This window comes from Engraulis encrasicolus, chromosome 2 (genome assembly GCF_034702125.1).
Source record: "Engraulis encrasicolus isolate BLACKSEA-1 chromosome 2, IST_EnEncr_1.0, whole genome shotgun sequence".
NCBI lineage: Eukaryota > Metazoa > Chordata > Actinopteri > Clupeiformes > Engraulidae > Engraulis > Engraulis encrasicolus.
The window spans coordinates 31,948,330-32,018,237 of record NC_085858.1 but is presented as its reverse complement, the minus strand read 5'-3'; the positions used below and the strand labels follow the sequence as shown (position 1 = coordinate 32,018,237).

The window sequence follows — 69,908 nt, the reverse complement described above, 5'->3', positions numbered from 1 at the left end:
TCTATTTTTAGACCAGGCAGGCATGGCTGAAACCTCCCGGTAGAATAGATACAGCTCTCATCCATCTCTCTCTTCCTGATTCATCTAGCCAGCTAGCAGACAGACAGCCTGGGACATACTGACATTTTGGCTGTTGTTTATGAGAAATGTACACTTTCTGTTGGCTAAGACAAAGGGAGGATAACTCTTGTAAGAAGTAGGTTCCTCAAAAACACTGACAACTGTGTCAGAATTGTGCAACTACTGTGGAGAACTTCAATGCAAACCTAACGTCCTGTGACTGTTTCTTTCAGTTGGGATAATGAATGCAGTATGGAAGCTCCAAACATGCACGCACACACAGATGCATACAAGCATACAAGCATACAAGCACGCACGCACGCACGCACGCACGCACGCACGCACGCACGCACGCACGCACGCACGCACGCAGCTGTGGACTACTGAGGGGTATCTTAAACACTGACAAAAACACGTCATTATGATTCCCATATTAGAAGAGGTAGTATGATGTACAGTATACATTCAGTGTTACAGAAGGCCTGTACACCTACTACGTTCTTTATTAACAGAAATTTTGATAACACTGTTGGCAGCACCAAAATGCCAACTTCCCAAAAAGCTCAACTACATTCATTATTTAGCGGCTAAATATAATATAAATGGCTGTTCTGCTTTCATAAAAGCACCAGACCTTCACATCACGCCATCTCATAGCAAGTCTTTCAGAATCCTCTAATGCTGTAACTTTATGTCACATGTCAGTAAAGGGCAAAATAAGATGCCTCTTCTACGACAGTAATAAATGTAGTCTCACAAACTCAAAACTACATCCAATGCAAACATAGGCTATAGCTTATATTGAATATACTCTAAACAGAACAGGCAGGCAGACAGACAGACAAAAAACAGGAAGACAGACAAAGGTATGCGTGTGTGCACAAGTGTAGTGTAGAAGTACACACACACATACACACACACACACACACACACACAAGCACGCACGCACGCGCACGCACACACACACACACACGTGTACACACACTCTCTCTCTCTTTCTCCTTCTCTCTATTTCTCTTTCTCTCTCTCTCTCACACACAAGCACGCACGCACGCGCACGCACACACACACACACACACACACACACACACACACACACACACACACACACACACACACACATTTCCCATTTCCCGTGTCTCACCAGGCTCAGATAGAGCCAGCACTCCTTTGTCGGAGATGTCTTTAGCGTGGCAGTCCTCCTCCTCCAGCTGGTAGCTCTCGAAGCTGAAGCTCATCACCACGTTGCCCTCGGGGGTCTGTGCCGGCGTGTGGTGTTTACGCCTCTCCGTCCCCTTGGAGCCCATCGCCGCCGCCACTGGTCGGACCCCTGTTCTGGTGCAGAACCGGCAGCTCACACACCCCCTTCCTCTGGGCTAGACAAGAGGTGACAGCCTTCCCCTGGTCACTCTCTCCTTTCCAGTCAGACACGCCTTTGGACAGACAGAGAGATGAAGCTCTCCTTTAGGTTGCCTCAACTGCTGCTCTCAGTCAGTCAGTCAGACACAGACAGTCCTCAGATCGGAGCCTCGTACGGTCAGACCAGAGATCAGACCCTTCCTTGTGTCGGTTCAGACGTCACCCTCACCAGTCGCAGCTCCCCTCTCCTGGTCAGATCCTCTGGTTAGATGCAACGCTGATCCGTCAAAAGCACAGATGCTTTCTCTGGTCAGCCGCGTGTCTGGTCAGACGCCACTCGAAGCCAGGTGGCACCGGTCCGGTCAGTCACTAAACACACACTCCTCTGGTCAGAAGATGCCAGCCTCACTCAGACGGCTGGCGGACTGCAGTATCGCTCCTCGGCTTCAGGCATTGGAGACTCCTAAGGGACACGAAGGCTGCAGGACCAGCAGCACAGTCAGAGAGCAATCTGGGGAGAATCAAAGTGTGTGAATGAGTGAGTTTGAGCTGAAGATGAGAAAGAAGTAGTTTATCCTGCAGTATATGTATGTCCTGGGGTTCATCATACTCAATGCACCACACTCACACTCTTCTCATGCACTGCTGTGTTTCTTTTGGGTGGAGTGAAGCATCATTTTGTTGGCTTGGTTTTAAATGGCATAGTGTTGCCAAACATGTCTCACACAGCAGATGGTGATTATATTATCTTGGGTAGATTTAAATTCACCCTCAGGAAATGCAAACGCAAATGATGAGGCCCTGTTCCAAAAAAGATCTTGTTTATGCTGTCTTGTCGTTAAATGAATGTGTCTGTGTGTGCTTTGGGGTTCTCACATAAACACATCTATCATATTTTGATGCCGATGCCTTAGTCTTTCTAAAGACGGTCTATACTCTCAGAGAATGTGGTCTAGAGTAATAATGGATAGTGTCAGTTTATTTTGTGGGCTGGCACACAAAGACATCCATACTGTTTTGTTTGCGGCTGGGCTGTTCATGTTAAAGGGCCAGGTAGCCTTCTCACAGAGAAAATGGAATCCACAACATTGAGTGTACAGGGGATAACACGCAGGTCAATGCCGTGCAGAAATATCTCTGTCCTTCATCCTGTAGCTGTGCCAAAGTCAGTCAGTCTGAGTTCATTTTTTCCAGCCCTGCCCAGCCCAACCCAGTCCTTGCAGTCCATCTTCACTCTTTTAGTGAAGGTGGCGCCCCAGTTTTTTTCCATCCAACTTCATTTCATCATAATGTAAAATTGTCATGAATATGCATTTTTTTTTCAGCAAACCAATGTAAGCACACACATACAATATGAAGTCAACCAATAGCCCCAGAGCTCATAAATATAAATGAGGTCCCTCTGGGCATGCATCGTTATAAATTTGGCTGCTGAACAATAGATAAGGTAAATCCAATAAAAAAGAGCGTTTTCCCCTTTTCGGTGTAACAATTAGGTAATTGCATCTCTGCTTGGCACGGATTGGCTTGAGTGTTATGTCTGTCAGCTGATTGACATGAGGCCCTGACCTGTCACAGAGCATGGAATACAGCGGCCTTGAAGATGATGTGTTATGTCACTCCTGCCTCCTGTGTTACAGGACTAGCCATGTGAAGTGTTGCCCACAGGCTAATTTCTGCTTGGGTGGACACATTATTTCTTGTTTCACTTGTATGTGTCTCTCTTTCTCCCTCCATCTCTCTCTCTCTCTCTCGTCTTGTATTGAAATATAGAACCCTTTTATCAAGATACTGAATGGAAAGAGCTGCTCTCACTGAGACCGATTCTTAAATAAAATTGCATTTAAAATGTTGTCTCATCATGGGGGTTGTCATGGGAATGGCTCTGGCAGACATTAAGACTGTTCGTTTTTTGCTCTGCTATTTGTGTTTCACAATCAGTGAATCTATTCTATATCCAAATAGGAAATAGGCAACAGCATGTGGAGTCACATGATACCTGATCTGGAATAGGCCTATATTTCATCAAAGTTAAGAGGAAAATGATAAAGGCCACAGTGAGTGTTGCCATCTGTCCCAGGTATAGGCCTACCTGATTGTTTTTAATGATCTGTCCCCTGTGGAGAAAAAAATCCCTGGACACTGAATGAAGGGTGCCATTGCACAAATGTTGTCTACATTTCCATGCTTTTATTTGTCAGAGCAGATATGGCAACCCTACTGTTACCTAAGCAATAGGCTCACCCCCAGTTCAACCTCATGAAGCCACAGGCACATCACTCATCACATGTGTTCCATGCTGTTTGCTTAAGCTGTTGCATGTCAACAATATTTTAAAAAGCAAATAGGCTAACCGTCTTCTCTGACCTGTGCCTGCAGTGATGAGTGCTTGGGATGGTGGTCTGATGAACACTACAATTACCAGCAACAGCTGGTCAACATGTGCACATTATACCAAACAAAACGCATTTATTGTATCAGCAAATGCTGTTGATTATTTCAGACAGCAACCAGCGCATTATCAATAACAATGGATAATTGCATTTTCCCTATGGATACAATAACAAATGATACCAGAAAGTCTCGTGATCAATTTCGTAAATAGCTTACATTTTTCACAGTAATTACCTAGAAGCTCTGAGGGTAAACCTATGTTCTCTGTGTCGCAACTGAGACCTCATAATATCACACGACTCAATTTCAGCATAGAATAAAATCATCATGTGGTTTAACAAACTTATCTTTGCGTTCGTAGCAACGACATTTCGCACGTAAAGACTACTTAGCCATTTTTTATTTATTTTATTCCCGATACTTTTAAGACAGGGGTCCTGCAAGACAAATCACACAATAGCCTAGATATGTTCTTTTTACGAGACTGGTTGGCCGCTGTTCATGTCGACGAATAGTATTTTGGATTTCCAAAATATTGGATGTGGGCTTTTAAGATTTTTCTATTGTTACCCTATTATTTTGTCAATTGGCCCTTACAGAATACACACCTCTCAATATCGCTCACCAAAAGAAAGGAAGGAGGAAAACACAACAGGTTATCGCTTACCTTCGACGTAATATTGAACGTTAATGCATGTGGGGCTGGGACGATATTCCACGGAACAACATCTGGGGAAAATATTTGATGAACCATCAGTTGCGCTTCAGGGACGCATCCATTGACGAACAGTCCGCCGGCAACGAGGCGGACGACACATCCAGAACCAGCCGCTCGCTCGCGCTGTCATCCTCCCTCCCACTCAGCAAAACCGTATCAACAATCTCTGCCTCGAGCTCAGGCTGCCAGAAGCCCTGCCTAATGACATTTGGGGCATTTAAAGGGGACCTAGATGCCTACCTCTGCCGATTGCATAGGCTAGTCGAATATCATTCAACGCTTAACCTGGCTTATCATCTTTCTGAAAGGGTAACAAAAAGCAACAGCAGATATTGGCAGTCATGGTAACTTGCGTGTTTGTGTGTTTTCAATACAGCACAGGTCATGATCTAGTGGTAAATGATAATCTTGCGTAAACCCGTAATGCTGACAGCAATATTCAGGTAGGCTAATCGGCTATGTAGGCTACTATAATAGCTGTTTAACACAGCTGTGGTACATGCATCTTCAATCTTTTGCACATGGGAGTTTGTTTAATTGCTTATTGAATACTACCGGTAGGCCTAGTTGAATAGGAATAAGACAAGGACTGCAGGCCGATATGTTTTTTTCTTCTTCTCAGAAGATCCAGTGCTTACTCATCTAAATAAATCACATTTTATAATGTGGATAGAGCAGTCATCTTGCTTGGCTCAAAAAGAGATTGACTACTGTTCACCTTGCCAGTAAAATTGTGTATGATTAGCCTAGGTAATGTAGCCTACATTGAACATTGCAGATGGATGCTTTTTATTTATTTTTTATTTCTGTTACTTTCATAATTATTTTAACCAATTTGCATTTCAAAGAAAATTAAGCCCTTTGGTCCAACCACTAGATACAACACATGAGAGTTAATTAATGTCAGATAACACATGGAGAACCAGATTGTGCCATATGTGAAAAAAAGATGGCAATGGTGCCATGTCACTTTTCAACACTCATGTGTAGGCTATGCTATGCCAGTCTATATAATCACCCTCAAAAATAGACCACAGTTGATGCTTGGCCAATGATCAAAGCACTCATTTCTTTTAAGTGAGGATTGCGAATGAATGCAGTATGACTCTTATTTCCATTTCAGACAAATCTGCGATGTCTACATCAGACCCCTGTCTGCTCAGACTACAGGTCTATAAATCCTGGTTGAAATGGGTTACATCTCAGCTTCAGTGACAGATACATTTCATGTTTTGCTACTGCCTACTATTTGCCCTTTCATGTAGGCTACAAAAGCTACACTGTTTTCTGTAATCTGTCATCAGCAGTGGTATTTGGTCCTGATCGCAATGGTTAATAGTTCTTTTTTTTTTTTTTTTTTTTTTAAATGCATTCATTTTCATCTGACAGCACTTCAAACTTAAATGGACCAGCAAAGGATTTTAGTTTTAATTATTTTAGTGCCTGACCCGATCGAAAAATAAACAACTTAATTTTTTTTTTTCAATCGTGTGCGCGTGCCAAGCCTTCCCTGTTCAATGAAGGGAAACTAATTCGCTTTGTTTGATGACATGGTTAGTAAGGTCAAAGGTCAAATAAATGAATGGTGTTATCCAAATTGAATGTTGCATGAAGGCTCAGAAAATGCTTTTTTGAAGTATACAGATACTGTTTTCAGGCTGACGTCTCACGTTAACGATGGTTCGTAGCCTCACGGGCATCGTTAAAGACTGACTCTACAAACGTTAGATTTTCTACGCCTGTTTCCCAAAGACCATTGTACGTGAACGCATGCGTACAACTTCTACGATCGTTCGTAGAGTTGCTCTTAAGGGGCGCTGTCCACATGTGTGGTGCTGAAATACTGATGTTTGCCTTCGGAGGGATGCGCAAGGTCATTATCTCCAAAACCATTTACTGGCACGGTTCTCTGCTGGCCTGAAGGCTCCCAGAGTAGAGAATAGTCCTCAAAAAAGTTTTTGAAAATGAGGACTGAAAAGATTATTTACCTCTTAATTTAACCTGGTTCACTGATGAACCAGCTTCTTACTATAGGCCCCAGCTCAACCATTCAGTTCGTGTTAGCTTCCTGCCTCCTGTTTGACTTTCCCCCTGACCTTCTACCATATCATATAGAACACTAGATGCCACTCAAAGTAGAGTCCCTGTGCACACTAGATGCTACTTTCTGCCTTTCGGCATGGCAAGCCTCAGCCACTGCCATATTGAGACACAGTTCTTATGCTTTTCACATTAGTTATCCTTACATGGTCACTTTCCCTCTGATCGGAATAGATCTAATCCTACATTTCTATTCTGATCTATAAAAAAATTGATTTAAATAGGATTAAAAACGTCCATGCAAACATAGCTAGCGTAAGCAAAGACCTGCAGTATAATTTGTGTATTGCCTTATCGCCAATTGATGTTCATTCAAGTAGCCTTACCACAGAGCAAAGATGTACATACAGTACATTTAACATGTTTTGGAATATTATAACTGCAAAGAAGAGTTATTTTAGCAATAAGCCAAGAGAGACTGTGTTTGTGTTCGATTTGTAACGGCTAAGGCGGTTGGCGTGCGATAAGAAGCAGATTCCTTTTCATGGAATCTTTGAAAAGGTCACATGATTTTTTCATTCCTATTTTCTGTTCCATGTCACATGAAAAGTGCTATTACCTGGCTCTGTATGGACACGCTTTGAAGTTCAAACATGTCCGCTTAGCTGATCAGTTTGTTTCCTGTTTTTATTTGGGCCCACACTTCAAAGCCTTTTCAATGCATCTCATTGTTAGTAGTCACAAGAGGACATGATTGGAAGGAGTGTGCTTGCATTCTCTCTCTCTCTCTCTCTCTCTCTCTCTCTCTCTCTCTCTCTCTCTCTCTCTCTCTCTCTCTCTCTCTCTCTCTCTCTCCACAGTCTTGACTTTTAGAGGCTTACGTCAGTTGGCAACAGAAGACACAATCTGGTGAGCAGTGATTACTACACAAATCCATAGAGAAAAATGGCTTTCAGTGGATTTAGGGTTGTGAACAATCTGAACAGTGGCTTCAAATTCAAGGCACTGTTAAGTGAAGCTCCAGTTACTGTGATCATACAACATGATTATTGCACTGATTATTATGTGAAATTGTTTTAGAATATTGAAAGAAAGACATGATTAATAATTATTTCTAGTCTTGCTACATGGATCTTACCCTAAAGGGACATTACCATAGTTATGTCAGTAAAGTTTTCGATGGTCCCTATAATCTGTTACTTATTTGAACATGGGAGCATGATCACAGGTAGTAGTAAATCCCAAATGGCTAAAATGGCTTTGATTTGGTGAGACATCGAAGATGGGCGGATATCTAAAACATCACAGGAAGAACACCTTCAATCACTCACACCACACACACACACACACCCTAGAGGTGCGCCGACTGAGGTAGAAACTTCAAGTGGTGTTCTCCAGCAAGTTCTTGAAGAGTATAAGGATATCAAAGAGGAAAGAACACTAGTACAGTAGTAGGAGAGTAGAGATTCACAGTCCTGAAAGGAATTAAATATAGCCTATGTCTTAAACGATAGGCCTACATGTATATGATATTAACTTACTGAACCTAATACTCATGGAGTTATCTGTTTAACGAACAGTTTGTTTACATAGTTACACAGCCCAAGTTCACCACTATCCAAATCAAACTCAAATAAAAACAGTGCAATTGTGACTGTTGGGAAAATGCATTGTCAAAAGATCCCATTAAGGCCTTTTCTCTCCATTGAAATTAATTTAAAATACCTGATCAATAAGGCCTATTTACACATTTCAAATCTCAAAATAAAAACTGTCATGGCAATGCCCACCAAGTAGACAATCATGATACTGTACGTTTGAGTTTATTATGCATATGGCTATTTTGTATAGAGATGTTGAAATGTATTCAATGCAAACCTAGAAACCCTTCAATTTACTGCCTGAAAACGGAATGATCCTAGTGGGTTACTAGTGGTAGACTATAAAACAATTATGACCAACTTAACCAAGTTTTGTTTGTCCTGAGGAGTAAAATACTGATGTGCTGACATTTTCAGGATATTTGTGTGTCTAACTTGGGACTAAATGGCTTAATTCCCCATGAGAAGACAAATCTGCAGAAATGTGAGGGTGTACTCACGTATGTGGTACACTGAAAATATTTATTGCACCACACAGAGTCAACATCTATGTCATGTAAGTACACACAGGGTCAACATCTTTGCATGCAAGTACACATAATGATAAATCGGATTGTGCTGACGATGAATCCAGAAGGAGAAAATGGCACGGTGGTATAGCCTTGATGTGCGAGGTTGGAAATTTGTCGGTCTGTTCGCTTGGACTTAAAAGTGCTGAGACACACTCGCTTGCTTCTATATTTATCCCAGGCTGTGTGGCTGTGGCGCGGGCCTGCATGCAAGATACCAGCCCCCTGGCTCTGCATACTGATGGTATACCTGTGTCTCTCTCAGCACTGGACTGTGAAATGAACAATCTGTCAATAGCAGAGGCTTTCTGGGATGAAGCAGGTGTAACACCTAATCAATAAGCAGCGCAGCACCCCTCATGCAGTGCCCCTATAGCACCACACTGAGTGAGACTTCTGTCTTGTGACGACCTCACTTTGGGCTTACAAAGCAAAGCTGTGTGGAGACACACTGCTGTTCGGATGCTATTTCAGCAGCAGAAAGGCTTTTGATAGTTGTTGTTGTACACCATTCGACAAAAGCATGAATTTCATGGAGAGTGAGGCAACACAACACGAATAACACTTTCAAAAGCATACCACATCAAAAGAGTCAGACTGTGGAAACTTATCGACTCTGGTTGCCAGAGTTTTGGGATTTTAGATGTGGAGAGGTGGCAAGGGAGCTATGACACAAAGCAAACGAAAAGAAGAAAATAACCCTGCATTATTTTATACTGCAGGGACCATTCTAGCCGTGCTGCGTTTTTTTTTCATCCAACCTAATTTGCTGGCTCGTATGGTGTGCGTCTCCCTAGAGATTGCTTTTTTTCCCTGGCCTGGCTTGCACACACGCACACGCACGCACACACACGCACACAAGATTGCCAAGCTTTGTTACAAAATATTTCATCCTGAAAGCCATATAAACTGATGCAGAGCTTTGACTCTACTGAAAAATAGATTTAAATAAATAAATGTCTCGCATGAGACACTCGCCGCTCCATCAAGGCAGGCGAGTTCCTAATTAATCCTTCCCTGTCTAGGCCCTTTACGCCTGCTGCAATGACAGATCCAGCGTCTGGTCACGTTTGAGCGCTCTAAAAGTCTGCGTGCTGCAAGCATGGGGGGAATCACTGATAGGTGGGACTGGCAGCTCGTGATGACAGAGCTAGACAGGATGTGAAATGGAATGCTTGACTTTAAAGGTGCTGTGTTATGTTTTTGGTTGTTTATTTTCAGAGTTCATGCTGCCCATTCATAAATGTTACCTTTTTCACAAATACTTGCCACCAAATTCAAACGCTAAATCTTTCATCTAACTTAGCTATCTGAAAAGTGGAATGTCATAGCCATAGCAATAAGGCTTATACAGTTTTTGTTTGTTTTAGTGTCAATCATATGTTGATCTGTAAATGTTGGTGTTCAACCAAATTTGTAAAACAAGTAGGCCTAATGTAAAACAAGAGGGCTGGGGCCTCATGTACAAAGACTTCCGTAGATTTCCTGAATCTTTGCGTAAATGAGAATCTGAAAAAAAAAATTGTGCCTGAAAATCTTAAATGCAGCCTATCAGTCCATGCATAAAGAGGTTTTCCTGCTGATTTATGTTGTATGTCTGATTTCACATGAAATGGTGTACACATGCACTTTTTCATGCTATGTCAGTATTAGTACATTTTTCGTTCAATTAAAATCATGTTTTTGACTGTCCTTGCCTTCTATAGCCTAATGCATGACGTAAACATATTGGCCTAGGCCTATCTCCAGCCAAACACAGCATTGCTAGGGACAAAAAAAAGAGTGACGAGTGTAACTGAACTGAATGTTGAGGTTGATTATTAACAGTCTTTTGTGAAAGTAACACTATGAGGGCTAGTATACAGCACCCGTTGCTTTTACAGATACACACTTCTGTCCCTTACACTACAACCAAGGCCACCAGGGTTTTCAATTTAAGGAGGTCCATGATGTGCATGCGCAACACTCATTCTGGGTCAAGTTAATCTATTGTCTCTAATATGTTTGTGCACAATTGCCTTTTTATTTTGTTATTTTTCCCCCCGTCCCTGACTACCTGTGTATGTGTCTTGAAATGTCCATGTGGGCATTATTTGTGTTTATGTAAGCTACTTGACGCCTGAATTTCCCATGGGGATCAATTAACTCTACTCTACTACTACTACTACTACTACTACAACTGTAATCTTCATTTCACTATTGCACTGACTGTACTGTCACATATAAGATATACAAATGCGTATAGGTCTAGAGTAGGTATAGGAACTAGTCCCAAAGGACACCAAAAAGGGATCCATTCAGAGATGAGAGCTAAGGAAGAGAGAAAGAGCAAGGTCACGTCCTGATAAGATCTCTGTCAGCCTGATCTCCAAAAATTCTGTGCTCCTGGACACGGATGTTAAGGACACGAAATCCGTGTCCAGGAGCACAGATTTTGCCAAAATTCCGTGCTCCTGGACACGGAATTGTTTTCCGTGCTCCTGGACACAGAATTGTTTTCCGTGATGGGCACACGGAAGTGCTTTCTATAGGCTATTACCACAGCACTGTGTTAACTCTATCATTAGAAAATACATACCAAATGCTAATCCTAAACAAAATAATGCTATAGCAATGTAAGTTGTGCCCTGACCAAAACATTCCCTAACCTTAACCTGTCATTAAAGACATATTTTTGAGAAATACCTTTTCCAGTTGGTTGCTAGGCTATCAAACTCATATAATGAATGAAAGAAAACTAGCTGTGCCCAGACCAAAACAATCCCTAACCCTAACCTGTCAGTAAGAAATGTTTTTTTTTTAGAGAAAATATTTGAAAATAGAAAAATCCTGAGAAAACACAAGACTGTGGAAATAGCCTATAGAAAGCACTTCAAACAATTCCGTGTCCAGGAGCACGGAAAACAATTCCGTGTCCAGGAGCACAGAATTTTGGCAAAATCCGTGCTCCTGGACACGGATTTTGTGTCCTTAACATCCGTGTCCAGGAGCACGGAATTTTTGGAGATCATGTTGTCTCTGTAGTTACAGCAATATTGACGTCTGTCCTTTCACCACCCCCCCTCTCCCCTTTTCTCTCATCTTCCATTCTCTTCCCTTTTGCATAGTTCAGCTGCCTATCACCTATTTCCCTGCACATCTGCCCTTTGTAATGACAAGACACTCAAAGCGGCCCTCATCTCAACTGTCATCATATAGCCTAATTTGGACGATGGGCTTTCTTCACATTGCCATTCTTCCCTGAACTCACAATTTAGCAATATGGGCCTACTTAATTTATTCAGTCTTTTTTATTCTCATTTCTTCTAGAACATCTCAAGATCTTTTCAATTGTGTGATGTGTGGAAAAGACACAAGTGGATATCTGTTTTGTCCTCCCTACACACACAATGAGTGCATTTTAATTTTTAATGAAGAAGTCAAACGCGGAATGACCTCAGAGAACGTGGGATTTCTGGGCTGAAGACACAGTTGTCTGCTTCGCTTCCATCTTAATTGCAATCTTCATTTTTGCATTTCTCCCCTGCAAGTTTTATTACTTAGCAAAGTAATGACCAGCACTCGAACAGATTTCTAGATTGTTATGCCTCAGTCTCTACTGATTCAAGTCTTTGACCTCCCATTGGGAAAACTATGAATCAGGGCTCTGACTGTCCCTCATACATTCTAATGAAAGCCATTAGACTTTCTCCCACTCCCAGATTCTTTCTTTTTCTCTGTTTGGGTTATGAATGAGCCAGAGTGATCGTGACTGTTGTCTGAAATTTCACATCTTTTCATGCCGCTATCTGAAAATTTGTGGTCAGCCTATCAATGTGCCAAATATGCCATTCTTTTAGGTCTTATCTAATCTTTGAGAGTAAAGAATAATGGTGGTTGTGAGACACGCGTCTCAGACACAGTGAGCTATGTGCAAATTACAGTGTTGTCAAGAAGACCAAATAAATCATTAGGGTGCTTTCGTCAAGACAGATTGCTCTGAATATGCTGAAGTGCATTAAGGAAAATAGATTCGAGTCTCCGCTGCCAAGATTAAAGGAGGCAAATCAGTATAGTTTGGGAGGGCGCCATATTAAGATATTTGTAGGCCTTTTTTCAACATGTGAAGACATGGTAAAGGCTTCCATCATTGTTTGTTTGCAGAGCAGGTAATGCCTCTGCAATTTGCCCTTTTCGCAATGTCAAAAAAGTTCGATATTGAAGTGAAGCAGCTAACAGCTGGTGTGGGTCAAGCTGGTCTGACACCATACCAGATAGAAGGTTACACACCACTCTCTCCATACATTTGCGCAGCACAGATGTTAATGCCACTGGACTATAGTCCTTAATGAGATCCTAATCAGTCGACTTCTTGGGGATGGCAATGATGGTGGATTTATTGGTCAGGGAAGCAGCCAGATAAGATACAGTAAGTTACACAAGAGCAAGTAATGTATGGATGTCCTCTATCTTGCACAATATGTTTTTACATTTTGAAAGTGTTGAAGGTTGAGTACTTGTTACTTTCCATCCAACTCCATTCATTCTCCTAGTCTCCTCTTCTCCTAAAGGGGCATGACTGTCATAAGATTGCATGACTGATTGTTGTTGTCGTCTGTTAAGCACATTGAGCTGCATGCCTTATATGAATTGTGCCATACAAATAAAGTTATTATTATTATTATTATTATTGTTATTAGGGCTATTATCATTATGTTTTTGGGGATATAAAGGGGCTACATAATAATGGACAGTAATGGCCAATCATGGCTTTTATTCAAAACATCATCAGAATACCTTTATGTGTAAACAGAGATCAAAAAGAGACCTTATTACACTTCGCAATAATAATAATAATAATAATAATAATAATAATAATAATAATAATAATAATAGTAATAATACAATAATAATAATAATAATAAATGTAATCCTGTAATTCCATTTCATCCTCTGAGCTTGGCACACCTCATTACCAAGTATGGTACCATAAAATACAATCATTTCGATTTTCTCCAAATATTAGTCGGAAATTTCTTCATATATGGACTATGTACTGTATATAGGCCTATGGACCAGCATAGTGTTTCTCAACGGGGGTGGTACAGCCCCCCAGGGGGCGTTGGGGAGCTCTAGGTGGGCGTTGAGAAGGATATAGCTGAGAGGGGGCGGTGCTTTGTTGCCATCGGGGGGCATTAGTCAATTTATTTTTTTAATATTATGGGGGGGGGCATAGCATGTAGCCTACAAACATACACATAGTGGCGTACACAGACATTTTGGGGGGCAGGTGCTTGAGACTGGGCGGGGGGCATGTGGAACTTCCAGATGCTCACTCACTAGGCTACAGAGGCTCTACAGTAGTCGTAGCACCTAGCATCCCCTGTACCCAGTCTTTGACAACCAGAGAAGCCTGTTCAGTTACAGCCTGCACACCATCTCCTGCAAGACAGACAGGATACGGAGGTCCTTTGTACCCAGGGCCACCCATATTCAACATCACACAGAGGGACACAGATCAGATCATCATAGGTGATGGACTGCATAAATAAACCCCCACACCTGCACACTTTATCTACATGCCTTCCGTGCTTCTACCTGGACTCTCATCCTTCGCCTTTTCTATACTTGGAATTTACACAATGCTCAATCGTGTGTGTGTGTGTGTGGGCATGTGTGGAGTGACACAGCGGGGGACTTGTGACAGCCCATCTTCTTTTTCCAAGGAATACAATATTGTACTATGCACCGTGACTTCTGACACTACTGGACACTTTGTTGGTCACCTTATCTTGGCTGCTATGTGCACACACAAATGCTTGGTTAATATATGTGTAAGGATATGTGTAATGTCTCGTGTGCATGTATTCTGTATTTATGTAGGTAGCCTATCTATGCCTCTGCTACTTGACATCTTAATTTCCCCCTGGGATCAATAAAGTATACTCTACTCTACTATTAGGGCATTATTGTCACACACTTTTGATCGCCAAGCATTTGTAGATGATAATGTTAACATGGACCACAGTACATTCCTGCACTGGGCCCCACAAAATTGTCAGCTGGTCCCCTGCTTGAAGAGTTCATTCCAATATGCAGACTTCCGTCCTCCCTTGCTGACTTGCCTGCTTGTGAGCTCATGATGACGTCACTGACGACAGAAAATTAATTCAATAGGCCTATCTTGCAAACGCACAATTCTAATGTTATTTTCTCCTTTGCAATCGGGATGGCGAATGAAGAACAGTCCGCCAAAAAAATGTTGTGGCCAGGCTGACAGCGGGAAAACTGTATCTGTTTTCTCCATGGAGGCGGGGCGTCATCAAAGCGCGAGGCCGAGGACGGGAGTCCGCATATTGGACTTTGCGCATGGTGTTTCCTATCCCACAATTCCCTCACCCCATTTTATTCCCAACATACATAGCGGCTCAAACTCGACTGTGATCACTGCAAGATGGCGGACAAACCAGGTGAGCGTGCAAATAACCTTAGAAATCTTTCTTAAAAATGGCATGCTTGTTTCTGCAACAAGTTACGTAACGCATGGTTTGAGGTATTATTTGTCAACTTAGTAAACAAGTTTCCTGGAATTGTGTCCTCTCGCTGTCACAGACCCTCAATTTAGACATGTTAGCAGTCAAGTCAAGGACTTTCCTGTCAGTAATGAAAGCTGGCTACGGCTAATGTTAGCTGACGTCAGGTATTAGCTGTGGTTTTATACCTGGACAGTGTCTCAAGATACTCATTGTAGCCAAGTCAACAGTTCTGCTTTTGACAATGAATATGTGGGCTAAACAAATCGGACTCATCAGACAGTGACCATTTGTTTTGTTCCGAGATTGCTAACTAGCTGGCTAGTATTGGCTAAATAGCATTGAAGTCGACTAGAACGGGATGTTCCAACGTTATGACAAACACTTGCATTCCACTTCTGCTGTATTGCATTATTATTATTGTGCTTATATAGTCTGTAAGAATGTCCTTCATATCTGGGCCTCTACCTTACAGTCTGCTGACATGCTTGTTTGTTTTGAGACTTTCGGAAATATCCGACGACTGTCCAATATAGCCAGTAACTTAAAAGGTTAGCACCAAGGGAACTAGAACTAGTTGAAAGCCACTGTGCAGTAGATGCCAAATACCCTTCACGTAACGCAAACATGCACTTTTAGTTGGATGGTATCTGTAACATGGATTTTTTTTCATGCAAATTAGTCTTTGTTACGATTATGAATAATTTGGGGCCTGTGACTGATTGGCACGTTGCTGAGGGTAATTTGTCAACTACTATGCTCCCACAGTGGCCCTGGCCGAGAAGAGGCTAATGGACGTCAAGTTGGGAGAATTCTTCTCCTGGATTGGCACCAAGAACCTCTCACCCATCGCGGCTGTTAAAAGCGGTATGTTTATATTTTGACAGCCAAATCAAATGTCTTGTATTCAACATAATATCTGCTTGACCAAAAAAAAAAAAAAAAAAAAAATCACCCAATTTTACCATCACCACAAGTGCTGTATCACCCTGTGCATTTGATTTTTGGACCTTGCCAATTAAAGCCATATGAATCAGCTAATTCACTCCCTTCTTCTACAGGTCATGACAAATACTACAACAAGTATATCAATGTGAAGAAGGGTGGCATTGGAGGTATTGCCATGCTCCTGACAGGATATATTGCGATGAGCTACCTTTGGGAATATGATCACCTCAGTAAGTGCCATTGTTCAATTTTCATTGGTATTTTTACTGGCTTACCAGGTTGGGGTGTGATTTCTGCTGTATGTGTAATATGACTTTCTTAACCCCATTACCTAACGATGGTGTTGATGATTTTCCTAAACCGCTGTTCTGTCCCCCTCTTTACCGATAGAGCATGACCGCTGGAGGAAGTACCACTGAACATCACACCATTCCAGGGACCACAAGGCTCTGAAGTGGCCATGTCTGCAGCAGTCTATTCATTCTTTTTCTGCTTTTCTGTCTTTACAAATTGTAGTTGTGACCAACAATAAAACTCAAGTATTTAAAATCTGAGCCTGCTACTCTACAATTCATGGCTCCAATTTCCTGTGTGAGGCCAAAATGTTCATAACCTCTTAACATACACTTTGGTACATTAAATTAATATGATCAGTGCTTCAAGTGGGCCAGTATTCAGCCTCGAGAGTACAGGGACTGAGATGTACTTGTATATAGTGCTGCATTTCAACATTTTTCTATTTTGACTACTGGCACTTAAGTTTTTCCCACTTTAAGCACTAATCATTTTTCTTGTTGAATAGATTGTATTCTTATGAATGGCTGTGTGAAATGACATTGAACCCCCCAGCTGTTAAACATTGTGCTTTGAAATATTTTCATTGTTCCTGCATTTGTGAATAGGCACTTAAATTTGCCCTGGTGCTTTCTTCGCAGGCTCTCTAACCCATACATTTGGAGGTGTTAAGTAGTTACAAAAAAATATTTTGCATCCAACCTGTGGGGTGACAAAGGTAAACATTTTAGCATCACAACCAACATCTAAAGGAGATTTTTATAACATTTTATTGAACAAATATTCCATTCTTACAGTCAAGCTAAAGTGAAGGAGACGAGATTTTTTTGTAATGCATCAACGGCAACAACTTATTACATGAGTATGCATTCAGTACAATGTTTTTAGTACAGCCCTACAAGATACCTGTGGATTTTTTTTGCTTATAAAATGGTGCCACTTAGTTGTAATTGAAGCACTTACAAGAATGGCCACATGGGGGCAGCATTTGGCTGCTGAAATATTACTACTGCAAGCTTCATACAGTGAGGGGGGGAAATCACACAATTACAGATCACTCCTGCGGTCCTGTTTCCCATGTGTGACCACGATCCAGAGTTCATGCGTGTCTTGTCTTGATGCAGCTTCATTGACTACATCAAGTAATTTCTTGTAATAAAATTTGGTGTCCGGGTCATTAAGGCGGTAAGGTAAAGATTTATTCGATGTCTACAAATCCCCATTTCAGTTCATGTTTGCAATCCAAAAAAATGTCACAGGTTAAAAGATGCCATTTCTCAACACTGCGCCAAAGCCACAAGTTGAAAGGTTAAACAAAACAGATGAGCTGTACAATACGCTTCCTTTTTCAAAAAGGTGAAGTCCAAATGCCTCAACTTTTGAGGCAGTCTTGAGTCTGGCGAGACATTTGTAAAGGCTGAATGCATTGTGACTGGCACATTGAAGGTCCTGAGATTGGTGCTCATACCATGATGATGAAAGGGTTCCCAGATGACTATTGTCCACTCAGGAAGGCCAGATGCCCCTTTGTACACTTGTTGGCATAGTGACCCTTCTCTCCACACTACAACAAGTGAAGTCAGAAAACATGTTGAGTGAGGTATGTAGAAAATACATTTTGAACACCAATAAACAATGAGAAAAGGATTGAGAAGCCTGGTAACATCTTCAGAGGGTACTATCATTTAGATAAACAGAGTCATGGCTGTGGACAAGCTCCAATTGGTGGAATTTCAGTTTAAATTGATGCATATCATACATTATTGTAATGAATCGCATAATTGGTTGTATCTTTCTCAAGAGGCTTTTGATAGATGTGCATATATAAGAAATCTGTTAGTTAGCACAACACCTTGGCAAAAAAATAAGCTCATCAGCATACAGTTCTGATAGCTAGTTTAGACCGTGTTACCGGTTGTAAAAACTCTTGACTGAATATGAATGAACAACGCTACAGGTCAAACAGCAGCATACAGCTTGGCATATGCACAGATATTCGTAGAGTATTTGTTATAGCAAAAGGAAAAATAGGGAGCACCAGGTAAAAGGGGTGCATCTGGTTATTTCTTGTAATACTTCTTCATAGCCTGATTGAATCCAAAGCACTCGCCTCCGAGTCAAGGTAGTAGAGTTAATTTAAAACCCTTTATTCTACATTGCAGTATATTGACCAGTCCCACCAGGAATAAGCGGGCATTTTCTCAAAAATGTACAATCTGAAATGCCCGATTGTGCATGAGGATATCCAGAAAATCGTGATAAAAATGCTTGAAAATGCAGGCAGCGTTTGCGTTTTTATGTCTGTATACCACAATGTAGAATAAAGAGTTTTTAAATAACAAACATATACAATACAATATAACAAACATATACAATACAATATAAACATACACAATAAAAAACAACCTTGACTCAGAGGCGAGTGCTTTGGATTCAGTCAATCAGTCTATGAAGTATTTGTTATACTGCAAGTCATGACATTCTCCAGACCACCATAAGAAGGGCCACATGTTTTCAGGGCTCTGACACCCCCAAATACCAGCCAAAATGGCTAGTAGATGTTAATCTTACTAGCCAAATACACACTCACTAATTGGTCAAAATGGCTACTAAGTTGGTCTTTTCTACCAGCCAAACTGAAATTTCATCAGCGGTTGGCTGGTGTTAATTTAGAGCCCTGAACAGGATCCTGATTGAGATCCAATTGTTACCGAATTAATTGTGGCTTTTATCATACTGGGTCATCAGAATGTGTGCTTAGCCACATGTTGTTCACCTAAGTCTGGTGTCCACCACCATTTAGCTCCTTACCTTGTAACAGGTGACTTGATCTAGTGGCCGAGGACCTCTGTTTCCTCCCATGTTGTTTTGTCCCATGGAGTTCATTGGTCCTAAATGATGTGGCATCCTGTGCTGATGGTTCATATTGCTGTTGGTCAACGGAATCACTGACACCGATGATCTGTTTGTGGATGGGATGGGCTATTGTGGGGGAAGCAGGAAAATTAGCAGAGTTGAATGAATGAAACAAGTGTACAAGCTAGGGATGCAAACGATGAATCGACTTAAATCGATTCATGCATTAATCGCTTAAAAACATTGAATCGCAATTAATCGCCAATTCAACTGACAAGAGACCCAGGTGAAATGGGCATGTGAAGAGCGTGTGTGAAGAGGGGTGTGAATAGTGGGAATATTTAAATTACCTTTGGATTAAAGAATTTCAATAGAATTAATGCCAATTTAATATTTTGTCTCCATTTTTTATTAAAATGTTTAATTTAATAGGTTTTTCCTAAAAACATTGATATTTCGGGGGAAAAATGCCACTTATCAATTAATCTTAAGTCGATCGATAAGGCAATCAACTAATAATGAATTAATCAATAATTTGCATCCCTAGTACAAGCTACATTGTTAGTGCTTATTGCATAAACAAAGTGGTTTATACATGAGAATCTTTTAACACACCAGAAAAAATTCAAATGCCCCAATAACTGTATATTAGAATGGACACCCAGTGTACAAATCAAACAAATACCCCCTGCCCTTTCCTAAGGCCTCTGGCCGCTTAGCTCGATGCCACCCCTCCTCTGAGAAGAAAATAATACTGTCGTTTCCCCACTGTCAAATGATGCAGAGCAACTTTTGGGGTCACTTTCCCCCATTCAACATCCTATTGCAAATGGGAGAATGAGCTCAGAATTGTGCTTGATACTGAACAAAAACTTTGAGTCAAACAGATTTGAAGCATTCTGTCAGCTGTGAGCAGAGTCCCACAGAAAAACAATGGCACAAGGCAAAAGACAGTCGAAGGTGCTTCAAATCTGTTGAATCATGCTGTATCCTTTGAATGTACACTACAGTCATGGTGAAGCCAATCAATTTCACTGGTGGAAAGACCATACCTTTTGCTGGTTCTGTGCTTGCAGGGGTAGAGGAGGCTGCTCTGTAGATCCCATTGGCAACTCAAAACGTGGGCTGATGAATAAAAAACAATTCATAATTTAGTACAAGAAATTCAGTTCTTCTCATCCAACTCATGAGTGTTAGCAAGTCATCACTCACTGCATGAACTTGCAGGATTTGCCTTCAGGACAAAAGCCAACCAGGTAGTTGACGCAAATAACCCTTCGTGTGTGTCTGTGTCTGCAATCTGGTCCTATACAAATAACGCAAACAAACAAAAAACAACAAATATGTAACACATATTTAAAAAATATAAACAGAAATTGCCAGGACCTCCATCTACAGGCCTGTTTATATTTTGAGACTATACATAAAATATATATATTATGCATATCTTACCATGTTTACAAAATCCTCTATCATACCATGGACAGTCTTTAATCTTGGACTCAGGGTCAATGTGCAGAAAGGGGCATTCTTTATTACTGCACTCCCCTGTGTGTAGCAAAGACGAGGTTAAGTATGTATAACAACATGTAATACACCAACACTAATTTCATACCAAATGATGAACCACTGACCAAATTTGGAGTAGAAGTAGCACTCCGGCATCTTTGTCATGTCATACTCGTGGAGAAACTCGCACTGGTCCCCCTTCTTGCATAACCCTCGGAGCCAGTGTTTACAAACCACAGTCTTTTCTCCACTTATATGCCTAAAGGGACACATGCCACCTGTTTGGAGCAACGAAAATAGACAAAACATTTAACCCTTGTCACGTATGTGACTACACTGTCTGTAAAGAGCTGATAAATGTGTTTTCTGCAAAAGTACCCTTCATGCAAGACGCTCTCATGAAAAATTCACAGACGGCAGCACCAGATTCTGAAAAGATGAGAAGGGGGGAAAGTAAAAGGTGTTACATGCACTGAACGAACTGACATACATAACCTGTATAGAATAAGACGTGGTACTACGATAATAAGAGGATCTGCCATTAGCTTTGTTGTGGAGAACAACTTCTAGCTAATAACAATAAATCAGCCATCAGACTACGACAGACCAAACTTGACTAAATTGTAATACTTACTGTCCATCCCTGGAAAAGGCAAAGGTTGAGCACCTAGTTGTTGCTCAACGGCAATTTCCAGATCAAATTTGATATGATCAACATTGGCTATTAACTCCTGCATTTTTACTCTTTCGTTAGCGAGTTTGCACAACTGTAGCGCTAGCTCAGGCTAGCTATGAATATCTAATTCAGTCTGTTGAACAGTTTAGGTCGTCAATTGTAGCAAATCAAATAAGCAACTGTTCACTTCCCTCCAAATATGAATAATTTATTTCGCTTTAGACATCACATATGGAAGAAGATAAGCATTGCAACGCGCTCAACAAGCAAGCCTCCACGGGTTTCTTTGGGTCGCCAGGGTGAACTTTGAACTCAGTTTAGACAGGCAAGATAATAGAACCCAGATCAGACATTTTTATCGATTGATTCACTGACGCGTCTGTCGCCGCCCGCTTGCAATGAAGTCGAAGAATATTTTTTACATTGCTTGGAAAAGTGTAATGCAAGCTATTATGCGTGTATATCTAGTTTCGACAGTTATTCACTTTGCATCGATGGACTAAGATGGCTACTTGAACATTTGTATTTATTTCACCCCAAATCAATCAATCAATCAAACAATTAATTAATTATACATAAGTCTACATATAGATATAGTTTACCTGCATGTGCACTTGACTCTTGACTTGACTCCACATTGTGAAACTCATGGAGCAGTTGGTCTCAGGAGCCCTTATGCCTCCCATCTTCTTGACTAGGCCCACCGGAATATTATACAGTAGGCCTATTATACAAATGAAAGAGGGCTAATTCCCCAGGCCTATTTCTATCACAATTCCAATCCATGCGCATCAGAAACAACAGAGTGCACAAATAGGCCTAACACAAAACGACTATTTAATGCAGAGTGGAGTGCACAAATAGGCTAAGTCAAAGTTGTATCAGATTACATTCTGCATGGTGGTGTGAGTGAAGCCATGCTGGATTACAAATTATATATCTTTTAAATACAAATCTGCTCATTTCTTAAACCTTAATTTCCCTTTTCCCTGTCAAAACTCATTTCTGTTCATGTCCTGTCCTGTCTACCTCAACTCACATGGTATGTTTTTGCACATTTGTTTACTACCCCCAACAACTCTGTTTTTGTACAATTGCCTTTTTATTTTTCCGTAGTTTTTTTTTTAACCCTCCCTGTTACCTGTTATATGTATCTAGAAGATAAGCTACTGGACACCTTTACTCCCCCCTGGGAGCAATGAAGTTACTCTACAACACCTGTTTTGTGTAGGCCATATGTGACCAACATGCAAGCGGCATGCACATGCTGCCAGGCTCCACACGCACGCAGTTTTGGGTCAAGCTTCCGCCTTGTATTGGCTGAAACTAACCACTGTATGTTGTGGGGCCTTCGTTCAGGTCAGATTACTCAAACTCTAATTCTCAGCAAGTTGATGCACACCTGACCATATTTCCGAAATCATTTCCCCCATGCTTAACAGCACTTATGTTGACACAGGGCATATCTTACTCTCTGGAAGGGGACTCAAGACAAAGACTTAGCATTGTTTTAAAAGCTGAAATTATTTCCAGATCCAAGAATAATGAAAGAGAATTTTAAACAATGTTTGTTTTCATCAAAGTCAAAATATTTCATCAGAACCTAGTCTAAAGAATATTCTACAAATTGTTATGAATATTTGGAAAGAATTTTAGCCCATTCCTGCAGACAAAACAGGAATAGTTGGGCCAGGTGCGTAGGTCACAGCACACACACACACACACACACACACACACACACACACACACACACACACACACACACACACACACACACACAGCTCTGCTCAAGGAGGCTCAAGATTTCAGTCATAATTGTGGTCTATCAGCCTATATTCTTCATAGCCGGGGCTCCTTTTAAAAGAACCATTAGCTGCTAAGGAGCACTGACTGTTTTTGCTGGACCCGGACCAAGTAATCTGAAAGGGCCCCCAACCCAATACATACAATATAAATGGGACCCAATTCTGGGTCCCCCATCTCCCTGGGCCCAGCAGGCCTGCTGCTAAGCAATAACTTCTTGGCTTTTCTATACACTGTTCTTTCTTCGTGGTTCCATCCTTTTCAACCATATAACTTGCCACCAGTGCTTAATTTGTCAAGCGGGAGGTCCTGGAGCGCAGAGGATGGGTGGCTCCCCCCCGAGGGGGATCTGTGATGTATTTCCATGAGGTTCCATCCAAGGTTCCGGAGCTCTCGTCTGAGATTCCGGAGCTAGCTCCCGCTTGCTCCCCCTCAAATTAAGCACTGCTTAACACTGCCAGCAGCATATTTCAAAGTTTGCATGGTGTTGTCAGGCTTGCAAACGTCCTAATGCAGAAATGCCTTAGGGAAGTATATGCAAGCCTCAGAACACCATTCTAAATTTGAAACATGGTGGCAACATGTTATGGGGATGATTTTGCTGCAGGAGGTACTAACACTTCACAAAATAGATGACACTACGAAGAAAGAAAAACAGTATATGGGAGAACTCAGTGTTTCCCATACATTAAGGAAACTATGGCGCACCGCCATAGTTTAAATTTGGCCGCCATAGTTTCCGAAAATGTAATATATATATATATATATATATATATATATATATATTTAAACGATTACCGTTTTTTAAAAAACAATTTCCTTCGCATTTTCCTCCTGGAGTTCCTCCTATAGAGAAAACCATGAGTGCTTGAAAGACAGAGGGATCAAAAGCCTAGGCAAGATGTTGCAGTTAACTTGGTTTTGGGAGCAATAAAAACCTTCAGAGAAGGGACAGTTGGGATGACTTTACTGACACTCCCCAGGCTTTGTTTTACAGTTGTATGATAACGAGTTAGGCAACAGGCCTTCATTGACACAGCAGAGGAGACGTCAGGCTGCATATAGAAATGAATGTGAAATGAATGTGAATATAGACATAAATGTGTAATATGTTACAGCATTATACATTTGCTATTACCAGAATGGCAATGAACAAGTCGCAGTGCATTACTAATGTTTACATCATGTCTGTGCTATGTCATAGTAGAGTAGTCCTATGTTAGTTAATCTTTCAATGACTCATTGACATTTTAAATTATTGAAACATTATCTTTACAGGCCAACCTATTTCACAAAATACCATTCACATTATTGCCCATCTTTAAATCGGCACCACAGCAAAAACATTTGGCCTGATCATTTTCCTGGTGCAGTGAGATTCCTGTCTACACAAACATCAAACAATAAGCTAGCAATACACTTAAGACAATGGTATTAGGTACGGCCAATGAGCGGGAAGGAAAAACATCAGTTGCAAAGGGAACCGCTAGCCCAGTGGTTCTTCACCTTTTTCTGTCAGCGCACCCCCTCACCTGACTAGCCGTGCACCCCCAACCCAACATGTATAACGTGTACAAGCACTAAAAAAGGATTTTAGTAATGTATTACAATGAGTTTTGCCTGAGATATTAATGAAAACCTTATTGTCTTTAAATGGGGACCAAAACATGTTTCAATTTGGTTTAGGTTTGGCCTAATTATAATGTTTCCAAGCTGAATTTTGGTCACAACCTCAACACAAACAACATTCTGCGCACCCCCTATAATGTCTGGTGCACCCCCAGGGGGTGTCCGCACCCCAGGTTAAGAACCACTGCGCTAGCCCATGATTTACTCCCACCTTTCATGGCATTTCAAAATCATAACAGCAGAAATCACATTATGTGGTAAACAATCCATTTATTTAAAAGGACAGTGCCTATTGACACTGGGGGCAAAAAAGGAAATTTGGAGCAAATGTTCCAAGCATCAAAAATGCATGATATATAACAATAAAAAACAAACATGCCTCAACTTCTCACACATACACCACAGATGAGGTCTACTACCTGGAATGGAAAAATGGAGAATTTGGGCAAGGTTCTTTGAAAATGCACATAACAAAAGTAAATGAGCCCTGATGTCCCATTGAAGGCATCCAGAGATTCAGCCAGAGCAGCCTCTGCATCCACAATGTGTACATTCAATAATCCGTCCCTGCAAAAAAACAAACAAACAAACAAAAAAAACACAAAACAGATTAAAAATTTCACAACCACCATCTACGATACAATATCAACTTTATTATCAGTCATCAATGAAATTCTGTAATTTCATCCCTGAGCAAGGCCAGGGCATACAGCTTTGGGGGGGAAAAAGACACTTCATCAGTGTCTCTATACTACATCTCCATACTTTGCTTCTCTATGCTACTAGTCGATCAGGCTGTCATCATGCTTTAGCGTATGTATTGCACGCTGAATGCATTCAGCGTGTTGGTGCGACATATTTTGAAGTGAAGGCGTGCTCCTCAACGGAACAGTAGAGCTTTCATGCACTTTTGACACGGGACGAGGTTTGCGCAGTTTTCCATGTCGGAGATTTTGTTTTGCCACAGCGCATTTCTGTTAGGCCAGTGTTTCCCAACCTTTTTTGTCACGTGTACCCCCTGAGCCTTTTTGTCATACCATGAGTACCCCCTCACTCATGCTTTATATCTCAATGTGACTATGCTCCATACATTTTTTCATTGTCCCAAGTACCCCCTGCAGTGTGCTCGCGTACCCCTAGTGGTACACGTACCCCTGGTTGGGAAACACTGTGTTAGGCTACTAAACACAAATAAGCTTGGCTGTGCCCTAACCAAAACCATCCCTAAACCTAACCTGTCAGTAAAGCAATGTTTCTGATGCTTTACTTTAGCCAAGAACAGCAAGATTAGGCGAATTTCTAGCTAAATTGTGCCTCAACGAAAACCACAGGGCATTGTGGAGCACGCCTTAACTTGGAAATGCGTTTTGGACACACGCGGTAATGGTTTCAAATCAGCGTGTCATCTATACGCAATGGATGATGACATGTTGCGTCTATAGATATTTTGAGAAAAGATTTAATTACTGACATTTCCACCAAAATATTGTCACTTCGAACATTTACTTGTAGGAAATGACAAATGGTCAAATAACACCAAATACGTAATGCTTTCAGACCTCAAAAATGTTAAGAAAACAAGATCATTCACTTTAAAAGCAACATGATAGTAATATTTTAACTGAGGAACAAATAAGAAAATCAACATTTGGTGGAATAACCCTGATTCTTAGTTACAGATTTCATGCAAAAATGCAGCTTGGTCAGCTTCGTTTGATGGCTTGTGACCATCCATCGTCCTCACCATCATGTTCCAGAGGTTTTCAATGGTGCGCAGACCTGGAGATAGGGCTGGTCATAACAGGGTCTTGATCTGGTGGTCTTCCATCCACACCTTAATTGACTGAGCTGTGTGGCATGGGGCATCGTCCTGCTAAAAACAGCAGTCCTCATAGTTGGGGGACATTGTTAAAGTAGAGGGAGCAGGTTTTCTTCCAAGACAACTTTATATGTGGCTTCAGTCACACGTCCTTCACAAAGATTAATCTACTCAATTCCAGCCTAGCACCATCAGATCATCAACGATTCTCGGCCAAATTTCACAGTAGGTGCAAGACACTGTTTTGTAGGCCAGGATCTGAAATTTGCCCAAAAATTGATGATGATCTGCAGGTGCTTAAGCAAGGCTGGAATTGGGCAGATTCATCTTTTCGACGAACGCATGACCGTAGTCACATACGAAGTTCTCTCAGAAGAAATCTTGCTTCCTTCTGTTCTGACAATGTCCCAACTCCGAGGACTGTTTTTTTCCCCCTTCCATCAGGAAAATGCTCGAAATGTACGCAACTCAGTCAATAAAGGTGCGGATGGAGGACCACCAGATCTAGATCCCGTCACGGCCAGTCCAACCTCTATGCCTGAGCAACATTGAAAACCTCGGAGTTGTGATCAAGAGGAAGATGGGTTGTCACAAGCCATCAAACAACACTGACCAACAATCCTTACACCAGGAGTGAGATAAGTCATCCAAGAACAATGTGAAAAACTATTGGAGAGCATGCCAAAACACATAAAAGCTGTGACTAAAAATCTGGGATATTCCACCGCAATATTTGCCTGTAGGCCCAATTTATAAAATGAAACAGAAATGTCCAAACACATAGCCTACCCTTAAAATAGTAAAATCATAAAAACTGAAGATTTTGAAACGGTCTCATTTTCTCCGGAGCTGTATTCCATATGTAATGTCACACACTTGTGCGCATATACTTAACAATTACAATCACATGAAAATTCGGTTCTCACCACTTCAAGCTTGCTTTTGGGAACTCGGCATATGCAGTTTGTTCCAAAGTTGGTGTCCCGTGTCTGAATGCAGCGCAGACAGCACAGGTTTTCATAACCTTGTTTCTTCCATTTTGCAATTAGGTTCTTGTCAGCATAGCCCTCCTTGACACAATATTCGTACAGCTCTGAAATAAAAAGGATTAACACTCGTTACAATGGCAGCCACACGCCACACACACACACACACACACACACACACACACACACACACACACACACACACACACACACACACACACACACACACACTTGATCAATAGAGAACGAGAAACTTACCTCTGCTGATGGCCTTTCTTTTATAAAACAGATCGAAGATATAACGACTACGCTGGTGGTGCAGTCTGAATATTGGCCAGAGAGACTCGACTTTTCGTTTTCCTTCATGAGGTTCTGTTTCGGCTGGGGGAAAACAGTAGATTGAATTTAATTCTACTTAATCGTGGAGAAATAAGTCAGATGTCTTGAACGAACTAAAAGCAGATTTTCAAAACACTGGTTGGCTTGCAATGGTGGTCAACACGCAACTAGCTCTAAGAGGAAGCAAACGGAGCCATAAAGACGATTCTCACCTTCTCTCATTTTTTGATCCAATTCGTCCAATGTGGGTTCTATTAGCTCCCAACCGTCTGGGGGAGGCTTTCGGCTCCTTTTCACTTTAGGCATGATCTCTTACAGTTGTTTTCACTCAAGATCTTGAAAAATTTGACGACTTGTTGTCTGTAAACTGTGAGCTGGGCCTCTGCCTTGACGTCGCGGGATATCTACGTCACGTATTTAGTGAACTGGGGCCCTTTTTCTCCGTGGCGCTTATGAATGACGTAAGTTTGTAAAAGTGGGAAAACTCAAAATTGCTATAGGAGATAAAACACATGTCGACAAAATATTTCGCAACAACATTTATTTCAAATAGTTTACTCGCTCCCTCCCCTAGTGATTTGTAACAAGCACTCTTTCTCCAAGCAGTGCCGTATTGCATCAGGTTAGAAGTCTTTATTAATGCCTGAGTAAAACAAGGAAATTGAAATGTTTGAATAATTTTATCTGGCTTTGAAAAATATATTGTCCTCACATAGGGTCATATTTTGTCTAAAATGAAAAATATTTCAATAATGGATCCTGAATCGTACGCACAGAGTTGTCTTATGTCATGCTTTTCACAAGGAGAAAAAATGGTTGCATCCCGAAATTATGTTCAACTGAGAGTTGTTGTGAGCAGGTTGCGTTCAGCTTGCAGCGTACTATTTTGAGCGTTTTGGAAGGTGTTTTCCCTGACCTGGTTTGTGACAGCGGCCACAGAAGCACATTGGATCAAAATGCCTAAAGGAGGTAGGTGGGTAAATGTTATATTTGATTAAATGTTATAATGATACTACGCAATCCCTCCTAACTCCCAGCTGTATGATAATGTGATCAGCACTTACTTCTTTACCAAAGAAAAGAGTAATTAGGCTGTTATTCTTAACCCTAGTAGCCTACATTATATTGTGTTAACATAGATCACACTGTCAAATGTGAGCCTGCCATTATCTTTATATTATTATACAGTCCAAGATGCTGTCATATTTTCCCCACACAAGATGCCTATTTAAATACTGTGTATCTGTGTAATGGTTTGCTTGTTTGTTTCTTTGTTTGTGTGTGTGTTTGTGGTTTTAAAAGTAATTTTTGAAATATATTTTTTTAGGAAAGAAAGGTGGCCACAAAGGTCGAATGAGGACATACACAAGTCCCGAAGAGATTGATGCTCAGATGAAAGCTGAAAAAGAGCGAAAGAAGGTGCACCATCCATCCCTTTTACAGCAATTGGTAACACTTTAGAATAATGGATGCAAAAAAGCATTATAAAGACTTAATAAATAATTAACTATTGATGAACAAAACATTAACAAACGTTTGTGAATGATTAGGAAATGTAAACAAATGCTTGTAAATGACTAGGAAATGTTATGTTAATATTTCATATTTATCAAACATTTACAAGTTGCTTGTAAATGAATAAAATAGTCTGTTATAAGGTGTGTAAAATCTTGAATATATCATTTGTAGATATTTTATAAAGCATTAATAAAGCTTAGTTAATAATAAAAACATTTGTTAATGTTTTATTCATCATTAGTTAATTATTTACTGAGTCTTTACTAAGGAACATTATTATAAAGTGTTACCCAGCAATTTGCAAGTTTTCACCGAATTTCTAAGTTTTGAAGCACCAATCTGTAACTTCTTGGTTTTGTCTCTACAGAGGGAAGAGGAAGAAGAGGCATCAAATGATAACTTGGTGGAAGAGAAACTCCAGGGATCTGGGTCGGAAGATAGTGATGATGAAGGAAGTTCGGTTAGTTATGTTGGTTTTTCCACACAAAACTATTCTGCTCTACAAAGGCAAAGTGCAGTAATTTTGTCAAAATTGAGTCTAGACTGAAAATGGTCTTCAATCATTATACCTTCTTTATCTTGTGACAAAGTGTTATGGTCCAAACGTGTCCCTTTTTGGATATATTGCTCTGTCAAACTGGCAGTAATTACAATATCCAACATAATACCAAGTCTTTGAAGGCATTTTTCTGAGTTTCAATGGTGGCATAGTTACTGCACGTTGCCTTTGTAGGGCTGTATTGCTTGTGCCAAGATGTTGATGATGAATTATGTTATCGATTGCTACTTGTATGCCTCATTTCTCGTAGAAGAAAAGGGGGTTGGAGGGATTAATTGAAATTGAGAACCCTAATCGCGTGGCACAAAAGTCAAAGAAAGTGACTGACATCGAGCTGGAAGGGCCAAGACAACTTTCAAGAAGAGAAAGGTAAAAACTGAAGTGATGAATTTTACATGTTTGAGAAATCCAGAAGCTGTGATGCACACATTTTTGTTTACCTATTTGTGCATGTCATGGACTAAGTGGAATTAGAAGAGTCAAGATATTGAAAGCTCATAACTTTTTATTGTTACTCAGGGAGGAAATAGAGCGACAGCAAGCAAAAGAAAGATATATGAAAATGCATTTAGCGGGAAAGACGGATCAGGCCAAAGCAGACCTGGCTCGACTTGCAATCATCCGGAAACAGAGGGAAGAAGCTGCAAGGAAAAAAGAACAAGAGAAGAAAGGTGATAAGTAGCCCCTCTCTCTCTCTCTCTCTCTCTCTCTCTCTCTCTCTCTCTCTCTCTCTCTCTCTCTATCTCTCTCTCTCTCTCCGTATAAATTGGATAAAGTATATAAATGAAGCTGTGTGACTTACTGATGATGCACTGTATATCCACAGTGGCACTATGATTTAATTTGTTTATTGAACCAACATGTAAATAGGGCAGTCATGGGTGAGCGGTTAGGGCGTCAGACTTGCATCCCAGAGGTTGCCGGTTCGACTCCCGACCCGCCAGGTTGGTGGGGGGAGTAATCAACCAGTGCTCTCCCCCATCCTCCTCCATGACTAAGGTACCCTGAGCATGGTACCGTCCCACCGCACTGCTCCCCATGGGGCGCCACTGAGGGCTGCCCCCTTGCACGAGTGAGGCATAAATGCTATTTCGTTGTGTGCAGTGTTCACTTGTGTGCTGTGGAGTGCTGTGTCACAATGACAATGGGAGTTGGAGTTTCCCAATGGGCTTTCGGCTTTCTAAATAATTCACAGTGCAGGGTGGCAAAAGTATGTCAACCCTTTCACTAATGACTTCTCCAAAGAGCTTATTCTGGAACCAGTAAACAGCCAACATTGGGACAGTTGTCCTGCCCTACAAAAACACACTAGTTTTGAGTTGGCTGTTCTCAAGAAGCTCTGGCTGATATGAGTGATTCCTTGCACAAAAATATTCCTCAGGAGGTCTGTGATCAAGTCTTGTTGACTTGCGTGAAGATGGACTGGGTTGCTGCGGGGAACAACTGGCACACTTCACAAAATAGATGGCATAGTGAAAAAAGAACAGTATGTTGAAAAATATAGAAGCAACGTCTCAAAACATCTGCCAATAGGTTATTGCTTAGCAACAAAATTGACAGTGGCCTAATGCATATTGCCAAACTTGTTAAAAATGGCAATAACATAAAAGTTTGTAGATGCCATCTCAAGTCCCTAATCTAAATGCTATTCAGCTTTCACGGGCAGAGCTGAAATGGCATGTGTGTGTACGGTAAAGGTGGCCCACACACATGGCCCAGTAATGCCAGTTCTTTCAGGACCATTACAGTCAAGAAACACAAGACAAGAAATTCAAATATGTAATTTCTTTACTGAAGAGTTATGAAATAGATTTGGCGGTATGGCTCTGTTCAGAGGAGTCCCCTCATTTCCATGAGCACCATGGAAAGGAGAGAGTCAGGGCATAGCAGCAGCGTAGGGAATGCTCTCCCAAATTACGATTAGGAGATCAAACAATTCCCCCATGAACAGAGCAGGCAACATGACAAGGAGTAGGGAGGAGGATTTGTACAGGAAGATGTTATGTCCTGCTGGGCATTGCTGCCTGTTGCACCTCCTCCGGTGCCCATGGGTCAGCTGGAGGGTCATCAGTCGGGAACCACCTTTCACTAACGTTTCGCCCCTTTAATCCCGAAACGGTTTGTGGTGGCGGGGCAGTGACAGGGACGTCTCCCTGTCACCCCCTGCAGCTGATGGGTGTTTTCCCCTGCGGCTGTTGTCTGGGGTTAGGTGTTCTTCCTCCACGTTTTGTCCTTCCTCCTGAGCCAGAGCCAAAAGCTCGCCTTTTCAGCCTCCTCTGTCAGGGCCTTTCCTGAGCCTTCCTCCGGTGAGTCTCACGTCCCTCAGGAGGCGTGTGGTTAACAAACCTATGAAGCCTCGACAGCCGACCTCTACTGGATAGATGGTGGTCATCCAGCCAGCCTCCCGGCACTCAGCAGCCAGCTCTGAGTACTTGGCCCTCTTACGTTCAAAGGCAGCCTCAATTCCCTCCTCCATAGGCACTGTTAGCTCGATGAGGAACGCTGTTCTTGCCTGATTAGCTTGCCTGAGTTGATTAGCTGATCTAGAACACCTGAGACAGATAATAAGCAGCAGCTCTTGACTACCATGGCCTGGCCAGAACTAACGCTAGGACACCCCATTTCTACAGGAATGGAATGCCTACTAAATATTAACGTCAGCTTGTAGAATGATACCTGAAACTTTTGACTTTGATGTAAAAAAAATTCTTGGATTTGGAAATTATTGTAAATTATATTGTTAATTGTAAATTGTAAATTGTTTATCCTCTGGCACCAACATGCAGTAGTACACTATATTTTAAGATGATGCATGCAAAAAAAAGATAATATGTTGAAGTATTAATAAATAATAAACCAGTAACAGAAGCAAGTTGTATGGATGGGTTATCATTTTGGGAATTGTTATTTTTTCTTTTTTTTCTCTCTCTTTTTGTTTTTCTGTTTCTTCTGCTCATTTCCCAACCAGGGGGCTATACTACAAAGCTGGTTCAGGATAAGTTAAGGTTAAGTTATGAGGTAAATCATCTAGTACAAGAGCTTTTCTTAAGAAAATCCAGGCTTCAGGCTCTTCTATTAGATGATTTACCTCTTAACTTAACCTTAACTTGTCCTGAACCAGTTTTGTAGTATAGGCCCCTGATGACAAATGTGGGTCTAAAATCTCCTTTCTCCTTCTTCTCTGCAGCAAAAGAAGCAGCCGCCACAGCAGCAAGAGGAGTCAACTCCTTATCTCTAAAATAATGGCGCGTGGATAGACCAATGTTTGGTCGTGCACATATGGACTGGTGCTGAATATGCATTTCATGATCTTAACGGTTTTTAAAGAAGCAAAGCAAGGTTATCCACTGTAGTGTATGAATGTTATATTTATATATACATATATTTAATATATATTTAAAGAAGAAAAGGTGAAAGACAACGTTGTTTGTTACTGACATATAGGCCTACCATTCAGTTTGCGCACTTTACAAACTTGGTATATTTTAAAGTATAAAAAAATATTGCTGTTACTGATTCATTTGAATCTAGACCTACTTTGCCTGTATCATGAATTGATGGAATTACACAATATCTTATGATAAAGTTTTGTCTTTCAAGAACTCATGACACACTTGTGAAACATACTAATTTGTATGCTTCAAGCAAAGTATCTGTATGAGGGAAATCAAGTGTGGGGCAAATAAATATTGCTCAGACCTGCAGTTAATTTGTTGTTCAATGACTGCTGAGGTTAATTCTGGGCCTACAAGGGCTCAGTTTTACTTTTTTCCGCTTTCATGTAAGGGTCACGGTTGATGTTTTTACCCAGCACTATAAAGCCTAGGCTACGAGGGGGAGCATGCATGTTTGGTTTTGGCAACTCCGTCTACAAAAATGGTTTCAATGTCTCCAACAACTGGTTACGCAGATGTCAGATCCCACAGTGATTAGTCTGAAGTAAACATCTCCATTTTAAATGTGTTCACTATGGTTCTCACGTGTAGGTAACCAGCTCTTTGGGGCTAAGCAGACATCTTTTCATATAGCATAGTACATTTTTCAATAAATTATTTATTGCAGAAATAAAACCTAATTGGTCATTGTTACTATATAACGCCACATTTTAATGAAACAATATATACGTATATATATGTTAATTACTTTTTTTATTTTTTTCACAACTGGGCTGGACTGAACTCTCTGGCGGGCCGGATGTGGCCCGCGTGCCGTATGTTTGACACCCCTGATTTAGAGGTATGTGGTATGCAGAGGTGGCATGCCAAAGGAAGGCTATGATTTAGGTTGGTTGAAAACACATTATTCACTGACAGGTTAAGAACGAATTTTGGTATGGGCACAGTTCAGCATGTTTATAGGTTGGTGGACATGTATTGTTCATTGACAGGTTAAGGTTAGGAATGAGTTTTGGTATAGACACATTTCGACATTACAAGCATGGTTATAATAGCCGTAGTATCCTCCATGACCAAGACTAGCGCCAGGTGACCGCACTTGGTCAATAGAGCCTTCTTTTGCCATGCTACTTCCGCATGCCACATGCCACTAAATCCTCTAACCCCCTCTCAAAGGCTGCATGGTATCATTTTACTTTGCTGTATGTCCATATTGAGTTCTGAACACCAGCATATAATTTATTTAAAGGCTCATACAGTATACTTGGTAAACAAGTATACTGTATACAAGTATACTGAAAATAATGAACTTGAGGTACACTCCTTTTGGTAAGGGAAGACTGCAGCACATCGGCCTGTGAACCAAACAGTCCCATTTAAGCTGCTCCCAACTACAGCTCCAGAAGTGGGAGATTTGTGAAGATGTGACGATGCCTGCAAAGTTCAGAGACTCCAAAACATAAAGGGAACACCAGAACAATGCAATGCAAGTTAATCATACTTCTGTAACATTAGCCTGTCCAGTTAGGAAATGACTATCATTGTGAATCCATTTTGCTTACTGTTATACAAATTCAATAAGCCATGGTTCGAAATTAGAGGTGTAACCAAAGCACACCCAAAAATTAGTTATTTTGCAGGTGGTGCGGCAAGAAGGTTTGCTGTGTCCTCAAGCAAATTGTCCGGAAGAGAGAGGCTACCAGGAGACATGACAGTACAGTACAGGGAGCATGGAGGAGGCAGCTGGCCCGCCATCTCCTTCCTTGTGCCAGAACACTGCCAGAGCGCTGCCTGCAAAATGAGCTTTGCAACCCACTGATGTGCATATCTCTGCTGAAATGTTGAGAAACAGACCTCATAAGAGCCCAACACCCAATGAGGCTCCCCCACTCACTGGGCCTGGGACAGCTGACCCCTTTGCCAGGGGAAAATGTAGCTGTAAATAGCCTACTTTATCTTTGTGCTACTTAATCCCCCCTGTGGGTGGCAGCAGATGAACACAATTCAGGATAAACATTACTTATTACTTACAATTAACCCCATGACGCCATTCATCACATATGGCAGCAACAAAGTCTCTAAAAAATAATAATAAATAAATAAATAAAAATAAATAAGATAAATATAAATAATATATAAAATATATAATGATAAATAACACTACACTGTTTATTGCACGGTCTCTGCACTGGCGTTTTATGTTTGCAGTAGCAGTGTGTGCATATTATGCCATTGCTCAAAATTTGCATCTCTCTCTCTCTGTGTCTGTGTGTGTGTCTGTGTGTGCGTGCATGCTATGCTTACATATGATAAGCTATGTTTGGTCATGATATTGTTGATGTATTGCAGATATCGTATCTGAAATCCACACCTGCAGTTTAGAAACTGTCTTGGTCTGCCACTTGAGCAGCCATGTGTTACAAAGAAACCACTTTGAATATAATTTTGGAACTGTTGGTACTTTCCCATGGTAGGATTGAGAATACACCTCATTCATGATGAGAAAACATATTTTTATGGACGTATTTCTTATTTTTTCTTAGTTTATACGATTGCTTTCAACAATGGATCAAATTTTCATGCAAGGCAGAAAGACGGTTAAATAGGCCTACCCCGAAAAAATAAGACATGGCAAATAACCACACTACAAGAACAGGCTCACTTATATTTGTATGCTCTTTATTTAAACAAAATGTAAAGGGATATATATCATATCTAAATAATCTAACATATAAAAGAAAGATATTAAAAGAATCCCACAAAACTCAACAGGGTTATTTATAATATCCTTTTTATCGAAACAAAAAGGAAGAATCAAAGGAATAATCTAAACAAACATATCTAACGAATAAAGGACTTAGAATTACTACTTTGAAAACAAAACTCAAGCAATGAGTCATGCTCTGGGAAACCACCCTGGCAGCTAACACATTTTACAGCTAGTGGAGTAACTGTTTTATCTGACACATGCTATCAAATGTCACTGCCAGGCGTAGCACATTTAGAGTGTCCCTGTTGCATCAGTCAGAGCAGTCTGACTGGCTGATGGTCTTGGAGGCTGTGGGGCCAGAACTGGTCACCTGACAGGTCACACTTTTGCCACTGGTCCAATCAGCTGTCTGGATGGTCAGGATGCTGCTGAGACGGAACCTGCCGTTGGGCTGCTTCTCAGGAGAGCTGGTGCTGATCTCGCTTCTTAGTGGGCTGAATCTAAATAGCCAGCTGACATCAGCCAGGCCAGAGGACACGTCCTCAGCCACACACACCACCCTCACACTGTCCCCCTGCAGCTCATCACGGGACGGGGGGAAGACAGTCAGAGATGGAACAGGCAGTGGCAGTGTAGGATCTGGCAGGCACACACACACACACACACACACACACACACACACACACACACACACACACACACACACACACACACACACACACACACACACACACACACACACACACAACTGAGTAGCTGTTGGGGACCAGGTTCTTGTATAGCCTACATCTCACACATACTACAGGCAGCGGAATACTCTTGGTACAGAGCATTAAGAGGAGACAAATAAGACTGTCTTGCACACATAGTCAGCACTTTAGAAAAGAACAAATGACTATGTAGGCACTACTTAAAGAACCAACAAGTGAGTTGGCAAACTTGTCAAGCATTTCTCACAAAGAAGAAACTGTGTGTGATGTAATTACAATGTTCAGGTCAGAGACAACAGCTGCCAGGAGTCTCCATTCATGTAGTAATAACTCATTTAATCAATGGTTTGGTTGCTATGGAGACTAATTAACTTGAAAAAGTTACAACGTGTGCCTTCAAAACCACAAAAAAAGAGCTGAACAATTTTAATGGCTGTTCCCAATTCATCACTGTAAGTCGACCGTTCATGATATTGTAAATACACAGCGAGTGTTAATGTTGAAATGATATGAAGTCTGTATACTTTTTTGACCACCTTGTGATAAGCCGTTAATAACTCAACAAAAACTAAATGTAAAAACCTATGTAACTGTAACACCTCCTTGACAGTTAGGTGATGTTATTTATGAACAAGCAAAACAAATCAAGATCAATTTCATAATCCACATTAAAAAATACCACAGTCCAATTCACAGTCCAGTTGATGTAAAAATATTTTCTAATTCAGTGTCGACACAAGTAAAATTTGGTCTCTTTTGTTCAAGAAAGTAATTACCAAAGATTCATGCATTTGTATTGTTCCATGAAGGCATTAATGGGATTATGCAGCTCCATGTACAAAAACACAACTCAGTATAAGTCACAAGACCACAATGTTTGACAGCATTGCATTGCATTGCTATTACTGATATTATAGAATCCAAGAATTTCACTGTAGATAAATATGGTGATTTTGTCAAAAAGAGCATTTTCAAAAGCAAGTATGAACATCATATCAATTGAGACAACAGCTGCATGATGACTCATTGATGTCCAGAAAGTTGACAAATGAGTAATGTTGCATTCATTTGAAAATGAACAATATCATCTTTTTCCTCTTCAATACAGAGAGAGGAATGACGGAGCACGACTCACCCTCCTTCACACACTGTCACAAAACTGAAGGTGCATGACAGCTACTCATATCAATCTTTCTGTTAAAACTGACATATAGTTCAAAGCATATTTAGGACATTGCGTCATCATCTACAATAAAAACACAATTTCCCAACTTTCCAAAGCTGAGTTAACATGAAACTTGCCACGAACAGAAATTCATAATGAAGACTGTACTCACCAGTGACAAATAGCTTGGTGCCTGGTCCGAATACCACAGTGGTTCATCTCCTATCTCCCCCCGTACAAAAACCTCCTCAGTGTCAGGACTGAGAGGTGCAACTGAAACACCCACTTCTCCTCAGACCTCCACTTCACTGGCTCCACTTCCTCTCCTCCACTTTCTCCACTTCCTGAGGAGAACCACCACGGGGCCTCCAGGGTTGGGATTCATATCCATATCCATGTCTTAGAGAAATACAGATCAAAACAATGCTCAAAACCTGCGTCCAATAATGTCTTATGGTTGTCTAGGGAGAGACACTCATCTTTTACAGATTCGTTATGGTAGGCTGTTGGGATGATAATAAATGTAACATCCTGTTGATGACCCAAAAATATTATAATTTATAATATTAGGGCCCATTATTTTCTTAAAACGCACCCCTAAAGCCCTGGGTAGGTTATATATAACTATGCTGTAAATGGAGCTTATACTGTATTTTGCACATTAGTCCTATTTGATGCCTAGATGTGTTTCAGTCCTGATATTTAGCCATAGCAAGTTTCCCCACAGAATTATTCATAGGCAGTATTTCACGCATAGGCCTAATTAATATGTGAATATTCTACTATGCACATCTATTGCTGATTTTAGCCAATTTTGCATTCATATGTTCAGCTGCAAGGTTACAGTTGGCACTGGTGAAAGCAGAAGTGAGTGTGAGCAGTGAGGAGGTTTTTGTCATGGTGTGAATCACTGTGATACTAACTCATTAGCAGTGGTATCATATGTCTGACAGTAATACACAGCAGAGTCTCCCACCTCTACAGTATTAATGATCAGACTGTAATCAGTCTGAGAGGAATGCTTGGAGTCAAATTTAGGAGATGAGAATCCAGAGCCATAGTAGACAAAGAGGAAATCATGACGAAACTGCAGCACGTCTGTCCTGGAACCTGTTTATACCACCGAGCCATCCAGTTAGTCACAGTCCCCAGATTGCAGTGCAGAGTGGCCGACTCTCCTTTCCTCACCGTGACAACAGCAGGCGTCTGTGTGACTACAGTCACAGCACTGCCACCTGAAAAGAACAAGAGCACACATGTAACAGCCATAGGGCCACTCTCCCATAGAGCAGAGACACAGCAAAGCCTGCAGTGGTGTCTTACATGTCAGAGCAGTGAGGAGAGTGCAGAGTGTCCCCAGCATGTTGGCAGTGTGTGTGTGTGTGTGTGTGTGTGTGTGTGTGTGTGTGTGTGTGTGTGTGTGTGTGTGTGTGTGTGTGTGTGTGTGTGTGTGTGTGTGTGTGTGTGTGTGTGTGTGTGTGTGTGTGTGTGTGTGTGTGTGTGTGTGTGTGTGTGTGTGTGAAGCAGCGTCTCTTGCTGTCCAGCAGAGAGATGAGCAGAGGTGCAGTGGGAGCAGACAGACTGCAGGATCCTCCTATAAGGACACACGCAGGTGGGGGAGGGGAGGGATCAGCAGTGACTAACCAATCACATATAGGCACTTTTAATGGTAGAATAGTGGTCGGTGTATTAATTCAGGAACATTATTGTTGGTTTAAGAAAATGGCAGTAATTCATACCTTCTTATTAAAATTACAGTATGTTAGTCTGGGTTTTGGAGTCTAAGGACTTGAGGTGTAATAATAAGTAACCACCGTCAATCAAAAAATTGATGATGAGAAAACAAATGAAATATTACAATTCATCATTGCGTTCAAAGACATCTCACATGTTAATATACTGAGTGTTGGATTTTTGCCATTCTACCTTTATCTTAAAGCTGTCTATGTGTTGGCTGAAAATCCGGCATGTTCCTTTTGAGGAAGAGTCGGAGCCTGGGGTCCATTTTCAATATACACTGCATTTATTTACCAAATACAATCAGTGCCATTGAGTAGATAAAGCATATTACAGAGCTCCAGAGTTCGATCATCTGGCCTCGACCAACAGGCTGTCGATTTGGACGAACCAGAACTGAACTACCTCTCCATACAACATGTTTTTATACAGTACCACCCAACTTCTCATATCAAATCAAAAGTAATTGTCTGAGCATGGATATCCATCTTTTCCCGAGGTCTTCATCGTAAATCCCTCTGGATCGTAATCAGCTTATTCATTGAACCACAGGGTTGCACACACATACAAAGATAGACTACACAAGGACACAGATGCACAGTGGCACACAGCCAGAGATAAATGATTACAGTTCCTAGAGCAATGTGGGTTCTTGCTAGCCTGGCGAGTCAAACCCCTACAGCAAACCATTACACCTGCCCACACTGATAATAAGAAATGATGTTGATGATGTGAAAGGAAATATAATTCAGCCATTTCTCTTTACATTCAAAGAGATGATTTCCCACAAGTTTATTTGCGTGTTCAGCTGCAAAGTTGTCACTTGTGGACAAAAAGCAGAAGTGAGTGTGAGCAGTGTGGAGGTTTTTGTCATGGTGTGAATCACTGTGATACAGCAACAGGTCCGCTATCATATGTCTTACAGTAATACACAGCAGAGTCTCCCACCTCTACAGTATTAATGATCAAACTACAATCAGTCTGAGAGGCACATTTGGAATCAAATTTAGGAGATGAGAAACCAGAGCCATATTCAACAGAGCTCCAAGACTGACGAAACCTCAGCATGTACTGAGGAGTCTCTCCTGGAACCTGTTTATACCACCGAGCAGAGCTGCCAGTCACAGTCCCCAGATTGCAGTGCAGAGTGGCCGACTCTCCTTTCCTCACCGTGACAACAGCAGGCGTCTGTGTGACTACAGTCACAGCACTGCCACCTGAAAAGAACAAGAGCACACATGTAACAGCCATAGGGCCACTCTCCCATAGAGCAGAGACACAGCAAAGCCTGCAGTGGTGTCTTACATGTCAGAGCAGTGAGGAGAGTGCAGAGTGTCCCCAGCATGTTGGCAGTGTGTGTGTGTGTGTGTGTGTGTGAAGCAGCAGCTCTTGCTGTCCAGCAGAGAGATGAGCAGAGGTGCAGTGGGAGCAGACAGACTGCAGGATCCTCCTATAAGGACACACACAGGTGGGGGAGGGGAGGGATCACTGACAATAAGTCAGTGGGAGGGACCATCAATTATCATCCAATAGAATATTTGGGTTGAACAGTGGGGACATAATTAAGGATGCTATCTTAGTTTACATGGAGATGTGGGTGATAGACTTTCAACACAATCTAACTTTTGTTTTGAATCATGACATTTCTTTTCCAGTGTCGGAAAGGTGCACAAAGTGAATTTGACCATTTTTAGGTCTCTTTAAGGACTTAATAAGCGGAATGACCTCCGCCCTTCACTGTCACTGTTTTTTATGCTTCTGGACGCATCATCAGTGATGTTACTGGAATCATGGAGTGTTTTGGGTCTTTTTGCTGGGTCAGAGTTGGGTCTTTGAGCTTTGAGTCATATATAGTTTTCCCCTCCCTCCAGTTATCGTTTCTAAATGTAGCTGTGTCAAACTCTCTGTATGAATGACATTAGTATGAGGGTATGGTAGGTCCAGGCTAACTTAACCATCCATCTTCAATGCTGATGGTCACTAACCATTCCTGTGTACTTGGAGAGGTTCCTCTCAGAGAGGTGTCTTGCTGGCGATCTTTCCATGGGGCTGTCAGTTCCAGCATGACCACTTGTTTGGCGACCTCCTTAAGGACAATATAATAAGGACAAAGATGGTGGTGACAGCAATGTAGCTGGGGAACTTCAGCTGATGTTCAAGGTCCTGAGGCTTTGGCTGATGGTGATCATCATAGCTAGGGAGATAGGTGACACGATACTTCAGTTTGTGATACAAGCGCCAGAATCGGTACAGATACTCCTTAGACATTACTATTTTCAAAAAGTACGCGGGCCACTTCAAATTCAAGATGGTTGCCCATTTTCCAATATGGCCGCCATACAGATATAAATTGGCAACGAAAACAATTTGTGATACAAACACCAAACTTGGCACGGATACTCCTTAGATGTACCTCTTTTGATAAAGCATGCAGGTGACTTTTCCAAGATGATTCATTTTCCAAGATGGCCACCATTCAGATGTGTCATAGGAAAATAAAACAATTGTTCAAATAATGATACAAGCACCAAAATTGGTACAAATACTCCTTAGACTTAACTAATTTGAAAGAGCATGCCTGTCACTTGAAATTCAAGATGGCCGCCCATTTTCCAAGATGGCTGCCAGAAAGTCCTGTGGGAACACTGCAGGAGATACTAGAGCAATTGTTCAAATAATGATATGAGCACCAAACTTTTTACAAATACTCTTCAGACACAACTCTGTTGTTAAGGTGTATGGGACATTTGAAATCCAAGTTGGCCACCCATTCACCTACTGCATAAGTTCCATAACTGAAAAACGTTTAAATTGTGATAGAAGCACCAAACTCCTTAGACATTATCCTTTTTGAAAAAAATAGCCCACTTTAAACATGAAGGCTATGTATAATCCAAGATGGCTACCATTGCTTCTTATTAATGGAGACATTTTCATAATCTCTGATTTGAGGACATTTGAGAGATTACCATAATCCCTTGATGAATTTAGATTATCTTGTTGTCTTAAAGTATAGGAATTTTAAAATGTCCCAATACTCACACTGGCAGCTATAGCCATCTGCCATTTGTTAGCTGTTGGGAAATGTGCAATGGGTGGAAGGGCTGTCCAGAAAATTGTGGCGGCCATGTTGGAAAATGAGCAGCCATCTTGTATTTCAATTGACCGACATCTTGTTGTCATGTCATGGAGTATTTGTACCAAGTTTGATGCTTGTATCACTATTTTATCAAATGTTTCAGTCACCTTACACATATGTATGGTGGCCACCTAGGAAAATGGACAGCCATCTTGGATTTCAAGTGGCCTGCATGCCTTTTCAACAGGTGTGTGTCTAAGGAGTATCTATGATGATTTAGGTGCTTGTATGACCATTTGAACAGTTGTTTCAGTTGCTAATTCATATGTGTATGGCGGCCATCTTGGAAAATGGGCAGCCATCTTGAATTTGAAGTGGCCCGCGTACTTTTTGAAAATAGTAATGTCTAAGGAGTACCTGTACCGATTTTGGCGCTTGTATCACAAACTGAAGTATCGGGTCTTAAAAAGGCTCTAAGCCTCCTAGCTATCATTACGTAACATCTCATCAGACATGACATGTGATGGCTCTTGGCTCAACACTGACACCACGTGGTCATACTCATAAATGTATTGTTCATTTGGCATCACATGAATATATACTGTATTAAATAAAATACTGTATATAAAATAAAGTAGGCCTAATACAAACATTACTTACTATTACAATGTGAACCTCCTGCCCATGAGCTGGCTATATTGTATTTGGTTGCTGTCCATATCAAAAGAAAACTCTTTCTGTCTGATATTTCTTAATTCTTTATTTGTTTGTTTTTGGCCGCAACGAGGCCAGTGTAGTGTGCAATCTCACGTTAGAATGATGTGTTTTAAAGAGCAGCAAAATTTTGCCAAAACTGGTTCTTATTCTTGAAACTGCATTGTGTGTGTGTGTGTGTGTGTGTTACCTTTGCCTGAGGCTATTCTCTAAATCTTGCCGAAACTTCTTAGGTCCTACCTCTTATTCTTGAAACAGCATTGTGTGTGTGTGTGTGTGTGTGTGTGTGTGTGTGTGTGTGTGTGTGTGTGTGTGTGTGTGTGTGTGTGTGTGTGTGTGTGTGTGTGTGTGTGTGTGTGTGTGTGTGTGTGTGTGTTACCTTTGCCTGAGGCTATTCTATAAATTGCATGTGGTATGAACTGATGCATTATGGGTCCACCTGTATCCCCTATTTGCCTAGTTTGCTTGCCTGGTTGTGAAAGGCCTGTTATGCTGTGTTATGCTTACAGTACACTGATAAGTGAAACCAGCACTCAAACTGCTGCATTAATTGTTTAGGTAGTAGCAAATGATTTTGATGCATTTTGGATTCTGAATATGTTCATGTAAGAATACTTACAGTAACGTATCTGAAATCCACACCTGCAGGTTAGAAACCGTTCTTGTTCTGCCACTTGAGCAGCCATGTGTGGCAAAGAAACCACCAGATTTACATGGAACTTTGAATATCATTTAGAAACATCAGGTACTTAGCTAGTGATTTCTGGGAAATCCACTCCCTTAAAGATATTTACATGAAATAGATTTTAAGAATGTATTAAATTTTGATATGAATCAAATACAGTTAAATACAACAGGTCATGATAAAAAACGCACTACAATAAAAAAGTATAATAAAATGCTCTTTATTTGAACAAAATTAGAGAGTTAAAGACACATTTTTAAAGGAATTATTTAAGTCTTAAAGTGATACTGTACCATTTTTAGAAATAAGCTTATTTTACACCTCCCCTTGAGTTAAATAATAGGGTTTTACAGTTGTCCTATACTTTCAACCGTTCTCTGGGTATGGCAGTGCAAATTTTACCTCCAAGCTAGCAGTTAACATTGAGTCCTATGAGATCAGTTAGCCGCCAGCTGGTCTCATAGGACTCAATGTTAACTGCTAGCTTGGAGGTAAAATTTGCCCTTCCATACCCAGAGAACGGTTGAAAGTACAAGAGAACGGTAAAACCCTATTACTTAACTCAAGGGGAGGTGTAAAATAAGCTTATTTCCAAAAATGGGACAGTATCACTTTAAGGAATTTAACACCAATCCTGTGAAAACAAAAATCATACTATGAGGCACACTCTAGAAAAGCTCGCTAATAGGGACAGCACATGCAGAGTTAGGCGTCCCTGTTGCATCAGTCAGAGCAGTCTGACTGGCTGATGGTCTTGGAGGCTGTGGGGCCAGAACTGGTCACCTGACAGGTCACGTCTTTGCCACTGGACCAAACAGCTGTCTGGATGGTCAGGATGCTGCTGAGTCGGAACCTGCCGTTGGGCTGCTGCTGAGTAGAGCTGGTGCTGATGCCACTGCTTAGAGGGTTCCCACCGAGTAGCCAGCTGACATGAGCCAGGCCAGAGGACACGTCCTCAGCCACACACACCACCCTCACCCTGTCCCCACTCAGGTCCTCACGGGACGGGGGGAAGACAGTCAGAGATGGAGTTGGCGGTGTAGGGTCTGAAACAGACAGACAGACAGACAGACAGACAGACAGACAGACAGACAGACAGACAGACAGACACACACACACACACACACACACACACACACACACACACACACACACACACACACACACACACACACACACACACACACACACACACACACACACACACACACACACACACACACACACTGAGTAGCTGTTGGGGACCAGGTTCTTGTATAGCCTACATCTCACACATACTACAGGCAACGGAAAGCTCTTGGTGCAGAACATTAGGAGACAAACCAGACTTTCTTGTACACATTGTCATTAGTATTTTAGAGAAAAACTAATTGGGCTACTTAAAGTCTCAACAAGTGAGTTGGCAAATTTCTCACAAGGAAGAAACTTAGCATTAATGTAGTAATACGTCATTAAATGAATGGTTTGTTGATATGGTGATTACTCAACTTGAAATATTACAAAGTGTGCCTTCAAAACCACAAAAAAAGAAGTCGAACAATTTTAATAACTGTTCCCAATTCATTACTGTAGGTCTGCTGTTCATGATAATGCAGATACACAGCATTACTGTTGAAATAACACAAAGTCCATATAATCTTTTGACCATTAGTGTAGTAATGGGTTAAAATGATCCAATTCACAGTCCAGTTGATGTACACATATTTGATAATCCACTCGTGTCAACACAATTAAAATTTGGTCTCTTTTGTTCAACAAAGTCATTACCAAAGACTCGTGGATTTATATAGTTTCATGAAGGCATTAATAGAATTATACAGCTTCATACACAAAAACACACCTCAGTATAAGTCACAAGACCACAAAGTTTGATAGCACTGCATTGCACGGCTGATATTATAGAATCCAAAAATGTCACTGTAGATAAATATGCTGATTTTGTGAAAGTGAGCATTTTCAAAACAGTATGAAGATCAAATGAATAGAAACAACAGCTACATATGAACTCACTGATGCCCAGAAAGTTGTCATAAAATTCAACCAAATTTGTAAAATGAGCAATACACAGAGAGGAGCATCTCCTTCACACACACACTGTCACAAAACTGAAGGTGCATGACAGCTACTCATATACATCTTTCTGTTAACTGACATATAGTTCAAAGCATATTTAGGACATTGAAAACACAATTTCCCAACTTTCCAAAGCTGAGCAAACATAAAACTTGCCACAAACAGGAATTCACAATGAAGACTGTACTCACCAGTGACAAATAGCTTGGTGCCTGGTCCGAATACCACAGTGATTCATCTCCTATCTCCCCCCGTACAAAAACCTCCTCAGTGTCAGGACTGAGAGGTGCAACTGAAACACCCACTTCTCCTCAGACCTCCACTTCACTGGCTCCACTTCCTCTCCTCCACTTTCTCCACTTCCTGAGGAGAACCACCACGGGGCCTCCAGGGTTGGGATTCATATCCATATCCATATCTTAGAGAAATACAGATCAAAACAATACTCAAAACACGCGTCCAATAATGTCTTATGATTGTCTGAGGAGAAACACTCATCTTAGATTCATTATTGTAGACTGTTGGGATGATCATCAATGTAACATAATGGAACATCCCTTTGATGACCCTACAATATTATAATTTATAACATTAGGGCCAATTTTTTTCTACAACGCACCCCTAAAGCCCTAGGTATAAGGGTGCTGTAAATGAAGTACTATGCATATACTGTTTCAATGGTGCAAATTGTGTTTGATGCCCAGATGTGTTTCAGACTCATAGCCATAGCGAGTTTCCCCACAGAATGAATCATAGACAAGGTTTCACTCATGGGTCTAATTAATATGGGAATATTCCACTATGCACATCTATTGCTGATTCATTTTGCATTCATATGTTCAGCTGCAAGGTTACAGTTGGCACTGGTGAAAGCAGAAGTGAGTGTGAGCAGTGAGGAGGTTTTTGTCATGGTGTGAATCACTGTGATACGTGCTCTTCAGCAGTACTATCCCACGTCTGACAGTAATACACAGCAGAGTCTCCCACCTCTACAGTATTAATGATCAGACTGTAATCACTACGAGAGGAATGCTTGCAATCAAATTTAGGAGATGAGAAACCAGAGCCATAGTAGACAGAACTGTCACCATGGTAAAACCTCAGCATGTACTGAGGAGTCTCTCCTGGAACCCGTTTATACCACCAAGCTTCACTGCTAGTCACAGTCCCCAGATTGCAGTGCAGAGTGGCCGACTCTCCTTTCCTCACCGTGACAACAGCAGGCGTCTGTGTGACTACAGTCACAGCACTGCCACCTGAAAAGAACAAGAGCACACATGTAACAGCCATAGGGCCACTCTCCCATAGAGCAGAGACACAGCAAAGCCTGCAGTGGTGTCTTACATGTCAGAGCAGTGAGGAGAGTGCAGAGTGTCCCCAGCATGTTGGCAGTGTGTGTGTGTGTGTGTGTGTGTGTGTGTGTGTGTGTGTGTGTGTGTGTGTGAAGCAGCGGCTCTTGCTGTCCAGCAGAGAGATGAGCAGAGGTGCAGTGGGAGCAGACAGACTGCAGGATCCTCCTATAAGGACACACACAGGTGGGGGAGGGGAGGGACCATCAATTATCATCCAATAGAATATTTGGGTTGAACAGTGGGGACATAATTAAGGATGCTATCTTAGTTTACATGGAGATGTGGGTGATAGACTTTCAACACAATCTAACTTTTGTTTTGAATCATGACATTTCTTTTCCAGTGTCGGAAAGGTGCACAAAGTGAATTTGACCATTTTTAGGTCTCTTTAAGGACTTAATAAGCGGAATGACCTCCGTCCATCGCTACCACTGTCAGTATGCTTATGCCTCTGGACAAATCAGTGATGTTCCTGGACTCATGGAGTTTTGGGCAGTCATGGGTGAGCGGTTAGGGCGTCAGACTTGCATCCCAGAGGTTGCCGGTTCGACTCCCGACCCGCCAGGTTGGTGGGGGGAGTAATCAACCAGTGCTCTCCCCCATCCTCCTCCATGACTGAGGTACCCTGAGCATGGTACCGTCCCACCGCACTGCTCCCCATGGGGCGCCACTGAGGGCTGCCCCCTTGCACGGGTGAGGCATAAATGCAATTTCGTTGTGTGCAGTGTGCAGTGTTCACTAGTGTGCTGTGGAGTGCTGTGTCACAATGACAATGGGAGTTGGAGTTTCCCAATGGGCTTTCACTTTCACTTTTTTGGGGGTCTTTGGGCTGGATCAGAGTTAGGGTTTTTGAGCTTTGAATTAAAGTTTGCCCCTCCCACCAGTTATCGTTTTCTAAATTTAGCTGTGTCAGACTCTCTGTATGACTGAAATTAGTATGAGAGTATGGTAAGTCCAGGCTAACTTAACCCTCCATCCTGAATGCTGATGGTCACTGACCATTCCTACGTACTTGGAGAGGTTAATCTCAGAGTGGTTTCTTGCTGGAGATCTTTGGGCTGTCAGTTCCAGCATGGCCACTTGTTTTGCGACCACCTTAAGGACAATATAGTAAGAACAAAGATGGTGGTGACAGCAATATGACTGTCTTGAATGTCTTGAAGAGGTCAGGATGCCTGTTGATCTTCTGGCTGGGCCTGAGGCTTTGGCTGATGGTGATCATCTTTACGTAACATCTCATCAGACATGAGATGGCTCTTGGCTCAACACTGACACCATGTGGTCCTACTCATAAATATACTGTTCATTTGACATCACATAAAATAAATACAATAAAATACTGTATATAAAATAAAGTAATACAAACATTACTTACTAATACAACATGTGACCTTTTGCCCTGGGGCTGTACTGCCTTGAATTTGGTTGCTCTCTGAATGAAAAGTAAACACTTTTAGTCTGATATTTCTTAATTCTTTATTTGTTTGTTTTTGGATACAAAGCAGGAATGAGGCCAGTGTAGTGTGCAATCTCACGTTAGAATGATGAGTCTTGAAGATCAGGAAAATGTTGCGAAAACTGGTTCTTATTCTTGAAAAGGCATTGTGTGTGTGTGTGTGTGTGTGTGTGTGTGTGTGTGTGTGTGTGTGTGTGTGTGTGTGTGTGTGTGTGTGTGTGTGTGTGTGTGTGTGTGTGTGTATGTGTGTGTGTCGTGTGTGTGTGTGTGTGTGTGTGTTATCTTTGCCTGAGGCTATTCTATGAATTGCATGTGGTATGAACTGATGCATTATGGGTCCACCTGGGTCCCCTATTTGCCTAGTTTGCTTGCTGGTTGTGAAAGGCCTGTTATGCTGTGTTATGCTATACACTGTTAACCAGCACTCAAACTGCTGCATGAATTGTTTGGGTTGTAGCAAATGATTTTGATGTATTGTGGATTCTGAATATGTTCATGTAAGAATACTTAACGTATCTGAAATCCACACCTGCAGGTTAGAAACCGTTCTTGTTCTGCCACTTGAGCAGCCATGTGTGGCAAAGAAACCACCAGATTTACATGGAACTTTGACTATCGTTTAGAAACATCAGGTACTTTCCTAGTGACTTCTGGGAAATCCCCTGCCTTAAAGCCATTTAAATGATATTGATTTTAAGAATGTATTAAATGTTGGTATGAATCAAATACAGTTAAATACAACAGGTCATGATTAAACTACAATTTAAAAAGTACTGTATATAAAATGCTCTTTATTTGAACAAAATTAGAGAGTTAAAGAAAGGTATCAAAGGATATTTTAAAATTAATTATTTAAGATAGTCTTAAATAACTAAAGAAAAAAAAATCATACTATGAGGCACACTCTAGAAAAGCTCGCTAATAGGGACAGCACATGCAGAGTTAGGCGTCCCTGTTGCATCAGTCAGAGCAGTCTGACTGGCTGATGGTCTTGGAGGCTGTGGGGCCAGAACTGGTCACCTGACAGGTCACGTCTTTGCCACTGGACCAAACAGCTGTCTGGATGGTCAGGATGCTGCTGAGTCGGAACCTGCCGTTGGGCTGCTGCTGAGTAGAGCTGGTGCTGATGCCACTGCTGAGAGGGTTCCCACCGAGTAGCCAGCTGACATCAGCCAGGCCAGAGGACACGTCCTCAGCCACACACACCACCCTCACACTGTCCCCCTGCAGCTCATCACGAGATGGGGGGAAGACAGTCAGAGATGGAGTTGGCGGTGTAGGGTCTGAAACACACACACGCACGCACGCACGCACGCACGCACGCACGCACGCACGCACGCACGCAGGCAGGCAGGCAGGCAGGCAGGCAGGCAGGCAGGCAGGCACGCACGCACGCACGCACGCACGCACACACACACACACACACACACACACACACACACACACACACTTTGAGCAGAAGTTGATGACACACATGTACAGTACATCTCACACATGCGATAGTATAAAATGTTGCGATGCAAGTGAAGTGATGCATTACATTCAGAATATTTCCATGCAACAGTAATTAACTTCACATACAGTATTGGAAACCTCCAGGTTTAGAAACTGTTTTTGGTGTCACTTGACCAACCATTTTTGTGGAAGTATATACAGTATTTCTTTGCTCTCGTTTTTTTTTAACAGTTCCTGCTCATTTTATATCGAATCCGCAAATGAACATTTCACTAGAACAATAAGGTGTACCGGTAGGCCTACCTAATTTTATTTTCGACATTGTCAATGTGGACACTTGATAATCAATCATTTAAAGACTAAGTATATGTTCGATCTGGACATGAACATAATAGCAACACAGAAAAAGAGAGACAATAATTATACCGCATAATATGAGCAGAGAGGTAGAAATACTGCAATTGAGGAGCTCTTTTATAAAATGTTATGTGCCCATTTTCAAAACCTAAATGTTTTTATTTATCTGTTCATATCCTTGAAACCAGCATTTCAATGTTTAAATTTGTTATGGAAAATATTACTGTAGATAACATCAATGCAGTTCTAATTTTCCTAATGCTGTCTTAAAATCGAATAATAAAAAAAAGGCCTATAAAATATTTATATGGAGTTTTTGGCATTTTAGAAGAGACCTATTCATTTCATTAGTTACAATTGAAGAGTTCAGATGCTAAAACCCCCAACTCCATTTCTGAAGATTTGCATTTCTATATTTTTAGAGAACCCCGTTGTTGGTTTGGTTTACAGTTATGCACTTGATAACACATATAAATAGTTATATTACATAAATGAAATAAAAAATATATAACTTTGATAGCTTTTTCATAAAAATGAATTAAGATTATTTTCTGAAAAGGCACTTAGGGGGTTTTGCATCTGAACTCTTCAATTATTAAATGAACATATGATAGGTAAAAATGGAGCCAAATGTGGCAAATTTCATTTTATTACGTTAATAAAAATAGAGTTCATAGTCTGTACAGACAAACAAGGTCAAGAGAAATCTATTAATTGCTGTTGGACATTCGCAAAATTGAAGCTACATATTAGTTCCTCATATCAACTTAGCCCTTGGGCTCTATCTATTTAAATGTATTTAATTGATCCCAGGTGAAAAAGTGGATCAATTTAGTACAATAAAAGCATGCCTGAAGTGTACTTAGCATGTTAAAAGTGCACTCGTGCTTTTTGTGCCAAGAAAAAGTATGTTTACAATATGCTTATTTAAAGTGTACTTAAAATTAGATGTAATTAAGTTGCTCTCAAAGAAAGTACACTTAGCGAACCATACTTCAAGTGGACTTCGAAGATGTTTGGCTAAAGTGTATTTAGAGGAATATACTAATAGTGTTCTAATAGTGAATTTACTAAAAGTGTATTTTTTTAAAACATATTGCAATTGTACTTTTTAAAAGTGCAATATGATTACACTTCACCCGAATGTTTTCTAAGTGTGATTTTCTATAGTGCGCTTTGAAGTAAATCGCTTTAACATATTGCAAGTACACTTTTTCTAAGTGCACCATGATTGTACTTCACCCAAATATCTTCAAAGTGTGCTTACACAAAGTGCATTTACCCATCATGCACCATCATACATGTCCCATCATGCAATGCACTTCTTGGAGCTAAATTTCTCAAACAGAAAGCCATTCATCCTGAAGGAATATTTTGGTGGTTTGCATGAAAATATTACTCATTGTTATATTCTGTGTTTATTGTAGGAGTTTTTAAATTTTAAAGTGGTACACAAAAAAATAGCATGTTCCCACCGTCATTATGATGGTCACGTATATGTTCTGGTATATATAGGCTCACACTTCCCATGATATTATGGTGGGAGGTAAGTTGGAATTAGTTGTTCAAACATAGAATAGAGGGTCATCATTAGAGATCAATTCATGTGATCAACTGTAGGACAAGATTGAAATAGAGAGAAATGTGTATCTGAAATCTCTGTAACAATGCAATGATTGTAAATATCAGACGTGCGAGGCGTGCATACTGTCTACTGTGACATGTGGCTATGTGTAATGTACAAGTTGAGGATCAGCATGGATTGTAGTATTACATTTATATTATTTCATGTACTTGGGAGTGTACTGTAAATATACTTCAAGCATACCTGTTATATATTTACAATACTTAATGATATACTTTTTACAGACTTAAAATGTTCCAATGTAGTCCAAAGAAGCATGAAGTTAATATACTTTTATTGAACTTCTAGTGACAATAAAATGTTATAGAAGTGTACTCAAGCACACTCTTAATGCCATACGAATGCATGAAAAGCGTGTTTGGAGCATACTTTCAAAAGTATGCTTGTAGTGCACTTAAAGTTGTCCAAAAGCGGTGCCAATTTAGCATCCTCAGTGTGCTGCAAGTGTGCTGAAGTACTGCTTTAGTAGTGCTTCAGCGCACTAATAGTGCAATGAAGCGCACTTTAAATCGCCGAAAATAGTACACTTTGTACTAAGTACGGTCAAAAAAAGTACACTTTAAGTATATGGGTTTTTCACCTGGGATGTTTCACATGATATCATCGTTTACAATAAAGACACTATTTCACAACTGTCCTACTAAAGAAAGACAAAACTTGCCACAAACAGAAATTCAAATAATGAAGACTGTACTCACCAGTGACAAATAGCTTGGTGCCTGGTCCGAATACCACAGTGGTTCATCTCCTATCTCCCCCCGTACAAAAACCTCCTCAGTGTCAGGACTGAGAGGTGCAACTGAAACACCCACTTCTCCTCAGACCTCCACTTCACTGGCTCCACTTCCTCTCCTCCACTTTCTCCACTTCCTGAGGAGAACCACCACGGGGCCTCCAGGGTTGGGATTCATATCCATATCCATATCTTAGAGAAATACAGATCAAAACAATGCTCAAAACCTGCGTCCAATAGTTGATTTATGGTTCTCTGGGGAGAAACATTCATATTGCACAGATTTATTATGGTAGACTGTTGGGATGATCATAATGCAACATCCTGTTGATGACCCTACAATATTATAATTTATAATATTAGGACCCAGTATTTTCTTAAAGCACACCCATAAAGCATGTATAATGATGCTGTAAATTTTGTACACCTTTACTGTATAAATGGCGCATACATAGTTTTTGATCCCTGGATATGATTCAGTCCCTTTATTTTAGCCATAAAGAGTTTCCCCACAGAATTAATCATAGGCAAGACATACGCCTAATTAATATGTGAATTTTCTACTATGCACATCTATTGCTGATTTTAGCCAATTTTGCATGTTCAGCTGCAAGGTTACAGTTGCCACTGGTGAAAGCAGAAGTGAGTGTGAACAGTGAGGAGGTTTTTGTCATGGTGTGAATCATTGTGATACCCACTCGTTAGCAGTGCCATCCTCTACAGCACAATAATACACAGCAGAGTCTCCCACCTCTACAGTATTAATGATCAAACTACAATCAGTCTTAGAAGAACATTTTGAATCAAATTTAGGAGATGAGAAACCAGAGCCATATTGGACAGAGATGTAACTTTTATGAAACCTCAGCATGTACTGAGTAGTCTCTCCTGGAACCTGTTTATACCAATAAACAGGGTAGTTAGTCACAGTCCCCAGATTGCAGTGCAGAGTGGCCGACTCTCCTTTCCTCACCGTGACAACAGCAGGCGTCTGTGTGACTACAGTCACAGCACTGCCACCTGAAAAGAACAAGAGCACACATGTAACAGCCATAGGGCCACTCTCCCATAGAGCAGAGACACAGCAAAGCCTGCAGTGGTGTCTTACATGTCAGAGCAGTGAGGAGAGTGCAGAGTGTCCCCAGCATGTTGGCAGTGTGTGTGTGTGTGTGTGTGAAGCAGCGGCTCTTGCTGTCCAGCAGAGAGATGAGCAGAGGTGCAGTGGGAGCAGACAGACTGCAGGATCCTCCTATAAGGACACACACAGGAGGGGGAGGGGAGGGATAAACAGTCAGCCAATAGCATTTTCAGCTTCAGCTGCGTTCAATAAAGGGTGCTATACTGTCAATTAGTTTTTTTGTTTTCAATTACATTACATCACATTACATTGCACTTAGCTGATGCTTTCATTTATTCAAAGCGATACAGTTATTATTTGTCAGGGTATTGGTTACAGTCCCTGGAGCAATGTGGGGTTAGGTGCCTTGCTCAAGGGCACTTCAGCTATGAACGGAGATGTAGGGAGAGGTCAGGGGGCATTCGAACCTGCAACCCCTAGATTAAAAGACCAACTCCCTAACCACTAGGCCACGGCTGCCCTCGAGGGATGAACAGTCAGCCAATAGCATTTTCAGTTTTAGCAGTGTTCAATAAAGTGCCAAAGGGGGCTTTACTGGCAAGTAGTCTTTTGTCTTCAATTACGTCAAACAAATTTAGTTTCAAAGCAAAGCATGAAAAACTACAACCAGTTTCCATAGAAGACAGTGGGGTGTTAGCTCATGTCTATATGCCACTGGATACTTGTCCTAATTAGAATGCATTGAATTGAAGGAGTCTGGTCTGACATGAAAGGCCCATCCTTCTGAAATTTGAGAAGTGGCTGATAGATGCCAACAAAAAATATAATTTTGGTTTCCAGTGGCTGGTGAATTGGAAGATTTATTTTCCAGTGGTTTGTAAAAATTGTCACATACTCCAGTTTATATTCCTGTTGGTCCATTTGCGGGATAATTGCTGCGCTAATTTGTCACAAAGCTTTTAAAGAGTTGTTGAGGACAATACATCTGCTAATATCATCAACAACAACTTTATTTTCCAGACTCAAGGTCCACTTTAAAAAAAATGGAAAACACAATACATCCAAACAGAAACACACTTATAAAAGACACTTGGACCAGTGTTTCCACATGAATGACTGGTATCACACAGCACTAAGAGCAGGATTTGACAGCAGCATAATTATTTGTTTACATGAACCATCCAATCTGCAAATAAACGTATACATTACATTCCTCAACAATGCATGGAATGTAATACATCTGGACCCCTAATCAGAGATGTTTCTGGAATCAATGGATATTTTGGATCTTTCGACATCATATTCCCTCATTGAGGTGAATCAGCCAGGGCTGACCAGACATCAGCTTTAGATCAGATGGCTCACTAGTTACCAAGACTCCACACTCCTCTTGAACCACTGACATCCTGAGGCCCTCTCCCATAATGCCTAAATGCAAAGCAGTGGCAAAGGACCGGGCTACAAAGCCTCTCAGGCCGACCTCCAGTGGAAGGCACTTCACCTTCCATCCATCCTGAATACTTTTGGTCTTTGGCTACTCCTGTGTTCTTGGAAAGCTTCCAGTCACAGTACAACTCAAATCCTAGACAAGGACCTGTCTGCAAAGTGACTGAAGGTCACTTCACCCTTCATACAGAATGCTGGCAGTCAGTGACCAGTCCAACAGTCTTGGAGAGCTTCTTCTCATAGGCTTCCTCCAGTCTGACATCCCATTGTGGAACTGTCAGCTCCAGCTTCAGAACTTGATTGGTAGACAGTACCTAGATGAAGGGTGGTGACTGCAATGGTTGGGGAACTTCAGTTGCCAGTCTGTTGCCGAGGTCAAGAGACCTGCAGGAGATGTTTTGGTTGGGGCTGGTATTGGGCTTTGGCTGGGGATCCGCACCTATTAGAGCTCGTCTGACATTTCAAACACTGCCACCCTGTGTTCCTACTCGTAAATGTATTTTTCACCACATGCTATTGGTGTTCTTGTACAAAACATATACAGAAATTGCTTTGAATCATGTCGATGTTCTTAGTTTAAGTGGTGTTGTTTTGTTGTTGTTGTTGTAAAAATTATTAACAATTATTGTGTGGATCCTATCTGATTCAAAAGCAAACATGTCAGATATTCATGGGGGGGGGGGGGGGGGTGCTGTGCAATGCACTATCATTATTGAATGGATTGTGCATTATATATTGTCGATTCATTGTGGATTCTGAAAACGTTCATGTAAGAATTCTTAACATATCTGAAATCCACACCTGCAGGTTAGAAACCGTTCTTGGTCTGCCACTTGAGCAGCCATGTGTCGCAAAGAAACCACCAGATTTACATGGAACTTTGAATATCATTTAGAAACTGCGGCTACTTTCCTAGTGACTTCTGGGAAATCTCTTCACTAAAAAGCATTTTAAATTACATAGATTTTAAGAATGTATTCTATTTCAGTATGAATCGACTAATGTTGAAAAAAGGACATAGGCCTAATTAAAAAACACACATAAACACATTACAAGACAAATGCTTACTAAGATGCTTTTTATTTGAACAAAATCAAAGAGTCAAAGGAACGTATTAAAGGAATGAATTCAAACAGTCTAAAAGAACGAAACACATTTACTGACAGGCATAGCACATGCAGGGTTAGGCGTCCCTGTAGCATCAGTCAGAGCAGTCTGGCTGGCTGATGGTCTTGGAGGCTGTGGGGCCAGAACTGGTCACCTGACAGGTCACGTCTTTGCCACTGGTCCAATCAGCTGTCTGGATGGTCAGGATGCTGCTGAGTCTGAACCTGCCGTTGGGCTGCTGCTGAGTAGAGCTGGTGCTGATGCCACTGTTTAGAGGGTTCCCACCGAGCAGCCAGCGGACATCAGCCAGGCCAGAGGACACGTCCTCAGCCACACACACCACCCTCACACTGTCCCCACTCAGGTCCTCACGAGACGGGGGGAAGACAGTCAGAGATGGAGCTGGCAGTGTAGGATCTGAAACAGACAGACAGACAGACAGACAGACAGACAGACAGACAGACAGACAGACAGACAGACAGACAGACAGACAGACAGACAGACAGACAGACAGACAGACAGACAGACAGACACACACACACACACACACACACACACACACACACACACACACACACACACACACAGCACACCTGCAGCCACACACACACACACACACACACACACACACACACACACACACACACACACACACACAACTGAGTAGCTGTTTGGGACCAGGTTCTTGTATACATCTCACATACTACAGGCAGCGGATAGCTCTTGGTGCAGAACATTAGGAGACAAACCAGACTTTCTCGTACACATCGTCATTAGTATTTTAGAGAAAAACTAATTAGGCTACATAAAGACCCAACAAGTGAGTTGGCAAATTTCTCAAGTATTTCTCACAAGGAAGAAACTGAGCATTCATGTAGTAATACGTCATTAAATGAATGGTTTGTTGATATGGTGATTAGTTAACTTGAAAATATTACAAAATGTGCTTTCAAAACAACAACAAAGAAGTTGAACAATTTTAATAACTGTTCCCAATTCATTACTGTAGGTATACTGTTCATGATAATGCAGATACACAGTATTACTGTTGAAATAACACAAAGTCCATATAATCTTTTGACCATTAGTGTGGTAATGGGCTAAAATGATCCAATTCACAGTACACATATTTGCTAATAGCGTCAACACAAGTAAAATTTGGTCTCTTTTGTTCAACAAAGTCATTACCAAAGACTCGTGGATTTATATAGTTCCATTAAGGCATTAATAAAATTATACAGCTCCATACACAAAAACACACCTCAGTATAAGTCACAAGACCACAAAGTTTGATAGCACTGCATTGCACGGCTGATATTATAGAATCCAAAAATGTCACTGTAGATAAACATGTTGATTTTGTGAAAGTGAGCATCTTCAAAACAGTATGAAGATCAAATGAATAGAAACAACAGCTACATATGAACTCACTGATGCCTAGAAAGTTGTCATAAAATCCAAACCAAATATGTAAAATGAGCAAATCCCAACTTTTTCCTGTTCAATACACAGAGAGGAGCATCTCCTTCACACACTGTCACAAAACTGAAGGTGCATGACAGCTACTCATATCAATTTTTCTGTTAAAATTGACATATAGTTCAAAGCATATTTAGGACATTGAAAACACAATTTCCCAACTTTCCAAAGCTGAGCAAACATGAAACTGGCCACAAACAGAAATTCACAATGAAGAGTGTACTCACCAGTGACAAACAGCTTGGTGCCTGGTCCGAATACCACAGTGATTCATCTCCTATCTCTCCCTGTACAAAAACCTCCTCAGTGTCAGGACTGAGAGGTGCAACTGAAACACCCACTTCTCCTCAGACCTCCACTTCACTGGCTCCACTTCCTCTCCTCCACTTTCTCCACTTCCTGAGGAGAACCACCACACGGCCTCCAGGGTTGGGATTCATATCCATATCCATGTCTTAGAGAAATTCAGATCAAAATAATGTCTGTTTGCTCATTTAAAGTTGTTTGTGTAGAGAGAGTCTAGAGAGACTGTAGTCTTGTACAGATTCGTCTTCATCAGCTGGGATGATTCCAAGGGCCCAACACAGCAGGGACTATATTTGTGGACAATATTGATATTAGAAATAAAAACATAAACCTCAAGCATCTAATGCTAATTACATTCTGTGAAGACAGTGACCTGGAAGGTGCACCCATGCCCATGGGCATGCCATATTGTGCATATTCATAGAAACAGGCTACATGCGATTTTACTGGCGTTAATGAAATCATACAATAGTGTCAAAATGATAAATCTATAATGGGGAATGGAAATTTGTCTAACAAGTCCGATGTATAGCTTTGTTTTTAGCTTTGATATGCTGCATTCTAAGCTGCACTATATGACAGCAGTGAGGAAGTTTTTGTCATGGTGTGAGTCACTGTGATACCCGCTCCTCATTTCGTTCCCGTTGAACACAGTAATACACAGCAGAGTCTTGCTGTTGGGCATTACTAATGACTAGCTGGTAATCTAAACTTGAGGAGGCTGTAGATGTGAATTTGCTAGCCGAGAAGCCAGTTCCATACTGATTAGGAGAAGAATGAGAGTGGTAGAAACTCAAGATGAACTGAGGAGCTTCAGAAGACAGCTGCTTGTACCAAGATACATAGTCAAAATCAGTTGTAATGTTACAGTTTAAAGCTGCTTTCTCGTTCTTTGTCACAGTAACTGATGGTGTCTGAGTAACCAGCTTTTGGCAGCTGATATCTGGAAAGATACATGGAGTGAAATGTGTTAATTTCTCTTTAGTCATATACAGACAAATCTATGTGAACACAACAAGTCAACTTAAAGGTCAACTTACATGTCAGAGCAGTGAGGAGAGTGCAGAGTGTCCCCAGCATGTTGGCAGTGTGTGTGTGTGTGTGTGTGAAGCAGCGTCTCTTGCTGTCCAGCAGAGAGATGAGCAGAGGTGCAGTGGGAGCAGACAGACTGCAGGATCCTCCTATAAGGACACACGCAGAAGGGGGAGGGGAGGGATCAACAGTGATCAGCCCATTATTTCTCCAACTGTATTCAATAGTGGGTCAACATCAGGGTGTTTTACTGTTCAAGTTTTACATGTAACATACAGGAACAGCTGATTGGAAAGCATATGGCTTTTTGAATAGCTGTCAGAGTTAGTGGAACATGCATCAGGCTCTTTTCTAACAGGGGTTGGGAGGGACAATCAGTAAATATTCTTTAGTGTAGATCAATATAATTAATAAATCAATGCCTTGTAATGAAAAATGGCACTAACATTGTATAGCTCTCCATTATAATTAATTATGCGTAAAGCTTTATCATTCACCTCTGAGGTTTTGGGAGATTGTAAACATCAAAGTGTGTGCACATTGTATGATAAACAAGGAACCAATAAAATACTATTGAAGCATTAATGATGGTGAAGGACATATGATTTAGCCTCTCATCACTGCATTCAAAGAGAAGGTTTCTCTGATTGATGCGTTGAGCAGCAGGATTACACTCATTGCTGGTGGACTGAAAGCAGAAGTGAGTGTGAGCAGTGAGGAGGTTTTTGTCATGGTGTGAATCACTGTGATACGTACTCTTTAGCAGTGTCATCCCACGTCAGACAGTAATACACAGCAGAGTCTCCCACCTCTACAGTATTAATGATCAGACTACAATCAGTGTAAGAGGAACATTTTGAATCAAATTTAGGGGATGAGAAACCAGAGCCATATTTGACAGAGCTCCAAGTCTGATGAAACTCCAGCATGTACTGAGGAGTCTGCCCTGAAATCTGTTTATACCAATCAGCAGTATTATCAGTCACAGTCCCCAGATTGCAGTGCAGAGTGGCCGACTCTCCTTTCCTCACCGTGACAACAGCAGGCGTCTGTGTGACTACAGTCACAGCACTGCCACCTGAAAAGAACAAGAGCACACATGTAACAGCCATAGGGCCACTCTCCCATAGAGCAGAGACACAGCAAAGCCTGCAGTGGTGTCTTACATGTCAGAGCAGTGAGGAGAGTGCAGAGTGTCCCCAGCATGTTGGCAGTGTGTGTGTGTGTGTGTGAAGCAGCGTCTCTTGCTGTCCAGCAGAGAGATGAGCAGAGGTGCAGTGGGAGCAGACAGACTGCAGGATCCTCCTATAAGGACACACTCAGGTGGGGGAGGGGAGGGAAGAACTGTGATCGGCCAATCACATATAGGCAATTTAATGGAAGATTACAAATAATATACTGTAATTAATTGATCACTAACCAATATTGTAGCTCTCTCATGTCTGAACTTGAAAAGATCTCTCATTCAGATGACCGGTATGGCTTTTGGAGATAGACATCAAGTTGCATGTTTTAGCTGATAGTTAAAGAACTCTAATATTACATTACACTTAACTGGCACTTTTATCCAAACGCCTTACAGATATTACAGGGTAGGCCTAATGATTACAGTTCCCAGAGTTCAAATTCAAGTTCAAGTTATTTTATTTGTCACATGCATATTATTTGTAGTGGAATAGTGGGGTTTGGTTCTTGCTCAAGGGGATTTCAGCAAAGGGGGTATAGGTAGGAAGGAAATGGCCATGTGAACATGTGGTCTTCAGTCCAACTCCCTAACCATTACACCATGGCTGCAAACACCAATAACAAGAAATTGTGTTAGATTGATGATGTGAAAGGAAATATAATTCAGCCATTTTTCTTACATTCAAAGAGATGATTTCCCACAAGTTAATTTGCGTGTTCAGCTGCAAAGTTGTCACTTGTGGACTAAAAGCAGAAGTGAGTGTGAGCAGTGAGGAGGTTTTTGTCATGGTGTGAATCACTGTGATACGTACTCGTTAGCAGTGCTATCATATGTCTTACAGTAATACACAGCAGAGTCTCCCACCTCTACAGTATTAATGATCAGACTGTAATCAGTCTGAGAGGAAATCTTGCAATCAAATTTAGGAGTTGAGAAACCAGAGCCGTATTTGGCAGTTACAGAGCCCCAACCATGCCAGCACCGCAACATGTACTGAGGAGTCTATCCTGGAACCTGTTTATACCACCGAGCGGAGTAATCTGTCACAGTCCCCAGATTGCAGTGCAGAGTGGCCGACTGTCCTTTCCTCACCGTGACAACGGCAGGCGCAGGGCCGGTTTTAAGCATAGGCCGGCTAGGCGGTCGCCTAGAGTGCCATGTGAAGAAGGAGCGCCGAAATGGCGCTCTCCGATGCGTAATTTTGCGATATGGAGGTTTTTTTATGAAGTTGCAATCAACAAAGCGTGGCGAAAGCGCTCCTCACGGCAAAACGCCCCTCAGCCAATAGTAATATCGCTTTCAACTGTCTCTGGGAAGTCTGTGAACCAATAAACAGACAGTCCTGAGAAAGGGGGCGGGATGAGTGACAGCGTGCGATCTATTTTGAATTTGGAAACAACTCACTCCAGAGACAGAGGGAAGCGCAGACAGAGCAGTGCTGCTCTGCTGGGTGGAGAATTTTTATGTTCTCATTAAACCAGTCATTGCATGAGGCAGGAGTTGCAGAGGTTGTTTTGGAGCTATGTGATTTAATCAGCAACCGTTTGTGATTATGGAAAGCCTAATAGTTATGAGGCTACTGTTTGGAATTAGAGGGGAAAAGAGCTTTGTTTTTGATCTGAGAAATCGCTAGTTAGCATGTGTGACAGAGGTCATCTTGCAACTGTTCACCCCCCTCGGGGATCGAACGTGCGACCTCATCAACTTCAACGGTCCGGCAATATGAGACACAGTACGATACCACTGGGCCAAGAGACTAGTCTCTCGGCCCAACGGCACGAGACTGTATGAGGCTATCGGAGGGAGGTTTACCAACGTTCCACGCCAACTCTGTGCTAGTTAGCCTCCGTTACACATGCTAACATTAGCCAAGTATGCCAAGCAATGAAATCCAAGCAATGTAAAGTAAGACTGGTGCAATGTTTAAAACAATTTTAGCTTCCATATGTCCTTCCATCCACTTGAATAAATTACCTGCTTGTTGTAATCTTAAAAAAAAGTTGTTTCCAGACCAGAATGACATACATGAATCATGTAACACAGAACCATGCACAGCATGTTTTCATGCTGAGTGATGTAGTATTGCAGACAAGTGAGGCTATTTACTATATTTTGTATATTATTCTCCCTTTCTCACCCTGTCCCTCCAGTTCAAACACATAGATAGCCCCCTTCTCATTCTCCTACTCACAAATGCACCACTATTTCCAGTCCAGAAATGAAATTGGTTCGGAATCATAGACAGCACAAATGTGTAGCTTATTAAAATTGTTATGCTGCCATGCTTTGTGATGCTGTAGGTAGTGTAGATAGGCTATCAATGCAGACCTCCTTTGGCCTATTGTCTACACATGCATTTGACATGCAAATGTATCACTCTTCTGGCATTTCAATTCCATATTACAATTCAAAACACATTGATCCCTCTCATCTGGGGTTGGGGGCACCACCACCATCACATCCAACACACCACACAGCCAGAACTCAAACTCGCCTAGGGCACCAAATAAGCCAGAACCGGCCCTGAGCAGGCGTCTGTGTGACTACAGTCACAGCACTGCCACCTGAAAAGAACAAGAGCACACATGTAACAGCCATAGGGCCACTCTCCCATAGAGCAGAGACACAGCAAAGCCTGCAGTGGTGTCTTACATGTCAGAGCAGTGAGGAGAGTGCAGAGTGTCCCCAGCATGTTGGCAGTGTGTGTGTGTGTGTGTGTGTGTGTGTGTGTGTGTGTGTGTGTGTGTGTGTGTGTGTGTGTGTGTGTGTGTGTGTGTGTGTGTGTGTGTGTGTGTGTGTGTGTGTGTGTGTGTGTGTGTGTGAAGCAGCGTCTCTTGCTGTCCAGCAGAGAGATGAGCAGAGGTGCAGTGGGAGCAGACAGACTGCAGGATCCTCCTATAAGGACACACTCATGTGGGGGAGGGAACATCAATTATGAGGCAATAGAATACTTGGGTTCAACAGGTTGACATAATTAAGGATGCTTAGATCTTCAGTAGCCTATACTAAGAGAGGTGGATGATACATTCTCTACACAATCTAATTATTTTGTTTTGAATCATGACATTTATTTTCCAGGAAATGGTGACAAAGTTTTAAAGTTAATTCCCTGTGCCTCAGTCTCTTTCAGGATAATTGTTGTGCTCATTTCACAAAGGGGAAAATGTTCCTGAAAAGTATGTAGTGAACAATGAGGAAAAGTGATGGGAAATGGGAAAACGTGTTTTTAAAGAGTTGATGATAAGCAGAATGATCTCTGTCCTTCACTATGACTGTCAATCTGAAAAATATGCGTATGCTTCTGGACACATCATCAGTGATGTTCCTGAATCATTGAGTTTTTTGGGTCTTTGGGCTGGGTCAGTGTTGTGTTGAGTTTTGAGTCATAGTTTGCCACTGCCACCAGTTATAGTTTCTAAATGTAGCTGTTTCAGACACAATGAAATTAATATGAGGGTATGGTTGGTCCAGGCTAACTTAACCCTTCACCCTGAATGCTGATGGTTACTGACCATTCCTGCATACTTGGAGAGGTTAATCTCAGAGTGTTTTCTTGCTGGAGATCTTTCCATGGGACTGTGAGCTCCAACATGGCCACTTGTTTGGCCATCTCCGACACAAGGACAATAAGGATGAAGATAGTGGTGAGAGCAATGTGACTGGGGAACTTTAGTTGATATTCAAGGTCCACCACCTACTGCCAGTGTCTTGTAGAGTTCAGGATGCCTGCTGATCTTCTGGCTGGGCCTGAGATTTTGGCTGATGGGGATCATCATTGCGTAACATCTCATCAGACATGTGATGGCTCTTGGCTCAACACTGACACCATGTGGTCATACTCATAAATGTATTGTTCATTTGGCATTACATAAATATGCTGTATATAATAAAATACTGTATATGAAATAAAGTAGGCCTAATACAAACATTACTTACTAATACAACCCGTGAACCTCCTGTGCTGGAGCTGTGCTGTATTGTATTTGGTTGCTCTCTGAATCAAAGTATAAACACTTTTTGTCTGAAATTTCTTAATTCTTTATTTGTTTGTTTTGGGACACAACGAGGCCAGTGGAGTGTGCAATCTCACGTTAGAATGATGTGTTTTAAAGAGCAGCACAATTTTGCCGAAACTGGTTCTTATTCTTGAAACTGCATTGTGTGTGTGTGTGTGTGTGTGTGTGTGTGTGTGTGTATGTGTGTGTGTCGTGTGTGCGTGTGTGCGTGTGTGTTATCTTTGCCTGAGGCTATTCTCTAAATCTTGCCGAAACTTCTTAGTTCCTACCTCTTATTCTTGAAACGGCATTGTGTGTGTGTGTGTGTGTGTGTGTGTGTGTGTGTGTGTGTGTGTGTGTGTGTGTGTGTGTGTGTGTGTGTGTGTGTGTGTGTGTGTGTGTGTGTGTGTGTGTGTGTGTGTGTGTGTGTGTGTGTGTGTGTGTGTGTGTGTGTGTGTTACCTTTGTCTGAGGCTATTCTATAAATATCATGTGGTATGAACTGGTGCATTATGGGTCCACCTGTGTCCCCTATTTGCCTAGTTTGCTTGCCTGGTTGTGAAAGGCCTTTTATGCTGTGCTTTGCTCACAGTACACTGTTAACCAGCACTCAAACTGCTGCATTAATTGTTTGGGTTGTAGCAAATGATTTTGATGCATTGTGGATTCTGAATATTTTCATATAAGAATTCTTAACATATCTGAAATCCACACCTGCAGGTTAGAAACCGTTCTTGTTCTGCCACTTGAGCAGCCATGTGTGGCCAAAGAAACCACCAGATTTACATGGAACTTTGAATATCGTTTAGAAACTGCGGGTACTTTCCTAGTGACTTCTGGGAAATCACCACCCTTAACATAATTTAAATAATATTGATTTTAAGAATGTATTAAATTTTGAAATGAACCAAACACAGTGAAATACAACAGGTCATGATAAAAAACGCACTACAATAAAAGTATAATAAAATGCTCTTTATTTGAACAAAATTAGAGAGTTAAAGACACATTTTTAAAGGAATTATTTAAGTCTTAAGGAATTTAACACCAATCCTGTGAAAACAAAAATCATACTATGAGGCACACTCTAGAAAAGCTCGCTAATAGGGACAGCACATGCAGAGTTAGGCTTCCCTGTTGCATCAGTCAGAGCAGTCTGACTGGCTGATGGTCTTGGAGGCTGTGGAGCCAGAACTGGTCACCTGACAGGTCACGTCTTTGCCACTGGTCCAAACAGCTGTCTGGATGGTCAGGATGCTGCTGAGACGGAACCTGCCGTTGGGCTGCTGCTGAGTAGAGCTGGTGCTGATGCCACTGATTAGAGGGTTCCCACCGAGCAGCCAGCTGACATCAGCCAGGCCAGCGGACACGTCCTCAGCCACACACACCACCCTCACACTGTCCCCCTGCAGCTCCTCACTGGACGGGGGGAAGACAGTCAGAGATGGAGTTGGCGGTGTAGGGTCTGAAACACACACACACGCACACACACACACACACACACACACACACACACACACACACACACACACACACACACACACACACACACACATACACACACACACACACACACACACACACACACACACACACACACACACACACACACACACACACACACACACACACACAACTGAGTAGCTGTTGGGACCAGGTTCTTGTATAGCCTACATCTCACACATACTACAGGCAGCGGAAAGCTCTTGGTGCAGACTAATAGGAGACAAACCAGACTTTCTTGTACACATCGTCATTAGTATTTTAGAGAAAAACTAATTAGGCTACAAAAAGACCCAACAAGTGAGTTGGCAAATTTCTCAAGTATTTCTCACAAGGAAGAAACTGAGCATTCATGTAGTAATATGTCATTTAATCAATGGTTTGGTTGATATGGTGATTAATTAACTTGAACATTTTACAAAGTGGGCCTTCAAAACCACAAAAAGAAGTAGCTGGACAATTGTAATAACTGTTCTGAATTCATTGATAGGTCTACTGTCCATGATATTGCAGATACACAGTATTACTGTTGAAATGACACAAAGTCCAGATAATCTTTTGACCATTAGTGTAGTAATGGGTTAAAATGATCCAATTCACAGTCCAGTTGATGTACACGTATTTGCTAATCCACTATTGTCAACACAAGTAACATTTGGTCTCTTTTGTTCAACAAAGTCATTACCAAAGACTTGTGGATTTATATAGTTCCATGAAGGCATTAATAAAATTATACAGCTCCATACACAAAAACACACCTCAGTATAATTCACAAGACCACAAAGTTTGATAGCACTGCATTGCACGGCTGATATTATAGAATCCAAAAATGTCACTGTAGATAAATATGCTGATTTTGTGAAAGTGAGCATTTTTAAAACGGTATGAAAATCAAATGAATAGAAACAACAGCTACATATGAACTCACTGATGCCTAGAAAGTTTTCATAAAATTCAACCAAATTTGTGAAATGAGGCAATCCCAACTTTTTCCTGTTCAATACACAGAGAGGAATTCTACGGAGCATCTCCTTCACACACTGTCACAAAACTGAAGGTGCATGACAGCTACTCATATCAATCTTTCTGTTAAAACTGACATATAGTTCAAAGCATATTTAGGACATTGTGTCATCATCTACAATAAAAACACAATTTCCCAACTCTCCAAAGCTGAGCAAACATAAAACTTGCCACAAACAGAAATTCACAATGAAGAGTGTACTCACCAGTGACAATGAGCTTGGTGCCTGGTCCGAATACCACAGTGGTTCATCTCCTATCTCCCCCCGTACAAAAACCTCCTCAGTGTCAGGACTGAGAGGTGCAACTGAAACACCCACTTCTCCTCAGACCTCCACTTCACTGGCTCCACTTCCTCTCCTCCACTTTCTCCACTTCCTGAGGAGAACCACCACGGGGCCTCCAGGGTTGGGATTCATATCCATATCCATATCTTAGAGAAATTCAGATCAATACTCAAAACCTCTGTCCAATAATGTCTTATGGTTGTCTAGGGAGAGACACTCATCTTTTACAGATTCATTATGGTAGACTGTTGGGATAATCATCAATGTAACATAATGGAACATCCCTTTGATGACCCTACAATATTATAATTTATAACATTAGGGCCAATTTTTTTCTACAACGCACCCCTAAAGCCCTAGGTATAAGGGTGCTGTAAATGCAGTACTATGCCTATACTGTTTCAATGGTGCAAATTGTGTTTGATGCCCAGATGTGTTTCAGACTCATAGCCATAGCGAGTTTCCCCACAGAATGAATCATATGCAAGGTTTCACTCATGGGCCTAATTAATATGGGAATATTCCACTATGCACATCTATTGCTGATTCATTTTGCATTCATATGTTCAGCTGCAAGGTTACAGTTGGCACTGGTGAAAGCAGAAGTGAGTGTGAGCAGTGAGGAGGTTTTTGTCATGGTGTGAATCACTGTGATACGTACTCGTTAGCAGTGGTATCCCATGTCTGACAGTAATACACAGCAGAGTCTCCCACCTCTACAGTATTAATGATCAGACTGTAATCAGTCTGAGAGGAATGCTTGGAATTAAATTTAGGAGATGAGAAACCAGAGCCATAGTAGACAGAACTGTCACCATGGTAAAACAGCAGCATGTACTGAGGAGTCTGTCCTGGAACCTGTTTATACCACCGAGCAGCACTGTCAGTCACAGTCCCCAGATTGCAGTGCAGAGTGGCCGACTCTCCTTTCCTCACCGTGACAACAGCAGGCGTCTGTGTGACTACAGTCACAGCACTGCCACCTGAAAAGAACAAGAGCACACATGTAACAGCCATAGGGCCACTCTCCCATAGAGCAGAGACACAGCAAAGCCTGCAGTGGTGTCTTACATGTCAGAGCAGTGAGGAGAGTGCAGAGTGTCCCCAGCATGTTGGCAGTGTGTGTGTGTGTGTGTGTGTGAAGCAGCGGCTCTTGCTGTCCAGCAGAGAGATGAGCAGAGGTGCAGTGGGAGCAGACAGACTGCAGGATCCTCCTATAAGGACACACACAGGTGGGGGAGGGGAGGGACCATCAGTGATTAGCCAATCACATATAGGCAATTTAATGGAAGATTACAAATAATATACTGTAATTAATTGATCACTAACCAATATCTCTCTTATGTCAGAACTTGAGAAGATCTCTCATTCAGATGACCGATATGGCTTTTGGAGATAGACATCAAGTTGAATGTTTTAGCTGATAGTTAAAGAACTCTAATATTATCATTACACTTAGGTGGCACTTTTTTATCCAAAACGTCTTACAGCTATTACAGGGAAATGATTACAGTTCCTAGAGCAATGTGGGGTTTGGTTCTTGCTCAAGGGGATTTCAGCAAAGGAGGTAGGATGGAGCTGGACCTGTAACCCTGTGGTCTGTCCAACTCCCTAACCATTACACCATGGCTGCAAACACCAATGACAAGAAATTCTGTTATTGATGATGGTAAAGGAAATATTATTCAGCCATTTTTCATTACATTCAAAGAGATGATTTCCCACAAGTTTATTTGCGTGCTCAGCTGCAAAGTTGTCACTTGTGGACAAAAAGCAGAAGTGAGTGTGATCAGTGTGGAGGTTTTTGTCATGGTGTGAATCACTGTGATACCGCAACAGGTCCGCTATCATATGTCTTACAGTAATACACAGCAGAGTCTCCCACCTCTACAGTATTAATGATCAGACTGTAATCAGTCTCAGAGGAAGACTTGGAGTCAAATTTAGGAGATGAGAATCCAGAGCCATATTGGGCAGAGCTGTAACTATAATGGAACCTCAACATGTACTGA

General features: G+C 41.4%; 9 protein-coding genes and 1 pseudogene across 12 annotated transcripts in view; 2 read left to right on the top strand and 8 right to left on the bottom strand.

Moving 5' to 3' along the window:
* The window catches only part of slc29a4a (solute carrier family 29 member 4a), a 24,944-nt gene extending 23,450 nt beyond the window's left edge, over positions 1-1,494 (bottom strand). Inside the window, exon 1 of the mRNA XM_063214903.1 lies at positions 1,205-1,494. Within this exon, the coding sequence (XP_063070973.1) occupies positions 1,205-1,367 (163 nt within the window). The 5' untranslated portion in view covers positions 1,368-1,494. The remainder of the gene's footprint in view (positions 1-1,204) is intronic.
* Positions 1,495-15,071: 13,577 nt separating this feature from the next.
* atp5mf (ATP synthase membrane subunit f) lies at positions 15,072-16,755 on the top strand. Its single transcript, XM_063186504.1, has 4 exons — positions 15,072-15,190; positions 16,022-16,120; positions 16,315-16,431; positions 16,592-16,755. The coding sequence occupies exons 1-4, from the start codon at positions 15,175-15,177 to the stop codon at positions 16,618-16,620; spliced, it is 261 nt and encodes an 86-aa protein (XP_063042574.1). The 5' UTR covers positions 15,072-15,174; the 3' UTR covers positions 16,621-16,755.
* A 492-nt stretch (positions 16,756-17,247) lies between these two features.
* Positions 17,248-21,846, bottom strand: cpsf4 (cleavage and polyadenylation specific factor 4). Its single transcript, XM_063186493.1, has 8 exons — positions 21,495-21,846; positions 21,239-21,289; positions 20,986-21,138; positions 20,804-20,899; positions 20,564-20,657; positions 20,404-20,476; positions 19,307-19,477; positions 17,248-18,059 (listed from the first exon to the last, which is right to left on the bottom strand). Exons 1-8 carry the CDS (start codon positions 21,595-21,597, stop codon positions 17,991-17,993), a joined length of 810 nt encoding a protein of 269 aa, XP_063042563.1. The 5' UTR covers positions 21,598-21,846; the 3' UTR covers positions 17,248-17,990.
* A 2,443-nt stretch (positions 21,847-24,289) lies between these two features.
* On the bottom strand, positions 24,290-28,523 carry bud31 (BUD31 homolog). The gene is made up of 4 exons (XM_063186483.1): positions 28,325-28,523; positions 28,032-28,154; positions 27,714-27,880; positions 24,290-25,535 (listed from the first exon to the last, which is right to left on the bottom strand). The coding sequence occupies exons 1-4, from the start codon at positions 28,416-28,418 to the stop codon at positions 25,485-25,487; spliced, it is 435 nt and encodes a 144-aa protein (XP_063042553.1). The 5' UTR covers positions 28,419-28,523; the 3' UTR covers positions 24,290-25,484.
* Positions 28,524-28,558: 35 nt separating this feature from the next.
* On the top strand, positions 28,559-33,893 carry pdap1b (pdgfa associated protein 1b). Of its 4 annotated transcripts, XM_063186461.1 has the most exons (7): positions 28,559-28,573; positions 28,972-29,081; positions 29,440-29,531; positions 29,998-30,090; positions 30,440-30,558; positions 30,709-30,860; positions 33,377-33,893. In XM_063186461.1, exons 2-7 carry the CDS (start codon positions 29,069-29,071, stop codon positions 33,430-33,432), a joined length of 525 nt encoding a protein of 174 aa, XP_063042531.1. In that variant the 5' UTR covers positions 28,559-28,573; positions 28,972-29,068; the 3' UTR covers positions 33,433-33,893. The 4 variants fall into 4 exon arrangements, with proteins under 4 accessions (XP_063042531.1, XP_063042533.1, XP_063042522.1 ...); XM_063186463.1 differs by lacking the exon at positions 28,559-28,573 and having other exon boundaries at positions 28,909-29,081; positions 30,443-30,558; XM_063186452.1 differs by lacking the exon at positions 28,559-28,573 and having other exon boundaries at positions 28,933-29,081.
* A 2,370-nt stretch (positions 33,894-36,263) lies between these two features.
* On the bottom strand, positions 36,264-39,564 carry LOC134464203 (immunoglobulin lambda-1 light chain-like; annotated as a pseudogene).
* A 5,439-nt stretch (positions 39,565-45,003) lies between these two features.
* On the bottom strand, positions 45,004-47,906 carry LOC134464198 (immunoglobulin lambda-1 light chain-like). Its single transcript, XM_063217667.1, has 4 exons — positions 47,802-47,906; positions 47,388-47,713; positions 46,649-46,682; positions 45,004-45,430 (listed from the first exon to the last, which is right to left on the bottom strand). Exons 1-4 carry the CDS (start codon positions 47,839-47,841, stop codon positions 45,108-45,110), a joined length of 723 nt encoding a protein of 240 aa, XP_063073737.1. The 5' UTR covers positions 47,842-47,906; the 3' UTR covers positions 45,004-45,107.
* A 2,174-nt stretch (positions 47,907-50,080) lies between these two features.
* LOC134437000 (immunoglobulin lambda-1 light chain-like) lies at positions 50,081-54,681 on the bottom strand. Its single transcript, XM_063186433.1, has 4 exons — positions 54,564-54,681; positions 54,151-54,475; positions 53,421-53,455; positions 50,081-50,548 (listed from the first exon to the last, which is right to left on the bottom strand). Exons 1-4 carry the CDS (start codon positions 54,601-54,603, stop codon positions 50,226-50,228), a joined length of 723 nt encoding a protein of 240 aa, XP_063042503.1. The 5' UTR covers positions 54,604-54,681; the 3' UTR covers positions 50,081-50,225.
* A 2,446-nt stretch (positions 54,682-57,127) lies between these two features.
* Positions 57,128-61,159, bottom strand: LOC134464187 (immunoglobulin lambda-1 light chain-like). The gene is made up of 4 exons (XM_063217658.1): positions 61,070-61,159; positions 60,648-60,981; positions 58,793-58,824; positions 57,128-57,503 (listed from the first exon to the last, which is right to left on the bottom strand). Exons 1-4 carry the CDS (start codon positions 61,107-61,109, stop codon positions 57,181-57,183), a joined length of 729 nt encoding a protein of 242 aa, XP_063073728.1. The 5' UTR covers positions 61,110-61,159; the 3' UTR covers positions 57,128-57,180.
* Positions 61,160-66,061: 4,902 nt separating this feature from the next.
* Positions 66,062-69,908, bottom strand: part of LOC134464181 (immunoglobulin lambda-1 light chain-like) — a 4,185-nt gene continuing 338 nt past the window's right edge. The window contains exons 2-5 of the mRNA XM_063217648.1: positions 69,720-69,908; positions 68,833-68,879; positions 67,816-67,860; positions 66,062-66,548 (exon numbers count right to left, since the gene is read on the bottom strand). The exon at positions 69,720-69,908 is cut by the window's right edge and continues 142 nt beyond it. Coding sequence (XP_063073718.1) covers positions 66,226-66,548; positions 67,816-67,860; positions 68,833-68,879; positions 69,720-69,908 — 604 coding nt within the window. The 3' untranslated portion in view covers positions 66,062-66,225. The remainder of the gene's footprint in view (positions 66,549-67,815; positions 67,861-68,832; positions 68,880-69,719) is intronic.

Excerpts from the sequence above, each read along its gene's own strand:
- pdap1b (XM_063186461.1), top strand. Across the intron at positions 30,091-30,439 it reads GTGATGATGAAGGAAGTTCG|AAGAAAAGGGGGTTGGAGGG; the intron begins GTTAGTTATGTT and ends CATTTCTCGTAG. Across the intron at positions 30,559-30,708 it reads CAACTTTCAAGAAGAGAAAG|GGAGGAAATAGAGCGACAGC; the intron begins GTAAAAACTGAA and ends ATTGTTACTCAG.
- LOC134464198 (XM_063217667.1), bottom strand. The coding sequence starts at position 47,841 with ATGCTGGGGACACTCTGCACTCTCCTCACTGCTCTGACAT. Across the intron at positions 47,714-47,801 it reads TCTCCTCACTGCTCTGACAT|GTGGCAGTGCTGTGACTGTA; the intron begins GTAAGACACCAC and ends TGTTCTTTTCAG. Across the intron at positions 45,431-46,648 it reads CACCAAGCTATTTGTCACTG|ACCCTACACCGCCAACTCCA; the intron begins GTGAGTACAGTC and ends TGTCTGTTTCAG.
- cpsf4 (XM_063186493.1), bottom strand. The coding sequence starts at position 21,597 with ATGCAGGAGTTAATAGCCAATGTTGATCATATCAAATTTGATCTGGAA. Across the intron at positions 21,139-21,238 it reads GAGAGCGTCTTGCATGAAGG|GTGGCATGTGTCCCTTTAGG; the intron begins GTACTTTTGCAG and ends TGCTCCAAACAG. Across the intron at positions 19,478-20,403 it reads AAGCACAGAACCAGCAAAAG|CCCATCCCATCCACAAACAG; the intron begins GTATGGTCTTTC and ends CCCCCACAATAG.
- atp5mf (XM_063186504.1), top strand. Across the intron at positions 16,121-16,314 it reads CATCGCGGCTGTTAAAAGCG|GTCATGACAAATACTACAAC; the intron begins GTATGTTTATAT and ends CTTCTTCTACAG. Across the intron at positions 16,432-16,591 it reads TTGGGAATATGATCACCTCA|AGCATGACCGCTGGAGGAAG; the intron begins GTAAGTGCCATT and ends CTTTACCGATAG.
- LOC134437000 (XM_063186433.1), bottom strand. The coding sequence starts at position 54,603 with ATGCTGGGGACACTCTGCACTCTCCTCACTGCTCTGACAT. Across the intron at positions 54,476-54,563 it reads TCTCCTCACTGCTCTGACAT|GTGGCAGTGCTGTGACTGTA; the intron begins GTAAGACACCAC and ends TGTTCTTTTCAG. Across the intron at positions 53,456-54,150 it reads GATGGCACTGCTAACGAGTG|GGTATTCGGACCAGGCACCA; the intron begins GGTATCACAATG and ends ATGAACCACTGT.
- bud31 (XM_063186483.1), bottom strand. The coding sequence starts at position 28,418 with ATGCCTAAAGTGAAAAGGAGCCGAAAGCCTCCCCCAGACGGTTGGGAG. Across the intron at positions 28,155-28,324 it reads GGATCAAAAAATGAGAGAAG|CCGAAACAGAACCTCATGAA; the intron begins GTGAGAATCGTC and ends GTTTTCCCCCAG. Across the intron at positions 27,881-28,031 it reads AAGAAAGGCCATCAGCAGAG|AGCTGTACGAATATTGTGTC; the intron begins GTAAGTTTCTCG and ends TTTTTATTTCAG.
- LOC134464187 (XM_063217658.1), bottom strand. The coding sequence starts at position 61,109 with ATGCTGGGGACACTCTGCACTCTCCTCACTGCTCTGACAT. Across the intron at positions 60,982-61,069 it reads TCTCCTCACTGCTCTGACAT|GTGGCAGTGCTGTGACTGTA; the intron begins GTAAGACACCAC and ends TGTTCTTTTCAG. Across the intron at positions 58,825-60,647 it reads GCTAAAGAGTACGTATCACA|ATTCGGACCAGGCACCAAGC; the intron begins GTGATTCACACC and ends AATCACTGTGGT.